At 41.3% G+C, this 72089-nt stretch overlaps 1 protein-coding gene across 1 annotated transcript; it reads right to left on the bottom strand.

Moving 5' to 3' along the window:
* Positions 1 to 12836: 12836 nt before the first annotated feature.
* FAM241A (family with sequence similarity 241 member A) lies at positions 12837 to 45097 on the bottom strand. The gene is made up of 2 exons (XM_030564718.1): positions 44926 to 45097; positions 12837 to 16735 (listed from the first exon to the last, which is right to left on the bottom strand). Exons 1-2 carry the CDS (start codon positions 45025 to 45027, stop codon positions 16490 to 16492), a joined length of 348 nt encoding a protein of 115 aa, XP_030420578.1. The 5' UTR covers positions 45028 to 45097; the 3' UTR covers positions 12837 to 16489.
* Between the last annotated feature and the right edge of the window lie 26992 nt (positions 45098 to 72089).

Genomic DNA, 72089 nt, shown 5'->3' with positions numbered 1-72089 from the left:
TCCTCTGGTCAGGTGTCAGCCAGGTTTACTAAGCTTGTTAACCCTTTACAGGTAAAAGAGACATTAACCCTTAACTATCTGTTTATGATGGGGGGAACATGGGCCATTACAGTAGGGATAAGGGAGAGATAAGAAAGAACATAAGGGGACATCAAATCAGTATCTCAGATATCTGTATGCTAATGCAAGAAGTATGGGGAATAAACAGGAAGAATTAGAAATGCAGGTTAATAAACACAACTACAACATAGTTAGCATCAGAGAGACTTAGTGGGATAATATACTTGACTGGAATATTAGTATAGAATGGTACAGCTTGCTCAGGAAGGACAGGCTGGAGGAAAGGGGGAAGAGGTATTGCCATATATATATAAATGTATACACTTAGACGGAGCTTGAGATGGAAATGGGAGACAGACTTGTTGAAAGTCTCTGGGTAAGGTATCAGGGTTCTACTACAGACCACCTAAACAGAATGAAGCTTTTTTTTAAACAACTAACGAAATCATCCAAAGCACAGGACTTGGGGCTTATGAGGGACTTCAACTACCTGGACATCTGTTGGATTGTACTGGAGACCATTTTTTTTTAATATTTCAGAAGGTAGAGAAAGCTACTAGGGAAGAGGCTGTTCTAGATTTGATTTTGACAAATAGGGAGGAAATGGTCAAGAATTTGAAAGTGGCAAGCAGCTCAGATGAAAATGATCATGAAATGGTAGAGTTCATGATTCTAAGAAATGGAAGGAGGGAAATAACACAATAAAGATAATGGATTACAAGAAGGCAGACTTTAGCACACTCATGGAGTTGGTAGATAAGATTCCATGGGAAGCAAGTCTAAAGGGAAAAACAGTTCAAGAGAGTTGGCAATTTTTCAAAGAGATGTTATTAAGGGCACAAGAGCAAACTATCCCACTGCTTAGGAAAGATAGGAATCATAGAACCATAGGCCACGTCCACACTACAGAGTAAAATCGAAATTAATAAAATCGATTTTATAAAACAGGTTTTATAAAATCGATTTTACGCGTCCACACTAGGGCACATTACTTTGGTGGTGTGCGTCCATGGTCCCAGGCTACCATCGATTTCCGGAGCGGTGCACTCTGGGTAGCTCAGTAAAAGAATGGGACCAATAACTTCGATTTCCGTCCACACTAACCCTAAATCGATATAGTAATATCGATTTTAGGGTTACTCCTCTCGTTGAGGAGGAGTACAGAAATCGATTTTAAGACCTCTTAAAATCAATTTTAAGTGCTTTGTAGTGTGGACGGGTACAGTGTTAAATCGATTTAATGCTGTTTAAATCGATTTAACGCTGTAGTGTGGACCAGGCCATAGAATCATAGATTATTAGGGTTGGAAGGGACCTCAGGAGATCATCTAGTCCAACCCCCTGCTCAAAGCAGGACCAATCCAAATCCCCAAGTATGGCAAGAGACTACCCTGGCTTAACAAGGAGATCTTCAATGATCTGAAACTCAAAAAAGAGCCTTATAAGAAGTGGAAACAAGGTCAAATTACACAGGATGAATATAAAACAATAATACTAGTCTGTAGGGACAAAATTGGAAAGGTTGAGGCACAAAATGAGATTAAACTAGCTAGAGACGTAACAAGACAACATTCTACAAATACATTAGAAGCAAGAGGAAGACCAAGGACAGGCTAGGTCCTTCACTCAATGTATGTGTGTGGGAGGAACAATAATAGAAAATGTGGAAATGGCAGAAGTGCGAAATGACTTTTTTGTTTCAATTTTCACCAAAAAGCAGTTTCTACCGAAAGTAGCGATTGGATGTCGAACATAGTGAATGTCAGTGAAAATGAAGTAGGATCAGAAGCCAAAATAGGGAAAGAACAAGTTAAAAATTACTTAGACAAGTTAGATGTCTTCAAGTTACCAGGGCCAGATGAAATACATCCTAGAATACTCAAGAAGCTGACTGAGGACATATCTGGGCCAATAGTGATTATCTTCAAAATGTCACGGAAGATGGGGAAGACAGGTAGTTAAGCACTGGAATAAATTGCCTAGGGAGGTTGTGGGATCTCCACCGTTGGAGATTTTTAAGGAGATTAGACAAATACCTGTGAGACATAGTCTAGATAATACTTAGTCCTGCCATGAGTGCCGGGGACTGAACTAGATGACCCCTTAGGGTCTCTTCCAGTCCTATGATGCTGACTTTTCTCCCCATCACTTGTCAAAGAGCAAATATCTGATCAATGCAACTTTGTCCTTGTCTGAAGCCATACTATTCCTTGTTTACCATTTCCTCTAAAACTTGCCTTAATCTGTTGACAATTCCTTTCATAATGATTTTTCCCAGTACTGATAATAAGCTTATACTGCTACAATTATTTGGATTGACAGGATCTCCTCTCTTTGGAATTGGTACAACTACTGCCTTTAGCTACTCATCTGGTACCTCCTCTTGCTCTCATACTTTATATATTTTTCTTTAATATTTGACAGCACTTGTCCCACCACATTTTAGTAGCTCAATTATTATATTGTCTATTCCTGTAGCTTTCCCATTTGTAAGTGCTTCACTGCTCTTTCCGTTTCTTTTTCTGATGGTGGTTCAGTGCTGATAACCATTTTGCCTTGCACTGTTCATCTAGCATGTCTAGACTGCTTGCATCTGGCTGAATGGCAGGGTTCAATACCTGGTCAAAATGTTGCTTCCATACTTCCAGCACCTCTTTAATATTTGTTGTCAGTTCTCTGGTAGTCTCTTTTACTGCTTGTATTGCTGGTCTGACTGTGTTTCCATATAACTTAACCTTTGGGTACATTGTTTTAATTTTTTTTTCTTGACCCTTCCTCTAGCTCTTGAACTTCATCTTTCCAGACCTTTTGCTTGTGCAATCTTTGTGATTTCTTCATTGCTTTCTGCAACACTTTCATTTCTTCAATCTTTCCAGCAGTTTTGGATTGTTTACACTTTTCCTGTAATGCTCTTGTTTAATTACTTGTCTAGCTTTTCCTTGTTTGCTTATGCTTTCTAATAACTTCCTCCACCATATTTTGTATTGCTTCCTTGAACAGTACCAATCCAGTCTGTAGTGAGATTTCTTTTTCATTGCAAATTAATGGACTGAAACACCCTCGAAGCATCATTCTTGTATACCTCTCTGAGAGAGCTAGCCTTTAACTTATGACAATCAAATCTGGCTCCAGTTGCACCCATCTTTTTCTTTGACTTTTTAGTTAATTTTTCCCATCAGTAGCTCATGACCTTCTATGCCTCTTATTGTTAATAATATGGTCAGTCTGGTTTTTGGTTAATCAAGGGATGTGCTGGCCGCTGCTTCCCGCAGCCCCCATTGGTCTGGAATGGCGAAATGCGGCCAGAGGGAGCTGCGATTGGCTGAACCTGCGGACGCTGCAGGGAAACAAACCGACCCGGCCCACCAGCGGATTTCCCTGACAGGCCGTGTGCCAAAGGTTGCCGATCCCTGCTCTATGGTTTGGAAGCAGATATATTAAATGAAACATCAGAAGGCTGGCAGCAGTAGAGAGGAAAGTTCTTTGGATGATAGCAGGTGTAAAGTGGAATGAATTTTTTAAAAAAAGTTAGAAAGAGTATGATGTGAAGTCAGGGTATGGGATTGACTGCAATGGAAAATATTATGATGGTGGGGACACTGTAGAAGACAAATAGATGATAGGATGCTAAAGACAGTAATGGAAATGCAATCAAGGTCAGTCAGACCTAGAGGCTGATTACTGACTAGTTATCAGGACATCACATGTAGGGACATGATCAGGCTGGACTTAATGGAGGAATAAGCTATGGACAGGAATGAATGGTGGTGCTGTACTTCTCCCTGTGTCTGTAAAGAGGCTTTGGGATGAGAAGGTGTATTAAAGGAGGTGTGTGCAGGCCCAAATTTTCAACTGGGGCTAAGAATTTTGAATGAAAAACTAGGAAATGTGATGCACAGATCCAAAAGCAGACATATTATTTTCAGTTCTGTGAAATGGAACACATATGAGGCAAGAAGTAAGATCCTACATGAACTTTACAAGATATTTCACACAAATAGTATTACATTTTAAGCCTTGATGGGCAAATAGGAGACATTCAGAATTGAGAGCTAAGGTGTCAACATTTCCAATAACACAGTGGCCTTGATTTCTTTAGGTCATTTTGGGAGCCCATGGAAACAAAAATCAGCAAGTGAGCCTTCCTGGGGGGGTGGGCACTGCTAAGCTTTAACCATAGTTTGTGTCCATGATAAAAGCATTACAATTCATTTTCTAGTCACAGCAGTAATAACTATATTATAAATCTGTAAATTGTAAAGGTAGAATTTTGCACACCTCAGCTGATAAAGTTATAGAAGCAGGAATAAGTATACAAAGAAAATGATCAGGATGCATGGCAGAGAGCAGACTACCCCTGAAACATTATTAACCGTTAGCCAGCAGGAGTTTTGATTTTTCCAGTGGGATGCTCTAATGCAGTTTACAGTCGTGCTAATGGCAGGAACTCTTGATCTGATGGTTTCAAGGGACTAAATACATACAGCTATGTTCAAAACCACAACGTGACATCATCAGGAAACTGAACTATGGCTCCGATTCCAGTCCTTAATGTGCACAGTGGAGACCAGACACCAGACTATTAGCCAGAACATTTCAATTTCCTGCTATGTCAGTTTTATTTTGCTATTTAAGCCTAGTTATTTGTACTTACACTGTCAACCCTTATGCTTATGTAATGAACATAGGAAAATTGGGCTAAAATCACCTCAGGAAAGGAAGCAGAGCACACAGAGAGCAAATGTGATTATATCCCCACTGGGAGGCACCAACAGGCCTGCTATGGCAACTGTACAGTATCTTGGGTAGTATGTGAACTACAAGAGGTGTGGATGGTGAGAGCAGTGGGGGAACAGCAGCTTTGTGGGACATGTTGCCTTCAAATTCAAGCATATGTTACAGGATTAAAAACATGAGTTAATTCTTCTCTGATCAAACCTATGTGCCATGTAAACCCTACTGGAGGAGTTATGTAGGTACCTTTATTATTAGTGGAGCAGATGTCATCATGGGACTGGATCCAGCAATGCTGTCAGTGAAAAGCTGGGAGCTGAACACAACCTATGTGAATACCTGTGTTTGGCCAGAAAGTCTTTGGGTTTATAAAACAATCTTTGACTGTTATATAGTTTCCATGCCTCACGACTGTTCCACACCATCAGTGAGCCCAGTGCATCCAAGGTACCACTGCAGTCATTTTTAGCAGCCAGATGAGCTATAAAGCTTTTGATTGACATTTTGCTTCCTGAAGAAAGGGAACGTATGGCAACTTGATTTTTGTTTTATGAGGATATAATAAGCCCCAGAGCACTTAAGCATATACACAACAATATCAGAATGGACGAGACAAAAAAAACATAGATGAAGACTGTTTTACAGAAGTCAGAGAGGGCAAAAAAATCAAAGACATTTCCACTGCTCGTGTCCTTCCTCAGGTTGAGATTACTTTAGGAATATCAGGTCTTGGCTTTCCTCTTCTTGCAGGTTGACTCTGGCAGTCTTTAAAGGACAAAAAACATGACATCACAGGACAGTGAAACCTGAGCTGCACCTCACACAGTCTCCAATGAGGTGACATGGATGTTGAGTCAAGCTAGGAAAGTAATTGCTAAATAAAGATAAGTGAACATCAGAATTTCCATTTCATCTGATATTTCAAATGTTTTGGAAGACAATTTGGTATTCAAGTAGTTAATTCACACATATTTCAAGATCATATATTTTAAATAGAAGACACTGTATAAGTACTAAAAATTAATATAGAAGACACTCAAAAGTATATATGAATAGATGCATTAAAACAAATCTAATGACAGAAGAGATTAAATATGACACTTCAAATTACCTTAGAGCAGCTCAGCAATTAAAAAAACAATTTTTTTGGGGGGGGGTTTTCAATACTGAAATCTGTCCAGAATAAATTCTATGTGACCCTTTGGGGCACTCAGGCCTCAGAAGGCTGGACATGCCTACTGTGCAGTGAGCTGAATTATCCGATGCTGTAAATGACTAATACTAATAACAGACCTCTACAGGACTCTGCAGAGCTCAAGGTGGGGTGTAAAATTGTTAAGCGATGGTGGAGTGGGGCTCCCAGAGTAGGGAGACACCATCTTCCTTCCATACCCTTTGTGTGTATTCATTTACCTCTTCAGTCCAATGTACCCCATCTTTTCTCTCTGAGTTGAGATGCTTTTCAGAGTCCAGAAATGAAATATTAACTTTGTGCCACAAGGCCCATTTAAAAATTGCCAAGGCAGGATGAATCCCATGAGCCTGTTTGCCAGCAACTGGGTACAGAGTCTATGCTTCTACACCTGGGATGGATACAGACTTGGGAACCCCATAAATGCAATTATTTGCCCTTATCTTCTGTCATTTTGTAAGAGGTAGAAGCCTGTAGCTGTGTAGCTTTAGAGGCTCTGCAGACAAATTTCAGATGTATGGACACTTTAGGATTTTATTGGGGGTGTAGGATTATTTTAGGATTCTCTGTGTTTTGTTTTAAACGAATGGTTTAAAATTTAAACTTTACAAGTAACTCCCTTAGCTGAGAAACTAAAATGATTTAAAAGCCTTCAAAAGTCCTTTAAAAAGCCTTAAAGGAAAAGGGTTTTACATAACCTCTCCTTGCTTCAAGTTAAAGGTCATTCTATTTTAATCCATGAAAATATGCACTTGGCAAAAGGATTTATCCTAAACCACCAGCCAGAAGTTTTATAGTCCCAGTAACATCCAATATAAAGCCACAATCATTCCTGTGTAGGCACCAGCAGAGGGACAGGAGTGCAGTTTGTGTCTCCTATTCAAGGTCATGGAGGCTGCAGGCTGGTGTGGCCTTTGGTACAGACTAGGGCAACCCTGAGAGCAGCAATAACTCGCTCCCTGGACCCAATCACGGCCCGCCCCGCGGGTCTTTGCAGGGGTACAGAATAGCCTGTCCCAGCCACACCCCTTCCTTCTGCTGGTCCACCCTTGCCCGGCTTCTACTCTGCCCACCCTAGAATGCCCATGCATCCAGGGCTGCTTTGGAGCCAGGTGCACATTACTCAGAGAGCAAACGTCAGCACGTCTCATACCTGTCCCCTGTGAACACAAAATACCAGGAATATGGTAATAAAAGCATAAGCTGTGTCAAGTGAGGCGAGAGTGGAAATTTCCAACACTGAATGCCAATACTTAATGGAAAAATTTGTAAAGCATTAGTCATTAAGACCCTGGTTTCTTATCAGCTCCTGTGGCAGTCTAAAGTCATACCGCTGTTTGTGACTGCACAACTGGTTGCTGCAGAGAGGGTCATAAATGTAACAAACAGAGTCCTGGACCCAACTCTGTGGTTCTTAATCAGGCTAAATTCTTACTCAAGGACAAGGCCAGATTCTGTTAGGTTTAACTATCCGCAGCTCCAATAAAGGCAATAGATAGAATTATGCTATTTCCACTAAGGGTTGAATTTGACCCTGGGAGTTTTGCCTGAGTAGCAGCTACAGGATCAGGCACTATGAGCCAAATTCATTCTCAGCAGAAAATGCTATAGGCCTCTGAGGAGTTCTATAAGGGATGAATGTGGTCCTATGACTGTATATGGGAAATAAGCAGCTGGGGATGAACTCAAACAAATACTAATGTTTTCAAAAAATAGTTTTTAAATAGTAGTAATAAAGCACATAAAATACACACAGTATATAACTATACATACACAGACTTGATTCTAAGTGGAATGCTTTCTGAGTTTCCCCCTGAGAAATCTGAGGCTTTTACAGAGAACATAATGAGCACTACCAGAAGCTGGTGGTGAAAGTGATTGACTTCTGTTGAAGGAGAGCTGGAGTGATTTTCCTCCACAGTCTGTATTCCCAGAGAATATTGGGAAATGTGATGAGGCATTAAAGCAGCTTTCAGAGAAAGTATCATCCTGCCTGTGTATTTAACACTAAAGATACAATATTACCAACTTTGACATCTAAATGAAGGTTCTAATGACAGAGAATTAAGTTTCCTGAAAGTAATTTAAGAATAGAGCAACAGAGTGTAATGATTAGCGAAGGATTACTTTCACCTGAAAGTATTTTGTAGCTTATTTGCTGCTGATTCCTGCCACAAAAAAAAAAAAAAAAAAAAAAAAGCCATTATGATACATTGCTCAGTCTTACGGGAAACTGCAGATAGCAATCAATACACAAATAAGTTCTTATTGTTTTAAGGTCCTGTTTACACTAAGCACCACATGCTTATAACACAGAATTCATACAAGACAGGTAAAACCTGCCTAAGGCTTGCATTGTAGACAGGACAGAAAAATGATAAAGTCCAATGCTGAAGCACAGTTTAGGAACACTTAAATGATACAATCCTGCCTCTGCTGCCTTATTCAACTGTGCTATAACCATGACAAATCCAACCCCTATATGGGAATTGAATTCCACAAGACAGTAGATATCACAAGTGTAGAGTGGACTGAATGGTGATGGCTACTGCACAAGATAGGAAAAATAAGGGAGCGATTTAAAGGTTAAGATAACAAAAGGGTCAGTTAGCAGTAACTTGTGTTTGCTTTTTGAATAGCTGGAATAAGAATCAATCAAGCATGAGGCATTAGGTAACGCTTCACTGAAAATGCAACAGAGCCAAATAGTTTCCTTTTTACCTTTCTGGTTGCTTGAAATTTCTGAATCATGATTAACAAACAACTTAGAATAATATTTAATTATGTTGGGTGACTCTGAACAGCACCACTTAGCATAAGTAAATAGAGGGCTAGAAATCAGAGATAGGTAATAGAATCAAGGCTGTTAAATCTTTTTTCCAGCAACAGTGTAATTGTAGAAGATATTTATTGAAATAAGTTCAAGCTTTAGGGCAGAGAAAGGTTTATTCTTACTGAAAAATGTTATCGTCATATGCTTTTACTAATCCTATTAAGACCAGGAAAAGAATGCAGTTTGCTAGAACTATATTTCCACTCTCTTTAGGGAAAAGCAGGGCCATTTTGTGGAGTTCAGCTGCCTACAGACAAAATAAGATCAGCTGGGGAGGAGGGACATAGAGTCCTGAGCTTAAAAGGCTGAAATGCCTGAGGAAAGCAAGTACTTGGCTGATGTATGCATGAATACACAAAGTGACTGTAAAGGAAATGTTGGAGAACTCATTTTAGTGTGTGACATAAGATAGCATTAAGATAGATATGCCAGAATGCTTTACTGTAACCTGCACCAGTGCTCCTTAAACACTGCCTATATTTTCCCACTGTTTTAGAATTAGTAATTTGGAGGAGGAAGTAGTGTTCTTTTAGGATCAAGATTATATAGATTTTTAAAGAGAGATGAATCCGTTGATTTAGCTTCACTTCGATAAAATTTTCAAAAACGTAAGTGATTTAGGAGCTTAAAGTTCCATTTTCAAAAGTAACTTGGGCCCGTGGGAGCTCGAGTCTCACAGAAAGTCAGCAAGACAAAGGGCTTATCTACATAAACATTTAGTTTGTGGCAAACTGAGGCATGAATCTACCTCACATTAGCTTCCCCCAGTCTGTCTGTGTGGACCCTGCTGGCACATGTTAACCGTTCATGCATTAACAAGCTGTCAGTGTGAGCCAGCAGGATGGACAATTAGACCATGGCAGGCTAGTGTAGGTTAGATCCATACCTCCGGTTGCCACAGACTTATGTTCATGTAGCTAAGCCCTGATTCCTGAGTGCTTGTCTCTTTTGAAAACGGGACTTTGGCTCCTAACATTTTTTTGAAACTGTTTCCCATTATATTTTTCTTTGTTGCAAGTACTCGAGGGAGGCAGGGCTGTGTTATTTTGAGACAAGCTGGGTTTTGTTGTGAGAAAAAAACAGATTAACTAAAAGGCAGAAATAATTATCCCAAGCAGGCAGTCTTTGTAAATGAATTTAGGAAGGCTGATGTCCACCTCCTGTCCTGGTATACTAGTATGCATCCAACAGGCTCTTCTCCATAGTACTCTCTGAAGTCCTCTATGAAGCCCAAACTGCTACAGTCATACCGAAATAATCAGTTCCCTCCCTTGCTGGGAAGCCAACAGCAGTTTTCCAGTGATGAACTTGGCTCCTTGCACAAATGATACCTCCAGCTCCTAAAAATGAGGTTTGGGAGGTTAGCTCAATCACTGTTAATGCTTTGAACTAGATACACAGTAATGGGTATATTTAAAGTACCTTGACAGAGGACACAGCAAGACAGGTTAGAAAGGCAGACACACAAATTTCTTGCAAATAGTGATTGTTGTGGGCACAAACTGGGAAGCAAAGACCAATAACACCCAGAATAGAAAGCAAAATACAAGATTAATGGATATAACAAATCCTAGATCCTGCATTCAGTCCTGTATTAATTCTCCCTCTATCTCCCTTTAATGCCCAATTCCTGGACAGTGGAGATGCCATCCTACCTCTTCCATGCTCCTCCACTCTAAGCTGCCATCAGCATCTTGCTAAAACAGACCTCATCGATTCCTTGAGTCTTATAGGTTGAGATCATCCTCTCTTCCCATTAGCTTTGGTAGCTGGTGGTGGATTGGAAAGCAGCTAATTCATCTGCAGCTGGACATAGGTCAGCAACTGCCTCACCAGAAAGGTATTCTCTCCCATTGACCCAAAATATTTTAACCTTCTAAAACAACTTCCCTTGGACAGATGATTCTATTCTTTCACTTTCTTCACTTTATTCACTCTGGGAAAATATTTTGCAAGCACTTGATGATAAAACATTTTTAAACACTGCAGCTGACAGCATTAATTTGCTAAGCACCAAAAATGCAATCAGGGTTGTCCAAGACACAAATGAATACAGTTCCTGTCCCATGGAGTTTGCACCCTAGAAGGCAGACACAGACAAGATAAACACACTAAGAAATGAGGACTTCAGTTCTTTTTGTAAGAAGGCCTCTCTTCCATATGCATCTCTGGTATAAAGGTAGAGCAGAGAAGACAATGGAAACAGTAAAATTAATGTCTGTGGAACCTGCATCAGGTTGTTGTATGTATATGAAGTACCATGAAGACACAAAGCTGGGAACAGGTGAAGGAAAGAAGATGGTGATCAGGCTGTCATTGTTGATGGAGCAAAGGAGCTAACAAATGAGATCCAAAATGTAGGTGGAGACAGACTTGTGCAGGGAAATAGGAAGTTTAAAACTGGTGTGGTAGGCAAGAGGGCGCTAGTGATATGGCCTGACAGAAGAGTGACGAACATAAGCTCTGGAGAGACTGTCCAAAGGGAAGTCAAGGAGGCTAGATAAGAGAGAAGTTGCAATAATCAAGATGGGAAATTAGCAGGATGTGAACAAGTGTTTTCATCATTGGGACAGAAAGGAAGGGTTGGATTTTCAGTGTATTGTGGTGAAACATGAACCTCTTCCACCTTTATTACCTTACAATAGACACCAAGTATATAAGTGCATAAGAAATAACTAGACCGATTAGAGTATTTCTAAGCCCCTCCCCTTTGAAACTATTCTGTCTCTATTATAAGAAAGTTAGAGCTTTCTAAGAATAGAATTTAGGTACACATTGAATAGATAAGCTATAGAACATAAAACAAAAACTAAATTAATCTTAAAGGCACATAGTACATAGGACTAAAAATACTTATACAGAGATGTTAACCACAATCATTGGGAAATTAGCAGCATCCTCACATTGCAAGGAATTTTACTGGAAAATGACTGTGGGCCTGATCCTGCAACCTATTACTCATGTGAGCAGTCCCATATACTTCAAGACTATTCATGTAAGTTTGCAGAACTGGGCCCCAAGACCTCCTACACAATTGTTCTAAAGCAGATCGATCCCCATGTTGCCTTATCAGTTCTGGCGTTGCGTGTGGTGTAGACCAGTGTTGTCAACCTTTCCAGACTACTGTACCCCTTTTAGGAGTCTGATTTGTCTTGTGTATGCCCCCAAGTTTCACCTTGCTTAAAAATTATTTGCTTACAAAATCAGACAAATACCCAAGTGTCACAGCCATTACTGAAAAATTGCTGACTTTCTCATTTGAACCATATAAAATAGATCAATTGGACTGTAAATATTGCACTTACATTTCAATGTATAGTATATAGAGCAGTATAAACAAGGCATTGTGTATATGAAATTTTAGTTTGTACTGACTTCACTAGTGCTTTTTATATAGCCTTTTGTAAACTAGGTAAATATCTAGGGTGAGTTGCTGTACCCCCTGTAAAATCTCTGCCTACCCATCGGCTATACATACCCCCTGGTTGAGAACCACTGGTAGAGACGTGCGTTTTTTGGAATAGCCTGAAATGAAACAACTTCTGGGTTGAGGAATGAGAAATGAGAGAGAACGAACTGTTTGAAGTGGATCTACTTTGGTACCTCTTGGGCTGTGTATCATTCACAATGAGTGTTAAACACAAATGTCTATTTAGAGGTCTACAAATGATGGGCTTATTAAGTATCTCTCATGCTACTGACCAAATCTAGTTCCTCCACAAGTTGCACTCTTAATCAGAAAACCCTCCAGACACTGATGCTGTAATGAGATTACACAGGTTTTTGGAATGAGATAACTATATGTCAAAGAATATAAACTATGTGATGCTGTATGCAGTTACCAACAGCTGCTACAATCCACTGATAAGCACCTGTGTACTCTTCCATAGCTGATTTACAATAATTTTAAATTCAATTGAAATCAGTGGATTATCAAGACATATCAGATACATTTTATTAATCAGTTTGCTGCTTCCAAATGAGAGAGAGAACACCACAGAGTGGAAAAACAATAAATTCATGTGAGGACAGAATACATTTTATTAGAAAGCGTAACAAAGTGCTTTCAATAAGACTTATTTCACACAAATATCTCCAGGAAACAACATTTTCCCCCTTATGGACAGTTTCAATGTGTCAATTTTCAGTACAAATGAGGTTCCACCAACTTTGCTGTATGTGCTGTTTCCTTACTGTACATAGTAATTCAAACATTTATGCATCTGAAGGCTCTTTTGGAGACAGTAACAGTTCTACAGAAATCTTATCATCTGCCCCAAAGACCAATAAGGATTACATATTTCATTATTTAATGTCAATTTGGGTGACGCATTTCTTTTATACAATCATTGTATACAAACATACATAGACATATGTAATTAGAACTGGGGAGAGAGAGACTGACATTCGCCTGTACTAATGTTATCAGCATGAGACTATACCCCTTGTATCCAAACAAAATTTACATTCACCCTTTATTTCTGGAGTAGGGACTCTATTCTGCATTCTTTGCAAGTCCAAAACTCCCAGTGACTTCAAACTGTAGTTTGGGGGTAGGGTGGGGGGGAAGAAGCAATGCAAAGGCTGCTCATACATTTTCTCACAATTTGACAATACATTTTCTTTTGATACACATCTTTGTTCTGTTATGTTGCTCATTTAAAACCATTTTCAGTATAATGGAACGTCTTCCCAGTTCACTCTCAAAAATAAAAACAACAAAACAAAAAAACAAAAACAGGCCAGGGAACTGCTGTAACATATAGATATTAAAGGCAGACAAGCCTGTATAAAATACTTCTATGTGGGGGCTTGTTTTTTTTTTTTAGGGTCATAAAAGTGCAGATATGAAAGACTTCTAGGGCAGGATATAGTCTTCTTCAAAAGAGGACAGACACAGCTGACACTCCTTTGAACTAAAATCAAGAGTAAAGAACCAACTTTTATGAATGTGTGTTGCATGACGTGTGGAAAGGAGAGCTGCTGGGATGATTATATGCATGTTCTTTGTGATCATTAACATGCACAGACAACAAATTATATGCAGGTAACTACATTGTCTTCTCTACTTCATTTCTGTACCTGTGACCAAGCAGCCTCACCTTTGGCCAGCTATTCCTTAAGTTCCAAAACAATGGAAGGTTTCCTTTCATTTCAGGAAATAAGTGTATTCTGCATCACAATACATAGTCTGTGTGCACAGAGTCTCAGCAACAGAGGCTATCCTAAAAGACATTGATGTTTTCCCGACGAGGCAAAAGAGTTTGGATGAACTGTCCTGAATAATAACTTGTATGGGAGGAAAAAGGCATGCCATGTAAAAAATAAGCACATTTTGTAATACAGCCCATATATACATATATAGATACACAGACAAAACCACAATACATAAACAATACACAAACATACTATGTATATTACATTAGTTTTAAAAGAATTTTTAAATATTTATCCTTAGGCACTTGTGGGTCGAGAGCTGCTGCCATTAAATTCAAATTGTATTCATGCTTAGCTTTTGGAAATCCAGATTTCCAGCAATGTTTGAGTAAAGCATATCTATGAATATTTTATGATGTACAGTATTCCCATGTCATCAGTATACTTATTTTACTCATGTACAGACTGATACCTTTTTTAACTTGGGCCCAGTCGACACACACTTACAGTTGACCTTAACTTCCCACATGGAAACAGTCTCATTAATGCAGTGGGGCTACTTATAGAGGTAAACATATGCATAAAGTGTTCTAGGATTGGGGCCTTAGTGCTTAAAACCACAAATAGTAATTGATTTCAATGGCTGTAAAAGTTTACAAGGAATGGCTCCACAGGCCCTGCAACTGGATCAATGTGTACAGGCCATGGAATCCAACAGGACTCCATGTGGACATAAGAATCTTCCTAAGGACCTAGTTAACTTAAGGATTGGGGCAATAGGGATTGTTTTCATTGAGTTCAATGGACTTTGGATGAAGCCTACAGTTTGTAAATAACTAAAAATTACACAAGGTTAAGGTTTGTCAATCCAAAAATGTTTGCAAAAACGAAAGGAAAGTAGCATTTCAAATGCTTACATCTTAAATTGTAAACTGCTTTATTTAAACAAATGGAAATGAAAAAATGCATACGATAGGGTCAATTCTGTATTTAAAATAAATACAGTTTTGAGAGGTGCTAAATTGTTAGCTATTTAGTGAAGATTTTCTCTGGTCTTTCCTCTGCTCAGCACTTCTCCGGATTGGATCCTACATTATCAAAGTGGATTTTACAGATTTATTTTAAAACTCTATACAATATTATATCTTATTCTCTGATATTTCAGCTTACAACATGAACCTCTAAGATGGTATATTTCCAAATCAAACACCAAAAATTCCTGAATAAGACTGCAGTTGAAATCTATACATACTTATCTTACTTGTATAATTGCTCACATCTTATATTAGGGCCTGCATCTGCTGTGCTTGCACAAGCAAAGCTTGCATCTAAGCTAGGATTGGGCCCAGACTGCAGTAAATCAGAATTATAATCAAAGTTGATAGATCCACATTTAATACTAGTAATACAACCCTCCTGCATATGAGGTGTAGAGGGCCTGTGGTCAGTATTCAAGCACATTACCTGGAATAGTAGTTGCAGGGGTGAGGATTTATATTTATTTGCCAAGTCCCCAAATTATTTCCTCGAAGAGAACTGTTCTGATTTTAAAAAGAGGCATTAATGGCCACAGCCAAGCACACGTTAAGTAGACCTAGGCCTGGTCTACACTAGAAACGTTGCCAGCACAGCAAAGTCAGTTAGGGGTATGATTTTTTTTCTGACAATTATATATTGGCAAAAGTCTTAGAGTAGATACAATTATATTGGCAACAGTACTTTTTTGCCAGTATAAGCTAAGCCTACCAGAGGAGGATTTGCTGGTACAGTTATGTCAGTATAGTTAGACCGACAACCCTTTTCTAATGTAGGCCTGGCATTACAGTAACAAACGAATGTGCGTGCACACACGTGCAAGCCAGTGGAGGAACACATTTTTATTTAGTTAACAGATTTATGGGTCCAGCTTTCAAAAAGCTTACAGGAGAACAATGTAAAGATAACAGAACATAAATCTCATGGTTATGTGTACTCTTCAAAACAAAGAGAGGAATTTCTACTACACAAAGCAAGTGTCATTTCAAAATATCAGCCACACCACAGAAGAGAGGCTGACCCCATTCAGATGGAGAAGTTTTTATACCATATTTAATAAAAAGACAACCTAGGACTGAGCCCTCAAAGTTGCAATGGCTCACATACCCTCACTCAGGACTTGTCCACACTGAGTTAGCATTTGACACGCTAGTGTGCAGTAGATTCACACCCTGGCTTGCCGTGTACTAACTTACTGTGCTGACAAACCCTTCAAAAGAGTAAGTTACTTTGGACAGTACCATTATTAGGAGCATATCCCTTTCATTCCCTTTGGAGATGTGCTAGGACTGTTGACTTCCTTTAAAGTCAACAGTTATGTAATTTTAGTCTGAATGTAGAAACCTCACAAATGTAATGTGTAGCATGATTTGGAAAACTGCAGCTTTTAATATGCCGGTGTTCTTTGCTTAAACACATAAATCCATTGATAGGTGATATGGTTGTAATATGTTATCCAACAGACCATTCACCATACTCTACTGTTGCACGTAAATAATGACAAGGCACAGAACAGCAACAAGTCCAAGAGCTTGTAAGCCAAGGAACCAAAGCATAACCCAGAAGAATATGATTATTACAGGTTCCACAATCCGTTCTCCAAAATACATCCTCGTGAAGCCTATGCTGATAAGGCTTTTGTTTAGTTCACCAAAGAGAGTCCCCATCTTTTTATAGTCATCTATAACAGGCTCTACAGTGTGATTTCTTTGTTCTTGCTGGACCTGCAGATAGAAAACAAAATCAGGAAATAGTTTGGACATATATAATATAGATATATATTATACTATTATTACTGTCTCTTGCAATTTATAAACATCTCATCTGTTTTTACTTTCAAGAATTAGAAAAAAAATCAAAAAGTATATGTAAAAAGAAACTCATTAAATTCAGTACCTGATATGAGTCACATATTTTAACATAGTCAATAATGAATACAGTGGATTCATTGAAAAGTCATTGCCAGTAAGACTTCAGAACCACTGAACCTACATGAATAACCTCTATGAGCAGACTACAAACCATTACGTATTTTGCACAAGACAAAGAAACTGAACGGATCTGTATTATTGAAAGATGGCCAGGGAAGACAATGGGTGAGGCTAGCAACAGGGAAAGCTGAAATTCATCCTAGTGTGAAGACATGGTACAAGAAGTTGTGGAAACCTCCCAGTATTTCTGGAGGTAGGGGTAGGCAGCAAGGGGTTTAGGAAAATCACAGTTGGAGCAGTGGTACCAGGGAACCTTTGCACCATTAAAGGGGGCTCCACACTAACTCCAAATGGGACAGATTGGAGGGGGGGCAACTGGATCTTCACTTATGCAGATCCAATGGTACAAACACCATTGTACAAGAGCCATAGAGGGCCAGAAGTCACCATTCTATTACATGGATTAGAACAGCAGCTGCAGAGCTGGGACAGCTCCATGAAATTAATTGCACAAAACCTAAATACTTGGGATTTGAGTGAAGAGGGGTGAATTTCATGTTCAATGAGCACCCTTTCAAGATGATAAAGTAGCTCAGGCACATGCTACTAATGGAAGCATCAGAAAAGGCAATCACAGCATAAAAGAAGCTACTCATCAATATTTTAGTCAACAAATCAATATTTCCAACAACAGGCTGGTTGTAAACCCTAATTATAGTTACTAAGTGTTCGTCATAAAGCAAAGTTTCTGGAAGAGGGAGTACTGTGTCAAGTCTGGATTTATATTCAAAAGCTGATTTCTAACTGCAGCTTCAATTATATCTAAGGGTAGAAATCCTTCTACTTCCTGTGGTTACAGCAGATAGTAATGGGCTTCCTGATGGAGATTACCTGGGTAACTGATAGTGGGATCTGGTCCCCATTACAGAATCTGATAACCTATCATTTTAAAATGCTGAATTCCCATTAGTATAAAGCAGTGTATTCATGACAACAACAACAACAACAACAAAAAAGACAGTTCAACAGTCTATGCTTTTCCCAAACTAGATATTAGGTCACATGTAGAACCTTCATACGGAATGAAAGCTTGGTTGTAGGAGTGCTGTAGCAAAAGTAGGAACAGTAATGAAGAGTGACCAAACATTTGTAACAGTCCATTGCAGTTCTACAGGTTCGTGTGTGTACAATTAATTTTTCCTACTTGCCAGTTCACAAAATTATTTGTTTTGAGCTTCTAGACTTTATCTCAGAAAAAGACAGGCAGGGAAAACATACCCAGTGGTTAAATATTTTGTGTAGTTACTATGCAGGCTCACACAGTAGGCAGACTGTTGCCAAAGATTGGAACTTCGCTAACTGGACAAACTTATTAAAAGCCACCCTCCTTTTTTCTTCTCACCTAATTTCTCGTACATGGGTCTGCTTTTCAAGGGGCACAAAAACCGCACCCATTGGCACTTTGGGTCCAATCCTGCTCCCAATGAAATCAATATTAAATCTCCCAGTAACTTTAGGAGTGCAGGATCTGATTGTGGAATGTTTAAGCCTGAATCTCTTTTGTGTACAACCCTTAAGATTCCATAGGAAGGATGCTTGCCACATTGAGAGTCTGTTCTTGTCCCCTTCTGTCCTCTTGTGTAACAGAGGGAGTTGCCTAAAGACAGATGTCACACTAATATGCCAGCTACTATATTTATTGAGGGAAGGATATGTAGGGGGAAAAAGTGCAAAAAACTGATCTGACTGTCATTCACACTCAGAGGCTTGCTGTTAAGGTCTATATTGCAGTTCCAGGGACCACAGTGAGCATGCATGGAACGACACCACACACGAGGCTGGAGATACTTTCCATGTGCAATGCTGATGCAGACAGAATACTTCTGGGAGTGCCTGTAGGAGTAACTCCTATACCTTCCAGGAAAACAGCATCCTCTATCCCAACACAGGTCTTGGACAGCTGCCCAGTGCAAAATGGGGTAGGGTCACATCCCATGGGGTTTGTCCAATACCAATGCAATGAATTCTGTGATACTTGCACTCCCTGATACGGGAGGATAGCAGCCAAGATCCAGGCTACACCATGCTCAATTGGCCTCTTGGACAAAAGCAAAATCTTTAGCAAGATCCCTCAATGAGCCATCACCTGATCAGGCCAACAATTCTGAACTATCTTCAGTCTCCACAAGGAGGACAGAACAAATTTTGATAGCTCGGAGGAAACAACTGAAAACACTAAATAGTTCATCCCTGAATTTACTGACGTGAATTCTTCCCCATAACATAGATTAACACTATTGAGTACTGTCATATTTTTGAGTGAGAGGCACATATCAAACTTAGTTGAGGACTGCCTGGAGTTTTACTTTTGTCTTACATGTCTTATACATTTTTATTATCACATGTATTAGTCCCAGGCCATTGCTGGAAAAGCTTGGAGTCCTTGCCTTTCTCATATTATTTTACTCTGAAAAGTTGAAGCCAGCAAAATCACATACATTTTATTATATCAGAACAATGAATAAATACAATAGTCTATTATTCTGTAATAGCCCATATTACAAAATTTAAGAAGTCTCTTCTAGAAAATGTTAAAAAATGAGAGGCATTTACTTCATTCCCCACTTCTTAAGCACTGATACAAACAATTTTTTATTCCTGAGTCTCTAAGGTAAAATAGATACTGAAGCACATTAAAACTAGAACAAAGGCCTTCATTGTATGGTAGGTTTAGTATGGCAAAATAAATGTCACCCATTTTTCTGATACTTTATAATCTGCCACAGATATTACAGTAACTTCAAAATGAGATTCTTAATTTAGAGGAAAGCTGCTAAAGCAGTTAGTATGTTAATAATGTTTTTGTTGGACTGAAAAAATCTAATAAAGAGAAATAATATAGGACTCGCCTCAATAATTCAACATATTTCTAAACTAGTCTCTGTATTGATCGGAGTTAAAATTAAAATTTGAAAATGTGCTTCAAAGACTTCTGAGATGGGCAATTCTGCTTCAGCAGGCTATCAAAAAACAAGTAAAACTGAAAACAGATTACCAGCCATAATATAGATGGTACATTTTTGTTCACTAATGCTGCATAATCATTTCACGTTCTTGCCAAGTACTTTCTTTACCAATGGAGCTACAGTTGGACTACTGTTAATGTAAAACTCCAACAATTGGTTACGATACTTCAGACTGCTAAAGAAACATTACTACATAAATCTTAAATTTATTCCCAAGTAATCCCATTGAATTTAACTAGAATACTAAACAGCATAAAGTTATGTAAATTGTCAATGTTTGTAGGACTGCAGAGTTAGTGAGTGTATATTATCTTTGTTCAAAAATGAACTTTCAAACACTTAGATTATCTGTCACTGTTTTAGACCCTTATTCACGACTGATTGCCACGAGACTATTCACACGGTTAAAGTTAGGTGTGTCTTTAAGTACCTTGCTGAATCAGGCCAGGCCTTTGTGAGTGCTGCCATACCATAACAATGTTTTCAAAAGAGAGGAAAAAAAAAGGTTACTCACCTTCTCGTAACTCTCGTTTTTCGAGAGGTGTTGTTCATGTCCATTCCAATCAGGTGAGTGAGAGTGCCAGTCAGAAGATTTCCCCCCAGCAGTATCCGTCAGGTCAGTCCGGGCCCTACCAACCCGCCACCTTCTCAGTTGCTTTTTGCTGGCAACTCCGATGTGGGTGGGTGGGTGGGTATTGGAATGACATGAACACCACATCTGGAAGAACAACAGTTACGAGAAAGTCAGAGCTGTCCACTAACTGGAGCATTGCTTTACTGAAGGCCGCATTGTCTCTGGCCTGCTGGGTAATAGCATAATTACACAGTGAAAGTATGTATGGAGGAACACGTCGCTGCTCTGCATATTTCCTGGGTTGGGACTTGCGTCAGAAATGCAGCTAAAGAAGCTTGTTCCCTAGTGGAGTGCACTGTGAGCGGAGGGGCAGGCACCTTTGCCAGGTTATAGCATTCACAGATGCAGGACGTAATCAACGAGGAAATCTGTTGGGAGGAGACTGGAAGACCCTTCATCCTGTCTACCACAGCCACAAACAGTTGAATGGACTTCTTAAACAGTTTAGTTCTTTCAGTGTAAAAGGTTAGCGCTCTGTGGACCTCCAATGAGCAAAGCCTCTGTTCTCTGCTGCTCAAGTGCAGCTTAGGATAGAACACAGGGAGGAATATGTCCTGGTTGATGTGAAACTGAGAGAGACAACCTTCGGGAGAAAAGCTGGATGTGGCCTGAGTTGAACCTTGTCCTTATAGAACACGGTGTAAGGGGGCTCTGATGTTAGGGCCTTGAGCTCATATACCCTCCTGACTGAGGTTATCACTACCAGAAGTGCCACCTTGTATGACAAGTAAAGCAGGGAACACATCACCAGCGGTTCAAAGGACAGACCCATCAATTTGGAAAGGATCAGACTGAGGTCCCAGATTGAGGTCCCAGGTTGGGGTCAGTTGCCAGATGAGACCTTTCAGGAAACGGCTGACCATAGGAGTTAGCAAACACCGACCAGCCCTCTGAGCCTGGATGGAAGGCAGAGAGGGCAGCCAAGTGAACCCTTATTGACGACATGGACAAAGATGTGCTTGAGATGGAGAAAGTAGTCCAGTATGAGTGGTATAGAGGTGAGCATCGGGGACAAGTGATGCTGCGCCAACCAGACTGAGAATCTCTTCTACTTGGCAAGGCAGGTAGCCCTGGTGGAGGGTTTCCTATTGCCAAGGAGGACTTGTCTAACTGGGTCCGACCAGGAGAGCTCTGTGGGGTTCAGAGATGGAGTTTCCACGCTGTGAGGTGCAACAACTCGAGGTTCAGGTGCTGCAGATGGCTGTGATCCTGAGTTATTAAGTCCGGGAGGAGTGGCAAGGTAACTGGGGCTTCCGCGGACATTTCCAGGAGAGATGTGTACTAGTGCTGAGGCGGCCAGGCTGGAGCAATCAATATCATTGAAGCCTCTTCCCTCTGTATCTTGAGGAGCACCTTGTGAATGAGAGGGATGGACGGAAACACATATAGGAAACGGCCTCCCCATGGAAGGAGGAACGCATTCGCAATGGAGCCCGGACTGTGATTCAGGAAGGAGCAAAACTATTAGCACTTCCAGTTTTGTTGTGTGGCGAACAGGCCTATCTGGGGAAAGCCCCACCGCTGGAAGATGAAGTTTGCGATGTCTGGGCATAGGGATCACTCACGGCCGTGAAAAGATCTGTTGAGACAGTCTGTCAACTCATTCTATACTCCTGGGAAGTACAACACTTGCAGGAGTATCGAATGGGCTACACAAAGGTCCCATAGCATGAGGGCTTCCTAGCACAGGGGAAAGGAGTGTGCATCCATTTGTTGATATAGAACATTGCCGTGGTGTTGTCTATCATGACTGATACACATAGAATCATATAATGTTAAGGTTGGAAGAGACCTCAGGAGGTCATCTAGTCCAATCCCCTGCTCAAACCAGCAACTAAATCATTCCAGCCAGGGCTCTGTCAAGCTGGGCCTTAAAAACCTCTAAGGATGGAGATTCTACCACCTCCCTAGGTAACCTATTCCAGTGTTTCACCACTCTCTTAGTGAAATAGTGTTTCCTAATATCCAACCTAGACCTCCCCACTGCAACTTGAAACCATTGCTTCTTGTTCTGTCATCTGCCACCACTGAGAACAACCTAGCTCCATTCTGTTTGGAACTCCCCCTCAGGTAGTTAAAGGCTGCTATCAAATCCCCCCTCACTCTTCTCTTCTGCAGACTACAGAACCCAAGTTCCCTCAGCCTCTCCTCATAAGTCATGTGCCCCTTAATTGTTTTCGTTACCCTCCACTGGACTCTCTCCAATTTGTCCACAATCCTTCTGTAGTAGAGGGACCAAAACTGGACACAATACTCCAGGTGTGGCCTCACCAGTGCTGAATAGAGGGGAATAATCACTTCCCTCGATCAGCTGGGCAAGTGCACCTCCTGTATGAAGAGTTGCTCGTGAGAAGGGTTCCTGAAGAGAGACGGAGAAGGTGGGTGGAAGGGAAGAGAACTGGAAGGAGAATCTCCTTTCTACCGTGCGGAGCACCCAGTGGTCTGATGTGATATGGGCCCACACAGGGTAGAAAGGGGACAGTAGGGACGAGAAGTTTAGGCAGGTTGGATCCAGTCCAAGTTCTGGTGTGCCGTCCTCATTCGCACCTTCAAAAGGCCTGCTTCTGGCCAGATGAAGGTTCAGATGGGCCAGAGCTCTGGCCCGAGGATGGGTGCAGCCTCTTCCTGCTGCTCCTATTTCTCCTTTTTGAGCCATCTTGCCGGTTCTGCGGTTGGTAGAACTGCGGAGGAGGCTGTGGCCTAAAATGCCTCCACTGCATGGTAGGGGTGTGGAGGCCCAGCGATTTGAAGGTGGCACTTGAGTCTTTTAGGCTATGTAGCCTTTTATCCATCTTTTTGGAAAACGGAGTCACACCCTCAAAGGGGAGATCCTGGTCTGCTGGACCTTGTTCGGTAGACCAATACTTGGAGCCAGGAGCTCCTTCTCATCGCAATCCCAGTAGACACGGGTGGCCGAGTGGCCGCATCAGCCCTGTCCAGAGTGGCCTGCAGTGAAGCTCGGGAAATGAGCTTGCCCTCCTCCATCAGGGCCAAGATTTCAGCATGGGAGTCCTGTGGCAGCAGCTCAGCAAACTGCCGTTGCCCCGCATGTATTGTAGCAGTACCTGCTGATAATGGCCTGCTGATTAGAAATGCGGAGCTGCAAGCTGTCACTGGAGTAGATCTTTCTACCAAGAAGGTCGAGTCACTATGCCTCCTGACTCTTTTGGGGGGGGGGAGAGGAGAGTTGGTAGCCTTGGCACTCGTGTTGGTTAGCAGCGTCCATGACCAAGAAATCTGGTGGAGGATGGGTATACAAGCGCTCGTAAGCCCCGGGATGGCACAAAATAACATCTTTCATGGTGCTTAGGCGTAGGGGGCAATGAAGCCGGGGTCTGCCATGAGGTTTTTGTGGTTTCGGCAATGGTCTTTATGAAGGGTAGGGCAATATATGCTGGTCCAGAAGGAGTGAGGATATCCACCATTGGATCTGCATCCTCCACTACCTTCTCCGCCTGAATGCCCAGGCCTCGGCCAACCCTCCTCAGCAACTGCTGTAGGAACCTGTTGCGAGGAGAGAGATGGAACCCTTTCCTCTCTTCCAATTCACTGACAGAAAAACGATATTGAAACTCTATGAGAGTTGAAACTTGCCAAGTTTACATACATACAGGGCTGTTCCTACATAAGGGAGAATGGGACCCTCCTATTTTTTCTAAACATACAACAGCTTAGAGTTTTGGTCACCCATATTTTCCAATGGGGAAGCTGGCTTCCATAGTATTGTTCACCGAACTGTCAACATGGATTGATGATACCCTTTACTGTATTTATGAATAACCTTTAAAAATGATTTGTAGTAAATATACATAACTAAATGTAACAATTAACATTTATTTTACTGTGTATTACCTGGGCATATTACTTGGTGTACAGTATTTCCTCTCTGTGGAACAAAATATTATATCATGTCAATACTGTATCATGTCTATTATAGCAATCTGTTGCCTTATTTTCCTCTTTGCCTCCTTGCCCTGTGCTCCTTAATACCTACCAGTTGATAACTTCATCACTCAGTTTCAGTTTTATTCTGTTTCTCAATTTATTAATATTTCAAATTTTGTTTAGCTCTTCAAAAATCTTGGGCTTTGCCGATGGAAATTTCCTTTTGTTCATTATAATGAGCTAATTAGCCTGTCATTTGAACATTTATTGCCAGGTTTGTGTACATATACTGAAAGGTAAGATTGCCTTCACATGTTTATTGCATCAACCAGACAGGCTCCTGTTAACTTCTCTTTGCGTCTTTATCGTGTTCCTATTTAGTTTTTTGTCTATAGAAACACTTCTGCCTTCATATTTTTAAATGACACCACTCTTGACTATCAATATTACAAGAGAGAATCAAACACATTTGCACACTGCTAAAACTCCCCCACCTCAAGTTAGGCAAGGATGTTCAGTAGCGATAAGACAAGACTGAGGAATACATTTTTCTGAACTGATGAGAGGTTTAAAGGGTGAACCTACAAGGCTTGTTTATTTCATTCTTCCAAAGAAATTATTCCACTCCCTTCCATCTTCAGATATTAAGTGTCCTCCCCGTTACCCCAATATTAATCCTTCGGATAGTACATTCAGATAAAAATTAATTAAGCATGGTTACCCCTTTCTCAGCTGGAATTTCTCAATAATTAAGCCTCTTGTGGATAAATGCATATAATGATCTATTCTGCCAGTTATTTCAGAAAAGCTCAAACATATTTAAAATTGTGACCAAAATAACAATCTAGACTAATACTATATTATCTTTATGCAAATAAACACATTTTTTTTAACCAGTAATTATTACATGTTTCTTAGGGCTGAATTACACACAAACTTGCACCTAAATAACTAAATCAGTTTTAATTCACACCTTTTGTCATTTAAGTGAGTCTGTATATGGACACTCTTATTTAAATGTGCTTAACTGAAAAAACCCATTTCGATTCCAAAATGAGAGTGCCAATACACACAGTCTTGCACCAAAACAATAAATTAAAACTAATGTAGTTATTTCTATTAACCTGTGGCAAGTGTGTGTGTGTATATATGTATATTCTATATTTCAAAATCCTAAACTAAAGCAACTTAAGAGCTCATCCCCAAAACATTTAAACGTTACTGGCTATGGGGCAAAAGTAAAGGAATTACCAGTATCTGACTGACTATTTCCCAAAAAACAATTCTCAGTTTCTACCTAGGAAGGTTGCTTGTAAATATACATCCATGTTCAGCACATTGCAGAGATGACATGATATTTTAAAAACAAACATAAAATTCCAGGATCTTCAATACTCTTGCTTCCTTAGTACACTGGATTCTTTTTTTTTTTAAAACACAGACTTTTATTTGCCCAAAGAATGCCAATAATTTTATTCAATGTTAAAAAAGGAAAATCTTCCAGAAATAGTAAAGGGCAGCAACATTAATCTATTAACCAGCATTATTATTTTAACCACTTCCACCATTTTCTGCCATGACAAATAATTCCATTGCCATTTCCCTTATGACTTTATAGCGATCATTCTCCATTTTAAATATAAGAACTGTTGCCAAATACTTAGAGAAAAAAATTCCTAAATATTTAATCCACTCCACTGAATACAGCACTATCATTTTGAGCATATAGGCCCCAATCCTGAAAGATTTAAGCATGTGCTCAACTTCAGTGGAACTATTCAGAGTACATAAAGTTAAGAATATGCGTGAGCCTTTTGAGGATTAGAGCTTTACTGACTTGAATCTAATCCCGAAAGTAATGCCAGTGGAAAATCAGAGAAAGAACCAACAAAGAACAGCCAAACCTCCTAAAAAACCAATTTGTACACTGTAGTTTATTGAACTCTCTTTTGTCTTTTATTGTAGAAACAATATTCACAGTGGTAGAATATACTCACAAAGGCTGCTGTGGTTATCCAACATCTCACCTTGCTTCAGCATTTAATTACCTAAAAAACCTGTTTATTGCTAGTAACTGAGCCTCACAATTACATTTTCACCATTTGATAACACTCTCTTTCCTAAAACCTGTATATTTCTATGTCAAGTTTTAAAATAGGATCTTAATTATAGACATAACTATCAGCTCAGTCGATGATTTATTTTTGCAGTTGCTTATCTCTAGGGAACAGAAGAACACTATAAAAACATGCTGTTAAAATATTTTAGGACATTTTCATATATTGGCACACCCAGTAATCCAGGTAAGGTCTGTCAAACGCTTTTGAAGAATTAGCATAATTTTTTGCTTTGTGCTCTCTACAGATACTAATCTAACCTGGTGGCAGTGATCAACTGTATAAAAACAGCCTGCATTAAATGTTCAAAAGCACCTATATGGTTTAGGAGCATAAGTCCCATTTCAAAAGTGATTTAGGAATTTAAGAGGCTATGGGCTTGTCTAAAGGAACAATTAATTCATGGCAGGCTGAGGTGTAAATCTACCCCTCATGAGCTTGCCATGCACTAAGTGTCCATGTAGACCCTGCTACCAAATACTAAAAGTTTCCTAGTGTGCTTTGATGTAACCTGCTTTGAAGTGGGAGGGGCTTAGCACAAATCCCACTGATTTACAATAGGTCGTGTGCTGCTAAATCACTAAGTTACTTTTGAAAATCTCCCCCTTATCTAATTAGCTATTCTGAAATTGCTTTAAATAAAGACTAATATAGGTAGGTGAAGATCGTACAATGATTAAATTAGAACACTTAACCTTGCTGTCACAAATGTGCTTGCTTTTCAAACTAGAATGTCCATACATCTTTGTATCTGCTCAGTACAAAATATAATTTAAAGCCTCACTACATTTTACTTGGGGCAAGTTTGACATGCCATTCACAGACTTGCAAAACTGCCTGTGGTCTATTTTCAAGAAAGCACATGACAACTTTGTGGTTTACATACGGTTAGTAGGCAACATACTGTTTCTAACTAAAATGGTCTCTCTTCCCACCACCTCATCCTGAATAGGGACCCAATGATGATAATCATTTTAGCCACTTAAAAAGTCAATATCATATATTAGATCACGTTATAGCACATTAAAACATGATAAATTCCCAAATAAAATTTATGTATAAAAATCCCACTGTGAAATAGTATGATTCAAGCAACATTAAAACAAGATCGAGGAAACTTAGCTCTGAATTTTTACTTCTAAATAATTTAGAACAGATTACTGTATAAATCTAAGGATAACAACATTATTTGCAAATATCTCTTTTCCAAGGCCCAATTCTGTAAGGTGCTGCATGACCTCTGTTCCTATTGAAGTTATTACGGGTGCAGTCACGTCACAGGGAGTTCCAATGATACTACTTGCAGAGTAACGCACTACTCATAAGTAAGGATGGAAGAACTGGACTTACAGGAAATATATAACTTTTCAGGCTCAGGAAGTTCGTTCTTTCTACTGCACATTGCAGGGTGGAGTATGTTAATATAGAGGGGCTCTCATTTTTCACTTTCTGTTATCTACAAAACAAGTTTGCTAAAGGGTGTCAACAATGAACAGAAGAGAAAGCAGATGAATTAAGATAACTAACTTCATCAGAGTATTGCAGCAATGATTATGGTTGATATTACAGTTTTAGTATAAGTTCCTGTTTACAGACATTTAAGTTTCTGAAGAAACACGATCTGGTCCAACCTGTACCACATCTGTTCTTAGTTTAAAAATTACTGTTTGTATGGGGAAAAACCATAAGTTATTGAGCTTGGTGCAGGAATTACTGGGTGAAATTCAATGGAATTCTTGTGCAAGTCAGACTAGGTGATTATGGCCTTAAAGTCTATGAAATAAAACTTGATTCAGCCATTTTTAAGTTACCGGATTATTTCGAAACAAATCAAAACAAAAATATCCCAAGATTTTGCATGCTTTAAGAGATTTTAACTGCACTTTTGTGTGCTCAGATTTCAGACAGATAGGTTATTTTAAAAAAATCTCACCACAGAGTGAGTGTCCCACAACAGCAGAAGAGTTGAACTGACTAGAATTCTATCAGTTTCACTCTTCCATTCTTGTTAGTACAACCTCAGCATCATCTGAAGGAGCAGTAGAAGAAGTGTGAATTCCCTTAGTGGGGGAATGTCTAAAAACATAGACTCTAGGACTGGAAGGGACCTCGAGAGGTCATCGAGTCCAGTCCCCTGCCCTCATGGCAGGACCAAATACTGTCTAGACCATCCCTAATAGACATTTATCTAACCTACTCTTAAATATCTCCAGAGATGGAGATTCCACAGCTTCCCTAGGCAATCTATTCCAGTGTTTAACTACCCTGACAGTTAGGAACTTTTTCCTAATGTCCAACCTAAATCTCCCTTGCTGCAGTTTAAGCCCATTGCTTCTTGTTCTATCATTGGAGGCTAAGGTGAACAAGTTTTCTCCCTCCTCCTGATGACACCCTTTTAGATACCTGAAAACTTCTATCATGTCCCCTCTCAGTCTTCTCTTTTCCAAACTAAACAAACCCAGTTCCTTCAGCCTTCCTTCATAGGTCATGTTCTCAAGACCTTTAATCATTCTTGTTGCTCTTCTCTGGACCCTCTCCAATTTCTCCACATCTTTCCTGAAATGCGGTGCCCAGAACTGGACACAATACTCCAGTTGAGGCCTAACCAGCGCAGAGTAAAGCGGAAGAATGACTTCTCGTGTCTTGTTTACAACACACCTGTTAATGCATCCCAGAATCACATTTGCTTTTTTTGCAACAGTATCACACTGTTGACTCATATTAAGCTTGTGGTCCACTATGACCCCTAGATCTCTTTCTGCCATATTCCTTCCTAGACAGTCTCTTCCCATTCTGTATGTGTGAAACTGATTGTTCCTTCCTAAGTGGAGCACTTTGCATTTATCTTTATTGAACTTCATCCTGTTTACCTCAGACCATTTCTCCAATTTGTCCAGATCATTTTGAATTTTGACCCTGTCCTCCAAAGCAGTTGCAATCCCTCCCAGTTTGGTATCGTCCGCAAACTTAATAAGCGTACTTTCTATGCCAACATCTAAATCGTTGATGAAGATATTGAACAGAGCTGGTCCCAAAACAGACCCCTGCGGAACCCCACTTGTTATACCTTTCCAGCAGGATTGGGAGCCATTAATAACTACTCTCTGAGTACGTTTATCCAGCCAGTTATGCACCTACCTTATAGTAGCCCCATCTAAATTGTACTTTCCTAGTTTATCTATAAGAATATCATGCGAGACCGTATCAAATGCCTTACTAAAGTCTAGGTATATCACATCCACCGCTTCTCCCTTATCCACAAGGCTCGTTATCCTATCATATAGTGGTGTGAGAAAATGTGAGATTCCCATAAACTTTGGGGAATTTAAAACCACTGTATTTTTAAGGTTAGGGAGAAAATGCAAAACTTAGAACTAGGGGTTGTGGAAGAAGGAAGAGAAAGGATAGAGGGGGTTAAAAAAAAAGGGAGGGGGGACTGCCACTGAGTAATGGGAAAAAATTATTTCCACCAGAAACAACAGCTCGTCAGGTTACAGACAAGAAGCAATATCTCCAGAATAGCTGATTCAACTATCAAGACATGGCATAAGCCATAAAAAAGGACAAGTCACATGCACAAAGTTACCAAAAGAAAGAAATAATGGAAAGAATAGCATATTTAAGATTATCACCACATTCACCTTAAATGTGTGTGTGTGTGGGGGGGGGCGAAGCTTTGAATTTAAATTTGAATTGATATTTAATAATAAATGTCTAAAAGGCACAAGAAAAAAGAAAAAAAAGTTGGTATCATTAAATGACAGCATGGGGGGGGGGGAGCACGACCACAAATTTTTCCTGCAGTTTCTAGCATTCACATAATCCAGTGCTAATTTTATCTCACTCAGGGTTATTTTCGCATCAAGAAGCAGTGTGTATGGCATGCATACTTAAATGTCAAAAAATGCCTATGAAACTTGACCTTTCAGCTTTATATTTATTTGCTGAAAAATACTCAACAAAACACAGGCAGTTCTAAAGATGTAACAAAGCAGGGTCTCTAGAAAATACAAGGTAAAATGAAGTTCTTAAGTCTAAATCTGACCAAAATTACCAGAAAACAGATTACGAAAGCAGATGTTAGAGATATTCATGAAGGAATCAATCATGAGCACCTTCACCTCCCACGGAAGGACCCAAAGTATGTAACCAGGCTACGTATTCAGAGTAACACAACAATCAAGGCTGGGAAACAGAATCCTAAGCACAAACACGTAATGGATATTTGCTGGATATGCAGCTGCTAATACAACACATGGAGGAGTAGAATACCCAACTATCCATGCACTCAGAGTAATCTGCTGGATAGATCAAGATGGTGGTTTGACTAGATTGTGATCCCATTTGCCACATATACCCCTTTGACAATCGCTTGGGCTACCTACATATAACCTCTGTCTGCATTCCTGCAGACTACCTCCACTGAGATCTGCTCTGTGCCATGCATAGGCACTCTGCCTCCTAATGCTGTGTGTTCTCAAATCAGAGCAGTTCTGCTGTTTCTTAAGTTTTCCACTGCCCTGGGGAGGGTCAGGATTTCAACCTGTTTCCAAACATAACTTTGAATAACAACAACAAAATAATAAAATATTATTACTTATTATTATTTTACTTGGTTAAACACAACAGGATTTGGCTCAGAGTTAACCAGAAAGGATATTTTTGCTTTTCTTATTTTCCTCCCTCTTATCGTTAAGTTAGAACAGAGCATCATACAGGAAATGTGGTAACCTTTCATCAAATGTTGGGTTTTATGAAAGTTTGGATCATATTTACCCAAAATACTTTACAAAACCAATCTTGCTATTCACCAACCACAGGAACATACCCTATAATGAATTCACATGCACAACTCCCATTGCATTTCACTGAAGTTTATTTAACATGCAGATTGATGGCAGAATGCAGCCCGCAGCCTCAAAAACTGATATTAGTGCCCTTGACCTTGCAGTTCTAAGTGACAATATAGATTTGAAATTCAGACAATAGAATACTGCACAGAAAAACAGTAAACATCTCAACTGCTTTGGGCAAAATGACCAGGTTCACTTCCCTAGAACAATGTTTATTCTTCTGCATATAAATTAAAAGGCTAATAGATGGAAAGCAAATGAGGAACAGTTAAACAGTGCTTGCAGATAGAACAAACAATGAGAAATATGAGAAACAAAAATGTCCTGTATAGGAAAGATTTATTTTCTAAATTTAAACAGGGAATTTCAACAAAGCACATGTTGTGGTATTAGCACAGAATGGTATCTGGGTCCAGTATACATCACAGCAAAAATACATAAACATCTTTCATATTTTGAAAATGAGTATGTTTTTTAAAAAATGAGAGACTTTCTTGAGCTCACTATGAAAACCATCATATCTTAGTTAGACTACCTCCCTGCTGATGCCACATTTGATAACAAATGCCAACAAGATCATCATCATCAGCAATAAGCTTCAAAATGCCAGGAGAAGTTTTAAATACATTTTGTATTAATGTGTTTCCTGCCTTGGATACTTAAGTTCTCTATCCATATAACAGGTACAACCCTGACAAAAGTATTGTAACCTTCCATACATCCACAAATGCGCTTCAGCCCTAACCTGGACAGAACACTAAGAGCAAGAATATAGTTCATTTTCCATGTTGATTCAAATTCTTGGCCTCTCTGTGTGTGGATCTGTTTTTAGGACAGAGACCTAAATTGTCCTCCAATATCTAATAATTTGCCTCTGCACATAGCATGATCATGGTCTCTTAACTCGACTGACTCTCAGCTTTGGAATTCACTTCCCTTGGTATGAAATAACCAGAATTTGCTGATGTTAGAGAATGCTGCAAATTTCATCTATTTCCTCTGCCTTTTAGCCAAGGGGAAATGAATCTAGTTGGTAATATTTGGTGTGAGCTATTTTATGTTTTAAAATATCCTTTTTGTTAGCCTTGTTTTGCTATGCTGGATTAGCTGAAAAGTTTGCTGATTGTTTTTGTATAGATTTTGCTTTAAAATTTGTTAAGGAACCAAGAGTTTAGTATTTGGGCTTTTAATTTACATATAATTCAAAAGAAATAAGATATAAGGGCCTGAACAACCAGAAATAGAATCTGAGTAGAAATAAGTGACTTGTTTTTATAGAAGGAGAAACAACAGCAAACAAGAATATGCGTGTAAGGCTGACCAAAGAGATAAGGAATAAACTAGCAAACAATGAAAAGAAAAGCAACTGCTATGTAAAAGATGTATTCAGCTGTTATGGCAACTAAAGTTCAAAAACGATGATGCAAACCATAGGAAAAAAGAAATCTAAGAGTACTGCCTCAAGTTGTTATGGCAACTGAAATCTCAGCACAGCAACCAAGTGAACTCTATCCACAAGTTTTATTTCCTGCGCATTCAGATTTGTGAAATAGTAGACTATAATGAACTTAGATCAAAATAATATTTTATGAAAACACAAAGATAGACCTGCCCAGCCCACCCTATGATTTATCATCATGTTGCATCACATAAAACATTAAAATAAGGCAAAAAACAAAACACAGGAAATTTTAAGACAGCAAGAAGGAAAACCATTTTAGAAGTTGTGCTCTATGTTTCTCTTTCAGGTGCATCTTCTTTCTCTTTCGAACTATACTAAGATGCCTCTATTGCTATTAGAAATTTATCCCATCCATATTATTTTGTATATACAATATTTGACTTCAGTCCCTTTTGTGCCTGTCCTTTCTTTATGAAGCCTTTTCTTGTATTTAAACATCTCCAAATATGCTTGAGGCATTTAATCACCTTAGGATTTTCTTTTTCTTTTAGCGATGTCCCCTTCAAAAAATCAAGTCAACTTTACACAGCAGCACTCTAAGCTAAAGAAAAGAATTACAATTAAGCACATATGTATCCTGGCATTGATCTATTCTCAAATTCAAATTATAGAAGAACAATGGACAACTTCTCCTTAAGTGTATGGAAAAAGCTATAATATGCAGAAGTGTACTACAAAAGTGAACAGAACATGTTAATACTTAGCACGCTATTCAGTTGTGAGGGGAAAAAAATCTCTCTGCAGTAAACATTGTGCGGCTACAATCACTGAAACCTTGTTGAGGAAGCTACAGAGCACCGCATTACTGTATACATGGCAGCCTCTTCAGCAGGGAGTCAAGACAGTCATAGATACAGCAAACTTATTTGAGACTACTACAGCCGCAGATGAAGCCTCCACTCTGTTGCAGCTGTCCCTCTGTATGCTTAGGAATCTACTGAAATGTACATACCCCACACTTAGGTGTTCATATATTTTTAAAATAACTTGCTACCCATTTTTTTCTATAGTAAATTGAAATATATCCAAAACAACGCTCCAGATTTAAAATACCCTTTAAGCACTTGAGACCAAAAAAAAAAAAAAAAGTGATATTTAAAAAAAAAAAAAATTTCAGAGAAGGGAGAAATTATACTGGACTACTGTCTGGAAAACTGTTTAATATATAAAGGCCCAGTTCTGCCCTCAGATATACTTGAAGTACAACTGTCTACTATTACAGTTACACTGATATAGTTTAGAGCAAATCTGGGCTATAACCTACTGTCCGTAATTTCCAATATGTAATGCTGTATAAGTTCTAGTGAATGGGTGAGGTGAATTCCCCCTTTTCTCTGCCACTGCTGAATCCCATTTTAAGAATAAGTAATCAGGACACTAGAACTTCGGTACAAATTATGTAAAATTAAGTAGCATTCAATTAGTGGAAAATATGTATGAGGATATATCAATTTCACCAATTTTCCAGTGCCATAATTCTGTCTATGGCATAAAAGCCAAGAAATCAAGGTCCTCTGTTGACTGAAAGACCCCTTTGAAGGATTTTAGCCTTCGACCCTTTAATCAAAAACAACTTTAAAATGTTTATTGGAAATGTTCCAGTCAAAACTTTTAAAAGATGTCTGACTAGATATAGTATTAATTGGGCAGAGAGATAAACCCATACACTGCAGACGAGAAAGAGAGAGACTGTTAGGTTTTATATTTAACTGGGTCTGGAATAAACCAGAAAATAGTACTTGAGGCAACAGAATTTCTATACTTAAGGGTAAAAGTTTGCTTCTGAAAACACACTGATCCTCCAGTAGTTTATGATTTAAATGATGTGGTCATTGCCTCTGGTAGAGAGAGGAAAACTATCAGTGCCCATTGATCCTACAGTTTTGTGAATGATGAAATGTCTAAGAGTGGCTGACACAACACTGGCCTCTGTCAAGTTGACCTGAGTTGGAGACAGCAAGATAAGAGTGAACTTAAAACATCAGATACCTATAAAATAGCCTGGAAGGCAGAAGTTGCCAGTGCTGGTATCATGCAAAGGCAAAATGTAGAGGCCACATCTCTAGTTACTGAAATTATCCTCTTTGACTTAGCTTCTGTTCTTTCCATATTGGAAAAATACTTGTAGCATAGCTTGTTGAAATCTTCTTTAAAAATTTCAGAGCTTCAAAACCTAAATAGGCTGACCAAATAATCGCTGCGTTTATAATCTGAAATCTCTCTGCCTCTAAAAAAAAAGTTCTTCAAGGAAAACACCAAGAAGAAACATGCTTTTGGGAATAAAATACTGTTAAAAAAATGACATGCTAAATTTGGTACAGTTGTGTGCCTGGACCAGTTAACCACTTTATGTGCATAAATGCCACACATTAATTCTTGCATCTACATCACGTACCATGTTTGAGAGGAAGTGAGATTTTTGGCTTAGCTATCTGGATAGCTGAGGAAACTCAGGCTTGTGATCATGCGGCTGAGCTAAAGGAGAAGCCACCTACACCTCATTATACTTAACCAAGGTTGAAAATCCTGGCCTCAGTGAGGTCAATGGGAATTTTGCCATTGATTTCAATGGGATCAGAATTTTATCCCAGGTATGTTAGTGAGGGAAGACTTTAAACCTGGACTACTCTAAGCAGAGACAAAGAGTTTTTGGTACAATCTGCATGACATACTTTTTTCCCCCTTTTACAAAGCAGTATTTTTCCGGTTTGATGATAAAAGACTTGCAGAATCTACAGCTCTTAATGTAGGTTTTAGTAAGCCCACATGATGCCTGCCAATCTGTAACACTTCTGGCAGTAACAGGCATTTATAGTTCAATGCTAGTTAACAATGCTAAGTTGGTTTGCTATCCTCATCTTTTCTCTTATACAATACATACATAACATGACATTGTGGGAAAGATTTTTCATATGTTTGTTCACTATAACAAGCAAAATAGCTATAGTAAAAGAGTGGGTTCACCCTGCCTTGTTTATTCTAGGTTAAGCTATTTCCCTTGAGTTATTGTGTCCAAACAATGGGCAGATATCCCCTGATGCAATGTTCCACCACTAGGCGTTAGAGGCTAAACACTCTGGTCTTTCTTAGGCAAGGTCTACACTAGGGGGTGGGGTAGGTGGTAGGGGTGTTGACCTAAGATACGCAACCTCAGTTACGCAAATAGAGTAGCTGAAGTTGACGTATCTTAGGTTGATTTACCTCGCCGTGAGGACGGTGGCGAGTCGACTGCTGCTGCTCCCCCATCGACTACACTGCCGCCTCTCGCTGCGGGGGAGTTCCACAGTCGACGGCAGAGCAATTGGGGATCGATTTTATCGTGTATACACTAGACGCAATAAATCGACCCCGATAGATCGATCACTACCAGCCAATTAAACCCGATCCGGCAGGTAGTGTAGATGTACCCTCAGAGTGCATGGTGGAGCGTCTACCAAAACCTACTTGAATTTTGCACTTGCTCTCAAACTAAATAACTCCCATGATTCCTCTCCTAGCACCCCATAATTCATCTGTTTTTGCGACCCAGCACCATTTTTGAACTGCTATCAGGCAGCAGCAGGAACACTGCTAAGTGCTATAAGTCCTATTTCTTGTTCAACCAGTTGCAAAGAGGAACAAGTTTTTTTACATTTATAGGAGATAATGCTACCCTCTTCTTATTTACAAATGTCACCAGAAAGTGAGAACAGGCATTTGCATGGCACTTTTGTAGCTGCCAGATATGCCAAACATTTGTATGCCCCTGCATGCTTTGGCCATCATTCCAAAGGACATGCTTCCATGCTGATGATGCCCATTAAAAAAATAATGCTTTAATTAAACTTGTGACTGAACTCCTCAGGGGAGAACTGTATGATCCTTGCTCTATTTTACCTGCATTCTGACATATATTTCATGTTATAGCAGTCTCAGATGATGACACAGCATGTTATTCATTTTAGGAACACTTCTGTGGCATATTTGACAAAACGCAAAGAAGGTACCACTGTGAGATTTCTAGATAGCTACAGCACTCAACCCAAGGACTAAGAATCTGACATGCCTTCCAAAATCTGAGGGGGATGAAGTGCAGAGGATGCTTTCAGAAGTCTTAAAAGAGCAACACTCCGATGCGGAAACTACAAAACACAAATGACCAAAAAAGAAAATCAACCTTTTGCTGGCGGTATCTGATTCAGATAATGAAAATGAACATGTGTTTGTCTGCACTGCTTTGTACTGTTATCGAGCAGAACCCATCATCAGCATGGACGCATGTGCCCTGGAATCGTGGTTGAAGCATGAAGGGACATATGAATCTTTAGCACACCTGGCACATAAATATCTTGCGACGACAGCTACAACAGTGCCATGAGGACGCCTGTTCTCACTTTCAGGTGACATTGCAAACAAAAAGTGGGCAGCATTATCTCCTGCAAACTTATACAAACTTTTTTGAGCTGAACAAGAAGTATGACTGAGTGGACTTGCATTATCTAAAATTTTACATTGTTTTATTTTTCAATGCATTTTTTGTACATATTCCTACATTTGTCAGTTCAACTTTCATGATAAAGAGATTGCACTACAGTACTTGTATTAGGTGAATTTGAAAATACTATTTCTTTTGTTTTTTACAAATACTTGTAATAAAAAAATAATTATAAAGTGAGCATGTTACACTTTATATTGTGTTGTAACTGAAATCAATATATTTGAAAATGTAGAAAACATCCAAAAACATTTAAATAAATGATGATCTATTAATCACGATTCATTTTTTTAATTGCACGATTATTCACGATTAACTTTTTTAATCGCTTGACATCCCTACTAATAATCTGGTAAAGGCTAACCTATTTTATGGAATGGGATAGGGAAATAAAACGAGTTTCAGTTTCGTTAGGTTCTATGGGTCCATTAATACTATGGAACAATGCATTTTAATAACAATCAGTATTTAGTATGCAAGGAAATTAACATGTGAGATCATTGGTTCTCAAGTATGAAAATTACCTATCTCCAGTATTTCTGAGGGAGGTAAATCCTCTATCACCTCCATACACAAAATGCATATGCCAATTATGAAATACAATATGTGGATGGGAAAGACTGCTTTCTGGAACCCTGCAGTGCTTACTTTACTCCCAAGAACACGAGAGTAGATTACCCTTATTTCAGCGTACATAATTACAAAGGATATTAGTCATAAAATTATCCCAGCCCCTTTTTAAATCCAGTCATAGCAGTAATTATCTATGATCTCCTGCAACAACGAATTTCGCAGTGTGACTATACATTACTCGAAATGGCATTTTGTTTTATTCTTTTTAAGTTTACCTGTCATTAATTTCACTAAGTGAGCCCTTACTGCTATCATCTTATTAACAGGCTTAAAATAGAATTTTGAAGTCCAAGGGTTCGGGATTTCTTAAACAGACTGATATCCCAACGAAAAGAGAGTACCATTACTCAATGGGAAGATAAATATTAAAGGACCTTATGACTGAAACAATTAGAGGAAGTTTTAGGAATAATAATTACTAAAGAGAAAGTGTATTATTTTAGCACAAAACCATTAGATATGACCCTACACAGGTTGGGTCTGTTCCAAGGAGATGTGGAAAAACATGGTGAGGTGATGAGGCCCAGAGCCTGGGCCAACTAAAAGCTTTCATGAAGGCTTTGGGCCAAAATTTGCTCTCATATACAACTGGTTTTAGTCCAGTGTAACTCTCCTGAAGTCAGTGGATTTACACCACTGTAAATGAGCAGAATCTCGCCACTTATTTCTCCTTTTGCAGCATGGAGCCTCCTCTCTTCTTTAAATAGCACAGCAAGATTTGCTTTTAAGACAGGAAAATGGAACATAGGAAAACATATGTCAACAGCTTATTCCTGAACTATACAGGACTTCATGGTCATTTGATGAACTAGGCTGTGAGAATAAACAGGACAACATAATTAGGCAGCTATCGATGCTTCAGTTTGATCTCCTTAGAACAGGGGTGGGCAAACTACGGCACTCCAGATGGGGAGCAGGGTCGAAGGCCGTTCTGCGCAGCTTCCGAAAGCAGCGGCATGAACCCCCTCTGGCTCCTATGCGTATGGGAAGTCAGGGTCTGCTCCACCACGCTGCCCCACAGCTCCCATCAGCCAGGGACCACCAATTCAGAAAGGGGAACTACACAAAAATGAGGTGGTTAAACGGTGCCAAAAGTGAAATCGCTGCAAGCTGTGTGGAAACTTTTTAAAGACACCATAATAGAGGCTCAATTTAAATGTATACCCCAAATTTGAAAACATAGTAAGAAAACAAAAAAAGAGCTACCATGGCTAAACAACACAGTAAAATAAGCAGTGAGAAGCAAAAAGGCATCCTTTAAAAAGTGGAAGTTAAATCCTAGTGAGGAAAATAGAAAGGAGCATAAACACTGGCAAATGAAGTGTAAAAATACGATTGGGAAGGCCAAAAATGATTTGAGGAACAGTTAGCCAAAGACTCAAAAAGTAATAGCAATTTTTTTTTTTAAAGTACATCAGAACCAGGAAGCCTGCTAAACAACCAGTGGGGCCACTGGATGATCAAGGTGCTAAAGGAGCACTCAAGGATGATAAGGCCATTGCGGAAAAACTTAAATGAATTCTTTGCATAGGTCATCATTGCTGAGGATGTGACAGAGATTCCGAAACATGAGCCATTCTTTTTAGGTGACAGATCTGAGGAACTGTACCAGATTGAGGTATGAGAGGAGGTTTTGGAACAAATTGATAAATTAAACAGCAATAAGTCACCAGGACTAGATGCTATTCACCCAAGAGTTCTGAAGGAATTCAAATGTGAAACTGCAGAACTACTAACTGCCATGTACATTGGCCAAACCGAACAGTCTCTACGCAAAAGAATAAATGGACACAAATCTGACATCAGAAATCATAACATTCAAAAACCAGTGGGAGAACACTTCAACCTCTCTAACCACTCAGTGACAGGCTTGAAGGTGGCAGTTTTGCAACAAAAAAAACTTCAAAAACAGACTCCAAAGAGAGACTGCTGAACTCTAATTAATATGCAAATTAGACACAATTAACTCAGGCCTAAACAGAGACTGGGAATGGTTGGGTCATTACACTAATTGAATCTATTTCCCTATGTTAAGTTCTCATACCTTCTATGGGTCATCTCAATTATCACTTCAAAAGTTTTTTTTTCCCTCCTGCTGATGATAGCTCATCTCAATTGATTAGACTCTTCCTGTTGGTATGCGTACTTCCACCTTTTCATGTTCTCTGTATGTATAAATATCTCCTGTCTGTGTGTTCCATTCTATGCATCTGAAGAACTGAGCTGTAGCTCACGAAAGCTCATGCTGAAATAAATTTGTTAGTCTCTAAGGTGCCACAAGTACTCCTGTTCTTTTTGCGGATACAGACTAAACCGGCTGCTACTCTGATAACTGTAGTCTGTAACTTATCGTTTAAATCAGCTTCTGTACAAGATGACTGGAGGATAGCTAATGTGACGCCAAATTTTAAAAAGGGCTCCAGAGGTGATCCTGGCAATTACTGGCACATAAACCTGACTTCTGTACTGGGCAAACTGGTTGAAACTATAATAAAGAATAATATTGTCAGACATACAGAGGAACATAATTTGTCGAGGAAGAGTCAACATGGTTTTGGTAAAGGGAAATCATGCCTCAACAATCTACTAGAATTCTTTGGGGGGATCAACAAGCACGTGGACTAAGGGAATCCAGTAGATATAGTGTACTTAGATTTCTGTACTTAGTGTACAGAAAGCATTTGAAGGTCCCTCAACGAAGGCTGTTAAGCAAAGTAAGCTATCATGGGATAAGAGGGAAGGTCCTCTCATGGATTGGTAACTGGTTGAACGTTAGGAAACAAAGGGTAGGAATAAACAGTTTTCAGAATGGAGAGCGGTAAATAGTGGTGTCCCCCAAGGGTCTGTACTGGGACCAGTCCTATGCAACATATTCATAAATGATCTGGAAAAAGGGATAAACAGTGAGGTGGCAAAATTTGCAGATGATACAAAACTATTCAAGATAGTTTAGACCCAGGCAGACTGTGAAAAGCTACAAAAGGATCTCTCAGAATTGGATGACTGGGCAACAAAATGGCAGATGAAATTTAATGTTGATAAATACAAAGTAATGCACATTGGAAAGCATAATCCCAACTACACATATAAAATGATGGGGTCTAAATTAGCTGTTACCGCTCAAGAAAGAGATCTTGAAGTCACTGTGGATAGTTCTCTGAAAATATCCACTCAATGTGCAACGGCAGTCAAAAAAGCGAATAGAATGCTGGAATAATTAAGAAAGGGATAGATAGTAGGACAGAAAATATCATGTTGCCTCTATATAAATCCATGGTACGCCCACATCTTGAATACTGTGTGCAGATGTGGTCACCCCATCTCAAAAAAGATATATTGGAATTGGAAAAGATTCAGAAAAGGGCAACAAAAATAATTAGGGCTATGGAACGGCTTCCGTGTGAAGAGAGATTAATAAGACTGGGATTTCAGATTGGAAAAGAGACAGCTAAGGGGAGATATGATTGAGGTCTATAAAATCATGACTGGTGTAGAGAAAGTAGATAAGGAAGTGTTGTTTACTGCCTCTCATAACTCAAGAACTAGGGGTCACCAAATTAACAGGCAGTCTTAAAACAAATAAAAGGAAGTATTTCTCCACTGCATGCACAGTCAACCTCCGGAACCCTTGCCGGAGGATGCTGTGAAGGCCAAGACTATAACAGGGTTCAAAAAAGAACTAGATAAATTCATGGTGGATAGATCCATCAATGGCTATTAGCCAGGATGGGCAGGAATGATGTCCATAACTCTGTTTGCCAGAAGCTTGGAATGAGCAATGGAATGGATCACTTGATGATTACTTGTTCTGTTCATTCCCTCTGGGACACCTGGCATTGGACACTGTCGGAAGACAGGATACTAGGCTAGATGGACCTTTGGTCTGACCCAGTAGGGCCGCTCTTAAGTAAATACAAATATATTCATAATATTGTAAATGTGTAATGAACACTGTTCTTTGCTTGAATCATCTGCAGAGCCTGCAACCAAACATTTTGCCACTATGTAAAATGTGATTATTAGGGCACTACCAAATTTAAAGCCAATGCTATGAAATGTCAGATGTAAACATCTGAAAATGTGAAATGCACTGATTTTAAATCCTGGTGGTCATGAAACTGAACAAAACAGACCCTGAATTTGGTAGGGCACTAGTGTTTACCCACTGTGAAAGTAACTTTAAACAAAAATGAAAATAGCCAGTCTGTTTTCATTGGCTAGTTGACTGAAATATATAATGTCCCTAAGTGATACTAAATGCATAACCTGTGCAAACAAACTAACTAGTTAAATTCTTATAATTATTCAGTTTTCATAAACCCCATGTTATTAGAGACAAGGTGGGTGAGTAGTTACCATTTATGATAAACAATCTGTTCTACCCTGTGTTAGTAGTGTTGCACTAAATAGGTTTCCCAGACCTGAAGAGTTCTGTGCAAGATTCAAAGTCTCTCTCTTACCAACAGAAGCTGCTCTGATAAAAGATATTACCTCACCTACCTTCTCTCTTTAATATCCTGAGACAACTTGGCTACAATACTGCATACTACATTGCTATTAACAGATGAAAGGACATTTTAAAAAGTCCTTTTAATTAACTGGGGCAACTCAACCAAATATTGATGTGAGACTGTTTTCTGAAGTGCACCACTTTGTTTTAAAGGGTTTTGTTAGCAGGACCTAAATCTAAAGTCAGCAGCAGACCTAAGTCTAAAGCCTCCATTCCATTAGCACAGAACTCTGCATTCAGGTGGGTATGCACTAGTAGAGCCTGATGCAGGATTGGAACCATTGTGAAGGTAATAATTATTCTAAACATTCCTCCTCACCAAATCTGATTTCTCTTATTAAGGGGGTGGGGGAAACAATGCCACCTCACCACAGAAGTGATTATAACTATTAGAGGGCATAATAAATTTTACTGTACTATGTAACTGCATTTTATGAAGGGCTGTTGTTGACCATGATTAACAATGGGTTAAAAATCTGCAGTCCTATAAAATACAATTTGAGTTGTTCGTTATAAGTTCGTTATAATAAGCAGTTGCATAATCATCTTTTACCTCAATATAAAGAATGAATTTCAAGTAGATCATCTATTTTTTTTTAAATAGTAGTTTATCAATATACACTTACTGCCTCTCATGCGCTTTGTATTATTGTAATGTCTTTTTGAGTCTTCAATGTATTTGGTTGCTCCTCAACTGTCTCCTGCAGTTCAGACCAGTCCCAAACTGAAATTGCTAACTGAGGAAGTTGTGTGCAAGGCTGCAGAAACCGCAGAAAATTGATTTTGATGGCTTACACAATACAATAACTATACTTTTTTTTTTTTAATGTTCCATATTCTAAAGCTGGATACTATTAAATCTCATTTGCAGTTTTCCTGCTTAAGATGGAGTGACTGAAGATCTTTTTGAGATAGAGAGATAAAAAGTGAAGAATCTGATATAATTCATACATCTTCAGGGGAGATACCAAAATCTTGACACCTCTTAAATAACTAGCCCCAGCTCATCAAGAAGGTCCCACATCCTCTCCACTTGAAAACCTGGACAGCAGGTATCTCCTTGGCATTGGACATCGCAACCTGCCTGCTCCTGGACAGTGCGGGTTCTCATGGCCAGCCATTCCCCTGGTGTGCAGTCTGGCGACCGTAGCACCCAACACACCCACCAGTTTGCTAGCCCTGCACCGTGCAGTCGCTCCTATCCAAAGGTCTTGAGGCACAGCTGCTCACTGCTTCGCCACAGAGCCCACTGCTCTGCCTCTAGGTCAGGGGCAGGCAACCTATGGCATGGGTGCCGAAGGCAGCATGCAAGCTGATTTTCAGTGGCACTCACACTGCCTGGGTCCTGGCCACAGGTCTAGGGGGCTCTGCATTTTAATTTAATTTTACATGAAGCTTCTTAAACTTTTTAAAAACCTTATTTACTTTACATACAACAATAGTTTAGTTTTATATTATAGACTTATAGAAAGAGGCCTTCTAAAAACGTTAAAATGTATTACTGGTACATGAAGCCTTAAATTAGAGTGAATAAATGAAGACTCAACACAGCACTTCCGAAAGGTTGCCGACCCCTGTTCTAGGTGCTCCCTGCTGTACCCACCCCCTTCACTTGGGAAGGGGCGGTGCAGAGGCCATATACCCTGGTGGCCAGGCACTCGGGTTACATCACCCCATGCCCCTGGGTGGGACGTGCCCCCTCCCTGCTACAGCCGTGCACGGGGTGACCCTGCTGGGTCTGTCTGTGCCCGGTGCTGCACTTGTTGCTGGGGGAAAGTGGAGAGAGACACCAACCAGCACCAGGGTTAGCCCCGGGTACAGCCCCCCCCCCCCACAAGGCACTGCCAAGTCCCCCGGCCCCGGGGTACAGCCCCCCCCAAGGCAATGCCCCCTACCCCCGGCCCAGCCCCCCCAGTACAGCCCCCACCATAGTGCTGGGGGGCGCTGCTATCCTTCCCCATGGTGCTGCCCCCTCCCTCCGCCCCGGGTACAGCCTCCCCCATGGCGCTGCCCCCCTTCCCCTGCCCTGTGTGCCGTCCTCCCCCCCAATGGCACTGTCCCCCCTGCGCCGGATACAGCCCCTCCCCAATGGCGCTGCCCACTCCCCCCGCCCTGGGTACACCACCCCCCACGGCGCTGGGGGGGGCTCTGCCACCCGCCCCGGGTACACCGCCCCCCCACGGCGCTGGGGGGGGGGCTCTGCCACCAGCCCCGGGTACACCACCCCCCACGGCGCTGGGGGGGCTCTGCCACCCGCCCCGGGTACACCGCCCCCCCACGGCGCTGGGGGAAGAGGCTAGCGGCTGCTGTCTCTGTTAGCAGCTGGTGCCTGTTGCTCTGGGGCGCGGCTGCCCTGCCCTGTCCCCGAGGCGGGGAAGGTGAAACTGACCCGCTCCTCTGGCTGCCGGTGTCTGTGCCGGGCTCCGGCAGCTTCCGCGTCCCCATCGCACCCGCAGTCTCCGGGCGGCAGCAGCCCGGCCATGGAGCCCATTCCCCTCCGACACCTCCCGGGGGCAGCCTGGCCCTCGCCGCCGCCGCCTCCTCTGCCCCAGCGGGGGCGAGCCCCAGCCGCACAATGCCCGCCGCGGCCGCTGCCTGGCAGGGCGGGTCTGTGCGGTCACGGGGTCCGGGGGAGGCGGCTCGCGCCAGCACGGGGTGAGGAAGGGCGTGGGGCCGGGACTGTGGGGCTGGCTCTCTGCCTGCGTGAGGCAGAGCGGAGGCAGCACGTGTCTGCGGGCTGGAGGACCCAGCCTGGGTGTGCGTCTGGCTGAGAGACGGGAGCCGGGGCGTGTGTGTAATTTTTATATTTCAGTACTGCCAGTAGGGCAGAGCGCCAGAGCCCGTCTCTGCGGGATCGAGCTAGCTCCTACTGACTTCAGGGGAAGCTATTCACCTCCTACTCTAGGGGAGAATGAGGCCCTGACAGTCAGAATTTAATATAGTGTAATCTGAATGCCCCCCTGGACACTGAGAGTATTTTATTTTTCTTGTCACAGTTGTAATGCTCTACCCTAGATTTCCCAAACTGTAGTCCACACACTGCTGCTGGTGGCAGCCACCAGATCATATGCTGGAGAGCTGAATGGTTATATGGTGCAACTTGCTACTCCTTATTTCTAGCGTCTAAATCCCAGTAAAAGCCAAAACCATATTAAAAATGTTCCTGTCACCTTCTATAATCTAAGTAATGGCTGTAGGCAGGGCTGGATTTACAGTTTACACATCCTAGGCATAGCATCTTCAGCATCTCCCTGTCCACAATTGACCTTCCTGTATTTGGTAAAAAAAGAAACTTCTAACCCACTTTTAACTTTTCCGCATCCATAGGATGCCAGTGCTCCAGGCATGTGCCTAATTGGAAATCTGGCCTTGGCTGTAGGGAGCTGCAACATGATTCTGCATGATCGGTGAATGAGAAGGCAGATGGTCTGTTGTTTTGACAAGGGGGTGTCGGTGTCTAGGGAGCAGTAAAAGATAACATTTTAATTAAACCCTTCCTCACTGTTACAACCTTAAGCAGTTATGTATGATCCAGGCTTTTGTGTCAAGGTATTGATGGCAACTTCCATTGTAACAAGCACCATCAATATTTTAAAATTTTTATTAGAGATAGAAAAATCAGTTAAAGCATTTGAAATGTAAAGTATTAAATAAAGCTTTCATTTTTAACAATGTCTCTTATTCCCTTTCCTTTTAGATGTATATAGTCTTTTATACAGAGAAAACTCTGACAGTCTTTTAAATGGTATTAGCTATTGGATGCTTTTTTAATGTTAATTTAGATGGTCTGAAACTGTTGTTGTTGGAGTCCAGTCCTGTTTTCTCTTTCTCTTTCTCTCACACCTCTCCCCCCACAAGAGAAAATGCAGCTTCTGCTGTTAGCTGTCTTTCTGGTCACAGGCTCTCAGCATTGTTTGAAAAGGTGGAGTTGTTTTGATGGCTAAGCCTGACTCAAGGTACATTACACTTGGAGTTGGGGGCGTAATTTCTCATCTGAGAGGGCATATCTGCACTATCTTTGATGGACCTAGCACTGTAAAAATATAGCATAGCAGCAGAGGCTGCACCCAGGGATGTATTCAGTTTTTTGGATGGGGTTATACTTGGGCTGGCTAGCCCCCTCCCAGACCTAGCACAAGTATGTCTCAAGATGGGAATTATACTTCCAACTCAATATGTGGACATACCCTTAGACAGATAATAAAAGGAGAGTGACAAGAAAAAGGAGAAACAAATGAAAATGGTGATGTCATCTGGTTCCTTCTTTCTGTCCAGGCCCGGCCAAGGGGAAAGGGTGGCACATCCGGCTCTTCGGCGGCGGGTGCCTCGGTCCCTCTCGGAGGGAAGGACCTGCCTCCAAAGTGCTGCCGAAGAAGAAAGCGGCGCAGTGGAACTGCCATCGAAGTGGGGCAGCCAGCCATTATGGTGAATCTTGCTTCCTCCAGTCCATCAGTCCTCTTCCTCCAATTTCTACAGTCTTCCAGTTCATTTTCATGCCAGCCCATAACTTTCCCAGGAGTCTTGCATAGTTCTTTTAATCATGTAATAAATCCAGTTTGTGCCTGTCTATTTGGTTCCAACTGTTGCTGACTTTTATGAACAATTTTATATAACAAGCTGAGTTGGACTTTTGTTAACTGGGATCTCTTTAGGGTTACAGGCCTCTGCACAGTTCTGAATAGGAGAATAGGTGATTCATGAAACAATTTCTGAGTTAAAATGTGGTCTGTGCTCTATTGCAAGGAACTCAACTGAGCATCATGTAGAGTTATTTGTCATATGCCATGACTGTTCATTGTTGATTTCTTTTCCCACACAATTTTACTTTGTACTACATGAGTGCCATAAACATAACTTTTTATGTAATTGATAGAAAGTGAATTCTGTTATTTGTTTTAATACAATGAATACAAAGAAAGTTTAACTTCAAACACAATAGATTATAAAACTCAGGAAGTTTAAGGAACCATAGCGGGCCACAGTTCACACAGTATGGATCACGTATGTGACGGTAATAGAAATTTATTAGTGCATGACTTTTGTTGCACATAAATGTATAGATAACATAGAACAGGTACATACTGTGTGTAACATACTGTCTTGTATATTATAAATAGCAGGTATTACTGCATGTGGTTTTAACATCTTAGACATAAATTGAGGTCTTGTTTACATGGAAGAGTTGTATTTGTCAAATCATAATCATTTAAAAAATAAATTTGGTTAATAGATTTGTGGTTTCCAAGGCCAGAAGGGACCACTATGATCATCTAGTTTGGGTCAAACCATATTGGGTCAGGCCAAAGGTACATCTAGCCCAGTATCCTGTCTTCTTACAGTGGCCAGTGCCAGGTGCTCCAGGGGAATGAACAGAACAGGTAATCATCAAGTGATCCCTCCCCTGTCACCCATTCCCAGCTTCAGACAAACAGAGGTTAGGAATACCATCCCTGCCCATCCTGGCTAATAGCTATTGATGGACCTATCCTCCATGAACTTATCTAGTTCTTTTTGAATGCTGTTATAGTCTTGGCCTTCACAACATCCTCTGGCAAGGAGTTCCAGAGGTTGACTGTGCATTCTGTGAAAAAATACATGCTTTTGTTTGTTTTTAACCTGCCTATTAATTTCATTTGGTGACCCCTTTTTCTTGTGTTATGAGAAGGAGTAAATAACACTTCCTTATTTATTTTCTGCACACCAATCATGATTTTATAGACCTCTATCATATCCCCCCTTAGTCATCTCTTTTCCAAGCTGAAAAGTCCCAGTCTTATTAATCTCTCCTCATACAGCAGCCGTTCCATACCCCTAATTTTTTTTGTTGCCCTTTTCTGAACTTTTTTCAATTCCAGTATATCTTTTTTAAGATGGGACGACCACATCTACACTCAGTATTCAAGATGAGGGTGTACCATGGATACATATAGAGGCAAAATGATATTTTCTGTCTTATTATCTGTCCATTTCTTAATGATTCCCAACATTCTGTTCACTTTTTTAACTGCTGCTGCACATTCAGTGGATGTTTTCAGACAACTATCCACAGTGACTTCAAGATCTCTTTCTTGTGTGGCACTACTAATTTAGACCCCATCATTTTATATGTGTAGTTGGGATTATGCTTTCCGATGTACATTACTGTGCATTTATCAACATTAATTTTCATCTGCCATTTTGTTGCCCAGTCACCCAGTTTTGAGAGATCCTTTTTGTAGCTCTTCGCAGTCTGCCTGGACTTAACTATCTTTAATAGTTTTGTATCATCTGTAAATTTTGCCACCTCACTTTTTACCCCTTTTCCAGATCATTTATGAATATGTTGCATAGGACTGGTCCCAGTACAGACCCTTGGGGGACACCACTATTTACCTCTCTCCATTCTGAAAACTGACCATTTATTCCTATCCTTTGTTTCCTAACTTTTAACCAGTTACCAATCCATGAGTGGATCTTCCCTCTTATCCCATGACAGCTTATTTTGCTTAAGAGACTTTGGTGAGGGACCTTGTCAAAGACTTTCTGAAAATCTAAGTACACTATATTCCCTGTATGCTCCATGTCCACATGCTTGTTGACCTCCCTCAAAGAATTCTAGTGAGGCATGATTTCCCTTCTCAAAAAACATTTTGACTCTTTCCCAATAAATTATGTTAATATATGTGTCTGACAGTTTTGTTCTTTACTGTAGTTTCAACCGCTTTGCCCGGTACTGAAGTCAGGCTTATCAGCCTGTAATTGCCAGGATTATTTCTGGAGCCCTTTTTAAAAATTGGCATCACATTAGCTATCCTCCAGTCATTTGGTACATAAACTGATTTAAATGATAGGTTACAGATTACAGCTGGTAGTTCTGCAATTTGACATTTGAGTTCCTTCAGAACTCTTGGGTGAATATCATCTTCCTGATGACTTATTATTGTTTAGTTTATCAATTTGTTCCAAAACCTCCTCTAATGACACCTCAATCTGGGACAGTTCCTCAGATTTTTCACCTAAATAGAATGGTTCAGGTTTGGAAATTTCCCTCACATCCTCAGCCATGAACACCAATGCAAAGAATTCATTTAGTTTCTCCACAATGGCCTTCTCGTCCTTGAGTGCTCCTTTAGCATCTTGATTGTCCAGTGGGCCCATTGGTTGTTTAGGAGGCTTCCTGCTTCTGATGTACTTAAAAAAAAATTGCTATTACTTTTTGAGTCTTTGGCTAGCTGTTCTTCAAATTATTTTTTGGCCTTCTTTATTATATTTTTACACTTCATTTGCCAGAGTTTACGCTTTTTAACTTCCACTTTTTAAAGAACGCCTTTTTGTCTCTCTCTTCTTCTTCACAGTATTCCGGCAGCAGTCATACCAGTGCCAAATATAGAAGTAAGAGCTTGAAATTTAGAGAAAAGACAGACAGAAGATGGGGGAAGGATAAATCACACAAGCAGAATGAACGATGTGATGGCGGCAAACATCATGTTAATTCCACAATTTTTTTGGGGGGGTGGAGGGGGTAGGGTGGGATCAGAGTTACTCAAGATGGATAAACTAAATGGAAAGAAAAGGGGAGGGACATCGAAGGAAAGGGGAATAAGCAGGCAGTGCAGGAGAAAAGAGGGTTATTTGAGGGGTTGGTTGGTTTTGTGGTATGTTTCTGATCTCTTACTTGCTGAGTTACTCTTGGAATCAGGTTTCTGATGTGAATACTCACAATTGCAAATTCAAAATTTACTTTGTGTGTATTTACTTTATGTGAATATTCAATATCTACTTAAAATGTGCTATTTTCACAGGCATTCTTTTCCATAAACATCTGCTAGAATATCTGTGGAGAGCAAATACAAAAGGCACACAGTTCATGGGAAATAAATAAATATCTAGTTATTGCTGTGTTCACCTTCTAAGCCTGGGCTTCAACTAAACTTAGATTGACCTAGCTATGTTGCTGAGGGCTGTGAAAAATTTCATGCCCTGTGTGACATAGTAAGGCTCAATATAATCCCCGTGGTAGACGCAGCTAGGACAATGGAAGAATTCCACTACCACCTCTTGAGAAGGTAGAGTTACTACAGCAATGGAAAAAAACCCTTCCAGTGCTGTAGTAAGTGCCTAAACTACAGTAATGCAGCTGCAGTGCTTGTAGTGTAGACATTCCCCTAGTGTCACAGTTTCTGAGTGAGCCATGCATTAGACTCCTTTTAGTCCCTCTTGAGTACATTGGCCTCTGATGCCAGACCTGGCTTCTGGCACATCACTCGAGGTCAGGGGTGAGAAAAATCCACCCTGTCTCACATTTCTGTTTGGCCCACCAGGCTCTTTGGCATCTGAAAGTAGCATTGAATTGCCAGAAGGAACATATCATTCAGGAAAATAGGTTAACACAACAGAGTTGGCTGGCAACTCAGTCAGCCCTCCCCTCCTTCCAGAGGCCACCATCTTTAAGATTTAGGATCCTTAGATTTTAGTCTGGGAGGAATGCACTCTGCCAGGCTAGCTGGAACCAGGCATGGGGTATCCCCAATTAGCATCTCCAAGGAGTTTTATCTTTGTTATTTTTTCTCTTTCCTGTTGGTTTCTCCCTTAGCAGCCTCCTTTGATTTAACTCCTGGCAGTCAGGCAGGTTAACATCGAACAGAACCTGAGTGACATTTCATATTATAAAAAAATTATTATGCAAAATTCCCTCATTCTCAACGTCTAGATACTTGTATTTCCTGAGGATGGAACCAGATGCTTCCTCGAGGCCAAATTCTAATGCTGCCAAATTATTTTCCTTCACCTATGTGAAGAGTTTAATAAAGAGTGAATCTGTAATAATAGAAACAGAACAGAATTCTAAAATCACAGAGCTCTCTATTAGATTGAAAGGCAAATACAAAACAATGCGACAGAAACCTGTTTTGATCACAGGCTGTATTGTAACTGAATAGCTAGACTTAATGACCACTGTAACAGCTTGGGTTAAGAGTAAACTAAAGCCCACTATATGATTAACTCCTCTGTTTTTTCGATAGGGAAAGGGAGATTGAAAAGACAAGTATATAATCTTTTCAGAATTTAACACAAGTGGAGCTTTTTTAGCTAATAAAATGCCCTGGGATTTGTTGGTTTACCTAGCATCTTACTCCAAGTTCAGGAGAGACACCCAGGTAGAATGTCTCAAATCTACAACCATGAAAGAATTTTATAAAGACAAACCTGTTTTGTTATTAAAATAAAAAGGAGAGCAAGAATCTTCTTCCTTTCCACTTTGTCTAACAGCTCCAGAGGGAAACATAAACAAGAGAAAATTGAAGTCACCAATAACCAAGCTTTATTTTCCTATTCCATACCCCTCTTTTCCAAACCTTAAACATTAGTGCTTTTATCTGAGAATTGCAAGGTATTTTATCAGCAGTAATTAAGCCTCAAAACACCACTGTCAGGTAAATATTACATTTATTTCAAACAGAGATTAGGCTACACACAGCAAATAAATACAAGAGCCAAGACTAGAAGCCAGGCTATGTGAGAGACTGTTCTGTTTTCTAACCAATAGACCATACTTACTCTTCAAATAAATAATGTATGGTATGTGGTGCACATTCGCCTTTCTCAAAACCTGGCCTGGGTTACACTAGGTTAGGGCTGGTCTACATGGGGAAATTGATCAAAATAGCTTTTGTGGAATAAACTATTTCAGAATAGCTTCCTGCGTGGACACCCTATTCTAGAATAAAAATAAGAATAATTAGGGCACTTCCAAAGCAGAGTAATTATTCTGAAATAAAATCCCTTTTATTCCAGAGTAGTGTGCACAGAGAGAGCTATTCCAGAATAGCTATTGCTGGGTAGCTTAATCTGCAATACCTTACTCCTGTCAATTTCTTCATATACACAAGCTCCTAGTGTAGCTTTGCAAAACTGCACAAGAAGGAGGCAGGCTTGCAAATCTATTTCTCTGCCAGACCTCCAGAGGCTTCACCAAATAGCCTGAAGAATTCAGTGGAGGCAGAAAGTCCTCATTTAGCACAACGTTTCCCACTCCCTTTCAGGTCACAGTGCTTATCTGGCCCTGATGTTTACTGCTAGAGCTGGAGCTGCTGCCAAGATCTGACATTTAGAGAGCTATGACTGGGAGAAGAGGAACGGAACTCCAATCTGTTTTGGGACTTCTGAGAAGGAAGGTGAGAGGGGAGCTGGGTGAATGATTGTATTGCTGAAGGGTAGAAGTCTGACTTGGGGGAGAAGGAGTAGAGTAGATGGTGGATAACAGTTTGTTTTGCCTTATTCTTTTTGGAATACAGCACATGTTCCCATTTGATTTAGATACATAACCTGGAAAATTTGAGTTCCACTGCTACAGTGAACCAGTTCTGCCCTTACACTATCTGGTATTGAATTTTCTTTCTTTTTCTTTTCCTGTTCTTCATTACAGATAAATTCAAATCAAAGCACCACCCCTGAATACTTCCAAATTTTGGGAAAGTCTGGGTCTGTATCCAAACTTTCTAATTCAGGGCAATGTCTGGTCTCTGTGTTGTCAATTCTTGTGATTTTTTAAAAATGAGAGTCTGGTGACATTTGATATATTTCTCACATCCTCAGTACATAGAATCCAGTCATTAAATGAAAGCTGAGATTTCACGTAAAACAAACGAAAACAAAAGAAGTTTCTAGTCATCTGAGCTATGGAGAAAAGCTTAAAAACATGACTGGACTGCACCCAAATGGTTCAGAAACCAGAAGGCAGATAAAAAGAACACTTATTTTTAATAGTCTCATGATTTTTGGTGCCTGACTAATGATTTCTGAAACTTGGGGATGACAATATCCAGCAGGACTCTAGCATGAAAAAATAGTGCCTCTTAAATTCATCTTCTACTACATATTCCTAAAGTGTGACATTGCATTTGGGTCCTGATGCTGCTCTGAATGACTCTGGTGCAGAATCAGGCCCTTAGCTATACTGGGGCTGATGTTACAGATAGAGGACTAGCACCTACGTTAGGCAAACAGCAGCAAAACCAGACAAGGTATAAAACAAAAAATCAGTTTTTTCTTAATGGAAGAACAATTCATAATATCTAAGTCATTGCTATGCAGAATTGTTTCTAAATATATTTTGGAGTAGGGCCCAGATGTTCTTTACATTTGGAAAAGCTAGTGCAGTCATACTGAAGCTGAAGCCCATTTAAGGCCAGGTGTACACTAGGAAATTAGGTCAGCATAACTAGGTTGCTCAGGGATGTGAAAAATCTACACTCCTGAGTGATGCAGTTAAACCAACCTAAACCCTGGTGTAGACAGCACTAGGTCAACAGGAGAATGAGCCCATCAACCTAGCTACTGCCTCTCGGGAAGGTGGATTACCTTCTGTCAGTGTAGGTAGCGTCTTCACTGAAGTGCTGCAGTGGCACAGTTGCACCATTTTAAGTGTAGACAGGCCCTTAAATGTAGTAGTATATGCACACTTCAGTTCCTTTCCTGTTTTTTCCTTCATTTTTATGTTTTTCCAAGTTATTCAGTCCTTAGTTATTCAGTTGGGATTAGCTCTTTTAGAAGCAGTACTGCCTAATTGTCTCTCTTTGCCCTATGTACTCAAAACAAAATTTTACTATCCAGTAAAAATCCATAAAGCAATCACAGGACCTTCATAACAGAAAGGTGAATGGCACAGTTAACAATATGGTGTCATATTTTTAGAAATTACCCAGTCTGACCAACCGGATTAATCATCTCCAGCCCAGTGTCTCTGTTTTCAGTATGTAGACTGGTAGATTCTAGTGCTTAGTGCAGATTACCACGCAGTTGTACTCTTGTGTTGGAAGGCTGATTTTATTACATTTTCTGCCACAAACTGAGGCTATGTCTACACTGCACCACAATGCAGACTACCAGGGTGCGAACTGTAGAGAGCACCGAAATGTTGTGCTCTAACTGCTCCATGTGGATACTGCTGAGTCAAACTAAAGGGTACCTAATTTGAATTAAAAGAGACTCAGCAATAGTTCTTAATAGTAAAAAATTGGGTGGTGTAATGGGGCTTTTTTATGCCAGTTATACACATTTACTTTTGAATCAGAATATCAGGGTTGGAAAGGACCTCAGGAAGTCATCTAGTCCAACCCCTTGCTCAAAGCAGGACCAATCCCCAGACAGATTTTTATCCCAGTTCTCTAAATGGCCTCCTCAAGGATTGAACTCTCAACCCTAGGTTTTGCAGGTTAATGCTCAAACCACTGAGCTATCCCTCCCACCAAGACTTAACTTCACAGTGCACATTCATCAATTCTATAGAAAGAGAATTACATTTCTTAGACTTTCTTTTCTTATATGCATAGTCCTCCTACAAGACTCAAAATCAATATTCCCTTGTGCAAAGGTCGGCCTTTTGATTCATGTCACTAACAAGTTATTGGCAGTTAACACTGCAATTTTCAGAAAAAAACGTTTGCCTGGGTTCAGTAAGCGCTCTACTGCTAAATGTATTGCATCTAGGAAATGACAGTTTTAGTATTGTTAAAAAGGAAGAATGAAAACCATGACCCTTTCAGCACATTTCAGAAGGTCAAGTGTTGGGAGTTTAAATGGTTTCTTCTGTGCTATATCAATCTTTTCACTGCTGTTTGGTGCCATATCGCTGATGCAAGTCAACAGAAATAAAGCAAAAATGGGGACAGGATGGGTCTGAAATGAAACCTATAACCTTTTTTTCACCAGTGTAAATCAGTCCCAGGTAGAGTAATTACTAAAATTACTAAAAGCTGCTATGATGTTAAGCACAGTATAAGAATTTATCCAGCACAGAATTACATGAAGGCTGTGCAGGACCAGCGCTAGGGGATTGAGCGCCCTAGGCGGATGGCAATTTTGCCGCCTCGCGCGCTGGTCCCGCGGCTCCGGTGGAGCTGCCGAAGTGGTGCCGGCGGAGGGTCCGGTGCTCCGTGGCTCCGGTGGAGCTGCCACAGTGATGCCTGTGGGCGGTCCACTGGAGCCGCGCGAGCAGCTGACCGTCCGCAGGCACGACTGCGGCAGCTCCACCGGAGCCGCGGAGCACCGGAACCTCTGCAGGCACCTCTGCGGCAGCTCCACCGGAGCCGCCTGCTGCCCCCTCTGGCAAAACGGCACCCACCAATTATTCTGGCGCCCTAGGTGATTGCCTAGACTGCCTAAATGGTAGCACCGGCCCTGAAGCTGTGTGATGGTCTATGTGAAATGTGCTGGGTGATCTCAGTGCAGTTTCGTATGGACAGGCATCCCCGTCTACAATCGCTACCATTGACACCTCTGTTGGAGATAACAGCAAAAAAGGCACCGAACATGGAATTAAACTTCTTCCTCAACTTTGGAGAATGATTCTGAATAGGTCTCAGGCATATGGTCAGGGTAGCTCTTTCTGCTGTTGCCTGTGCTGGACCTGTTCAATGGTGAAACAGAACTTTAGTTTCCAGCAGCACAAGACATGTCAGCCTCTACAAGCATTAACATTCACTTTAACATCAGACAAAACTATGCACAACATGTAAAATTAAGCATTTAAAAAGTACTTTAAAATCCCAGTTCTACACAGGAAAAGTGACTGTTAAAATGGCAGCTTCTTAATTCAAACAGATCAGTTCCCACCAGGCCTATTTCTCTGCTCACTTACTTCAGCTTTACAGTCCGCTGATGTCAATCTCCCAGTTTAAACTGTTCTAAGGCAGAGGAAGATAAACCATGTGCATATCTAGTGTCACCCAGGCCACTTCAAAAACAAACAAATATTTACTATTTTTATGCTGGTCTGCTTAGCTCCACAGAACGACAAGCTCTGGGAGAGCGAGTGGTATTCCTTTCTGGCTCATGCATCATCTAAGAATTTGTAAATAAGTTTTACTTCCCCTTCTTCCAATGCAAATATTTCAATTGCTTTAGCTTTTAACGTTCTTCTTCCCTAACCCTACCTTACTGCTTATATCTTACACATGACTCAGCTATTGACACCTGCCTCCACTCTCACAGTGATGCCAGCCTTTATTGTCCATTTGTTCAACGTTCCCTCAACATCCTTTGTGCTTTCTCCCATCTCACCTCTTTTTGTCTGGGAAGAGCTCCAAGTAAAAAAACTGCAAAGTCACTATATTATCCTCCTTCAGATCTTTCCTTAAAACCTTGCAGGGTGTGGGCCGGGTTCAAAAGCACTCCATTTCAAAACAAAACTCAACAAAATATCAAATTCTCCTGGCTTCAGGTTTCAAGACATGCAAAACTGCTATCACATGACACCAGGACCTGCAACCATTTGCACACGAGTAGTCCTATTGTCTTTAGTGGAACTACTCATGTGAGCCAAGGTACTCCCACACGTAAGTGGTTGGGAGGATCAGGCTCATTCTTCCCACTGGAGACTATAAATGGCTTTCAGACACCCCAAACTCGATTACAGTTTGTTTAAACCTGGTCTGAGTTTTCAACTTATAAGGAAACATGCTTGGCTAAGTTTCAGGGGTTCTTGTTCATATGGTCAAAATTCAACTTGCTGCAATCAACCCCAATAGCCTCATTAGCAAAAAGAAGGCAAAATAAATGATCAGGGGCCAATGATGAGATAAAAATGTTAGACTATATTTTTTCTCACACTGGAATAGGACATGAACATATTGATAATATCCATTGTTTGTTTCACATTTCAATTTACCTAGATTAATACAAAAGCCACACAGACAATTTGTAGGTTTTAATGGGTTTTCAGTTTTTAGAGCTTGTTAATAAAAATTATAAATTGGCCTATATCAAAACCTCAGAGCCAAACATCCCCAAAATATGAACTTGGATCTGAATTTTGTGCCTGTATCATGAGTTAAACCAAAACCCTATCAGCTTCAAACTTTGAAGTGTTCGAAATTTGTGGCTCTGGACTCCCTGTAATGAAAATGGTATGTAAAATGGTACTACTAGAAAAGTGTACATGTCCTTGCCAATAAGTGAAATATTCTGTAGTGTGTTTATAGAGTATTCTGATATCCAAGATATAAACTCTTTATTTCAGGCTTTATGCAGGGGCTCCCATGCAGGACATCTCTGGAATAGGACTCCTTGGTGGGTGGTACCTCTATATAGAGCAGATCAGGATATATATATATATATACACACACAATTACTGAAGATTTCCTCCCAAAAAATAAGGGGAGAGAAAAAATAAAGGACAAAAGAACAAAAAAAGGAGAGGAATGGGAAGGTAGGGAAAGGAAAGGAGAGAAGAGGGGAAGGGAGGAGAAAGGAGAGCAACATCTTGGTTTCCATCCAGTAAGAATTAATCAAAGATTTCTAGAAAATTGTACCCAATCTTTTCAAATTTGTCTGAGGTCCGGTAGGAATTTTTTAATGAAATATTTTTCATCAGAAAATGCAGATTCATCAAACTGAAAGCGTTCCTGGGAAAGGGCTGTTTTTGATGTAAAATAAGTTCAGAATAAAAATGAGGCTTTATCAAAACAAAAACACTTTGCTCGACCCAATCTCATGTTTTTTTTTCAAATTTTTCTACTTTCACAAATGTTCAAGATCTCTACTTTTCATCCTGATGTGGGGTTGGGGGCGAGGGGGGGAGGAGAGGAGGGGGATTTGAAAACTCAAGATCTCACAGGCTGGGAAAACCACATATATTTTCTCTAGCCTCTGAAAATTCAGTGAAACTTCTTTTAACTGTTTGTTTCATAGGAATATTTACAGGTAGTTACAGTGTATCACCACAAAAGGCGGGGAAGTCCTTTAACAAATTGTACAACAAAGAAGTGTCCCATTTCACCCACCACAGTTGGTTGCATCTATCAATTTACATATAAAAATAATGAGAACTAGAAACTCAGCTCTTCCAAATAAAGGGATTAAAAATCATTCACTCATTTAGGGCCAAATCCTGGTCCTTTTGAAGTCTATGACAAAAATCCCATTCAACTCAATGAATGACACTAGCTTTTCTCCATATAAAATCTACAGCTGGCATTAAGGGGTAGGAAGCAGGGCAATTGTGTGGTGGCCCATGCCAGAAGGGGAAAATAAGTTGCTCAGGCTTCAGCTTCAGCCCCAGGTGCTGAAGCTCAAGCCCCAGACTGCAGTCCTCCATGGTGGGGCTTCAGCTTTCTGCCCTGGGCCCTAGCGAGTCTAATGCCAGCCATGCTTGGCGGACACCCTCAAACCAGTTCGCAGCTCTCCAGGGGGCCCTGAACCTCTGGTTGAGAACCACTGCTTTAGATTATGATTTACAAGCATCCTGATTATCCTCAACCTACAGAGTTAATGTTCTATGTCCCATCCTAATAATGCTGTAATACCCACAATCCTATTAATACTATAAAATCTTTATAACAAAAATGGAATTTAGTTTTTCAGACAGGGAAAGCTACTGTCTTCTGAATTAGACAGATAACTGCCTAATAATTACTTTGTAAGGAAAACATAAAATAGAGCAAGTTCTATAATCAAACCCGATGCCAAAGTGCCCTCTAGTGGTCAAATCATTGCTTTGTTTGTTTGGTCACCCCCTTCGCGAATTAAAATTCCCCACTTGTTTCTGATCTATTACTTCTTTAATCAGGTTTCCCAACAGGATTTTAATACTTGCACTTTAACTTGCATTTTCTTAATAATATTTTTAACTTGCATTTTCTTACTGGGGGAAATGGCCTTTCTGAGTGGGGATTTGGAGAGGCTTCCCACTCCAGCTGGAAACATGGCTGAGGAGGCCCCTTTCAGGAGACGAGACTCAAGTAATTTATTTTACTTGTTAACATTATTTTTAGACTGGATCTCAGCCAATGCCTATTAGTTCCTCACCACCACAGTTATGGAGTCACCTGGGAGGAGAAGGCTCTTGCCTTCAGAAGAGGTTTATTGTATTCTGCGTTCAATCTACACACTATTTCTAAAAAGTAATGAAAATAATTCATAACATGCAAATTTGGATAGGAAATATTCTCCTGAAAAATTCAGGTGCATCTACATAATAATAGACTTAGTTTTCAGCCACTAGGCACTGGTGTTGGAATGGGTCATCTGAAAATAATCAGTAGTGTGTTATTCTCTAGAGGTGTAGCAGGTTTCATGTCTATCATAAAATTAATAGCCTTGCTTTAAACAGCCTTGTGAAAATCGTTTGTGCATTTTTATAACATTAAGAAATGCAAACAAAAGGTTTTCTTGTGACTAATGTGCTTGTAAAGGGTGCCATCTTAAAACCCTGCTCAATTTATCCACAGGGCAGCTACAGTATATGCTGTGGCTGTATCAACTTCTCCATACTGCTGAACCAACCTTACTTCAGGCCTGACCTGGAGGAAATATTTCTAGGCTGAGCAGTTCTGTTTCCACTGTCTTTCAGTTTTTTCAGCGATTGCCAGTAAGGATACCAGTAAGTGGCAAATGGTGGCCGTGTGGACATTTTTCCAGTAGGAACTTACTGGACTGAGATCACCAAGCTAGTTTAACGTAGACCATCAGATAACATCAACTTTCAATCACGTTGCAGACCAGCGCTGGGTTTGAACTAGCAACCAAGGAAGTGGATGATTCTATATCCCATTATCAATTCCCTGCATCATCCAGAGCCAAACTGATGTGTGTGTGTTGTGGATAATTTAAGTTTGTCCTTTAAAATGAAGGAAAGACATTTAACATACATAATGAAACAAACTTATGTGATATGTATTTGGTTTGGATGGAGGAAAGCTCCAACTGTTAAATAAAAGGTTATATCCTGAGGGCCTTGTTGAGGAAATCTCTGCTAGCAGGAATTTAGCTTGAATGCAGGAATCTCAGGTTTTGGTCTAATATGCCTAATTGTTTTTACAGAGTTAGAAGCCTAAAAAGGAAGAAGTTTACAGCACAAGTGTTAATATCAGCTCATGTATAGTTCTGGGTGAATTTTTTATAGCTCCCTGCCTATCTCTCTTAGGGCTGGTCCACACTACGGGGGGGAAATCGATCTTAGATACGCAACTTCAGGTACGTGAATAACGTAGCTGAAGTCGAATATCTAAGATCGGATTACTCACCTGTCCACACCGCGCGGGATCGATGTTCGCGGCTCTCCCTGTCGATTCCGGAACTCCATTGGGGTTGATGGAGTTCTGGAATCGATATAAGCGCGCTCGGGGATCGATATATCGCGTCTAGATTAGACGTGATATATTGATCCCCGAGCAATCGATTTTAACCCTCCGATACGGCGGGTAGTCTGGATGTGGCCTGAGTGAAACTAAGTAAGTGAAGTCAGCTTTGTTCCAGTTCCCACACCTCTGCATTCTAGCTGAAGTTGTGCTAATAGGAAGGGATACAGGGTTGATTGTTTTCATTTACACTGCCAAAAAAACAAAACCCAGGAGTTTCTCCCCTAAAGTCAAAGCAGTTATACCAGTGAAAGTCTCAGAGTAAAAAAACATAAGAATGAGGCCAACATGATTTTACATCTTTCTTTTGGCCCCTGAGATTGAGCAGATCAGATCACCTTGCAGCAATGTATTCCTAGTACTGCACCAAAATACACGTACGAGCTTACTGATAAGACTTTATTAGATGCAATAGAAACTTCTGTTATATTTTACACCATGAGCCTCTCAGCTGAATTGTAAGGAGGGTTACTAGGGATGGAAATCTATGTAGCATAAAAAGAATGACAGGCAAATTCCAAAGTATTTTGTTTTGCTCCTTTTTTCATTTCTGTACAGAGTTATAGATCTTTCTCCATGTGATGTATAGTCCCACTTACTATTAGCATCTTTCAGAGGGGAGCCAGGCACCATAAGTGTTAGACTGTTAGTTCAACTTGAAAACATTTCAAAATATTTTAATTTACAAAATTTTTTTTTGAAGCAGATAAATGTGTAACTTAATGTGAGCTCTCTCTTATACAGAGTTCTAATAGCACAGTGGAATGATTTATATGTGCACCTTCTAATGAAAGCATTCCAAAAAGCCTGGAGGGCTGTGGAATAAATTCTACCATTAGGGAGATCTGACTGTACAAGTCTTCTGATAGTTTGTACACCACTGGGCAAAGATAACTTAGACACACTCATATTGAAATGCTGACCTCACTTTTATTCTTGAATTATTTTCCTGAGCCTAGTGATTAATTGACCCCCTATTCTTTTTTGGCTCCTCCCTTCTTCTGGGGCTGGATTAATATCTATATGGGAGAGGTAGGGTGACCAGATAGCAAATGTAAAAAATCAGAACAGGGGGCGGGGGTAATAGGTGCCTATATAAGAGAAAGCACCCAAAATTGGGACTATCCCTATAAAATCAGGACATCTAGTCACCCTAGGGAGAGGGCTTTTGGGGGCCTCTCTCTGCCTATGGGAGATGAAATAGGCAATACTGTTCATGAGCACTAAAACAAGAACAATGGAGTTACATAATAACCTTGTGTTTGTATAGAATATCAGTTTTATTGGTTCAGTACTTATTTCCTACAGTACTATATTTGTAAAAAATTTTATGTATCCAACACTGAATTTTGCTTTGTTTTTATGACCCCAGAAGCCCCTCAGTGCCAAATGGCAGAGGGTCCCCCATGCTGTAACTCACACCAGGCCTGACACACTCTTTACCCCCTATTCATTCACAATGTTGTAATGAATTTTACTTGTGACCTAGATCTGAGCTAGCCTTGGTTTGGGACTTGACAACAGTTGACAAAACCAATCAAAGTTTAGTACAATTTGATTTTATTGTAGTCTTGTTAGTTATAGACCTGATCCTGGCTTATTGAAATGAATGGGAGTTTTGCCATTCACTTCAATGGTACAGAATGAGATAGTATATGCTTAGTTTGCAAAATAAAGACCTTTTACATCTCATTTTACAGCCTGATACAAAAGTGAAGCCACATGAAGAGCCAGTTGACTGTTCTCCATCCCCCCACCCCATTTTTCCTTTTTGTGAACTCTCTCCCCTGTTTCTCCTCCCCCTTTGCTGCATTATGACATACAGAAAAGACAGATTGTGTGTTATAACTGCAATGGGGAAATTCTTTTCCAATAATAGTCCTTTTGAAATTTGCTATTCTGTTTGTCTCTTAAAGAAACTAATTAGCATAGTGTCATCACATAGATTACAGATGTGAGAGGCTAGAATTCCCTCTGCCATATGAAACTATAGCTGTTTTCCTATTTGTGCCTGCATTTATATATAACGTGACAAGGCTTGAGGTACTGTCAGTACAATGGTAACATGAATCTCTTGCATCTCTAAAAGCTAAATTATCAGTAGTTGTTGTAGGAGGCTATCCAAAGGTGAACCTGATAAATCTGAAAGTTCATAAATAACCAAAACAGAGAACAGCCACGGAAACAGATGGTGCTTCTGGAAGGGCCTGAAATATTTCCACTGCTAATTCAACATAAACCTTGTGTCTGGAGTTCTGCAAGTGGGTGGACTTGTGTGCATGCCTGTGAGCGTACAGTGCTTTCGTAGTCAATATTCATCATATTTCATTTTTGAAGCTTCTTTAGGCAGAGACAATATAGGCCCCAGCCCTGGAAATATTTATACACATTCTTATCTTTAAGCATGTGAGTCATTCTCCTGAAGTCAATGGGACTATTTGTGACTAAAGTTAAGCATGTGTATAAGTGTTTGCAGGCTCAGAGCCATAGACACAACTGAACAAAGTCATCATCCACTGTTATTCTATTAAGGTAGTAATGTCTGCCCATTGTTGTTTAATACAATTTCTTTAATTTAGTTACCATGACTTAAAAAATATTAAAACTCCAGTAACTTTGAGGCCTGATTCTAGACCCTCATCAGTTGTGTTCCAGTGTAACTTCATTGACTTTGGTGGAATTAATACCAGTGTAAGTGATAATGGAATCAAGAGCTCAGTGTTTAGAAGATACCAAATGGCTTAGCTGAATGCTCTACAGCAGTGGTAACTGGGAGTGTTAGCTGAGTAAAGAGTGCAGGGCTGAGCTCAAAAGAGGAGCAGATGGAGCAATCAGATATGCTTTCTTCTGTCTGCATACCTGCTCCCAGTAAACTTTTTTTTTCTGACAATGAAAAAAATGCATCTGGGGGTAAGCTTAAATGTTAGGATGTGGTCAGTGGGCGAGTACTTGCCAAAAGTCCCCTCTGTGAAAAAACTACTACATTGTAATAATTTTGAAGAATTATGTGAAATAAGTGCAGAATGTGATCTTTCCACATCATTTATTAGTTCCTGTGCTACATCAGTCTTTTATTTTCATACTACTGAAGCTCCCCATTCCAAGAGGATTTCAAATTATCCAAAATGAGAAAAATTACATGCTGTCTGGCTATTTATGGGCTAGATATACATACCATAAGAAATAAAGAAATAAAAAGCAGCTATGTATTAGCTAGAGCTCTGAGGCAGTATAAGATAGGACCTGAGCTCTAGCCCTTACCGTTTCTCCACTGTAACAGGCAAATCACATTGTATTTTGAGCATCCTGGAGATGTTGAGTGGGATTTTGCAAAAGTTCATAGCATTGATTTAACTGTGCTTCTGTGAAGTCTAGAGTATAACACCCATTGACTTCACTGGAGGCAGGATTAGGCCGATAAGGAGCTCTGGATACAAACAGCACACACTTAAAACTGAACAGCCAATTTAAGGCCTGACCAAAGCCCACTGAAATAATTGGAAATACTCTCATTAACTTCAGTGGGCTTTGGATGGAGGCCCATAGAGCACAATCCCATTGTTTTAGCCTTGTGAATTTGGCAGCTATTTAGCTAAAATTCAATGGTCACAGAAAATAATAAAAGGAAACACCAAACTTTAAATTGATAATTGAACCAATTAACTTCATTAATTGCAAAGGAATTGCATCAGGGATTAATTTGGCCCACTAATGTTATGGGCATAATTAGACGTCAAAGCTGAACTCATGTTTAGGCAGGGGTGAAAGTAACTTAAAGGACTTGCCGGTACTCTGGAATCCTGAGGACGGGCGTGACCTCCACCGGAAGAGGCGGAGCCTTTAAATCCCCAGGCCCTTTAAATCAGATTTAAAGGGCCCAGGGCTAGGGCTGTGGTAGCAGCAGCTGGGAGCCCCAAGCCCTTTAAATCACCCCTGAGCTCCCAGCTGCAGAGGTGGCTGGGAGCCCTGAGGTTTGGGGGCAATTTAAATGCGGCGATTTAAAGGGCCCGGGGTTCTAGCTGCTGCTACCCTCCAGGGCCTTTTAAATCGTCTCTGGAGCCCTGGGGTAGCGGCAGGGCTCCGGTGGCTATTTAAAGGGCCTGGGGTGGTAGAGGCAGTGGGAGCCCCGAACCCTTTCAATAGCCACCAGAGCCCTGCTGCCGCTACCCAAGGGCTCCGGCAGGCTCCGGGGGCTATTTAAAGCGCCCAGGGTGGTAGAGGCAGCAGGAGCCCCGAACCCTTTCAATAGCCACCAGAGCCCTGCCACTGCTACCTCAGGGGTCTGGCAGGCTCCGGGGGCTATTTAAAGGGCCTGGGCCCTTTAAATTGTCCTCGGAGCCTTGGGGTAGTGGCAGGGGGGCTCCAGTGATGATTTAAAGGGCCCGGGGTGGTAGTGGCAGCAGGAGCCCTGGGCCCTTTAAATCACCACCCGAGTCCCACAGCCGCTACCCCAGGGCTCTGGCAGCAGGGCTCTGGCAGCAATTTAAAGGGCCCTGGGCTCCAGCCCTTTAAATTGCTGCCTCAGGAAGCCGGTCCACCCCGGTATGGCACACCAGTTCTTGCCAACAGGGCTGGCAGGTTTGTAGAAATTTTGGTGGTGCCCAGAACCTGCTCCTGCCCAAACTCTGCCCTCCCCAAACTCCACCCCCTCACCCTGGGTGAGGGAGGAGGTCTGGGGTGCAGGCCCTGGGCTGGGGCAGGGGACTGGGGTGCAGGAGGGGTGCAGGGTGCAGGCTCTGGGAGAGAGCTTGGGGATGGGAGGGAGCGTGGAGGGAGGGGTGCAGGTTTTGGGAGGAAGTTTGGGGATAAGAGGGGGTGTGGAGGGAGGGGGAGCAGGCGTGAGGGCTGTGGGATGAGGCTGGGGGTGGATTTTGGATGTGGCTGGGGATGAGGGGTTTGGGGTGTGGGAGGGAACTCAGGGCTGAGGCAGAGGGTTAGAGTGCAGGAGGATGAGGGCTCTGGCTGGGGCTGGAGATGAGGGTTTTGGGGTGTTGGAGAGGCTCAGGGCTAGGACAGAGAGTTGGAGTGCGGGGGGATGAGGACTCTGGCGGGGGGTGTGAGCTCTGGGGTGGGTCAGGGCTGAGGATGAGTTTGGGGTGCAGGCAGGTTGTCCTGGGACTGGAGCCAGAGAGAAGGACTCTCCCCAGCCCTCTTCCTGCTGACAGCAGCGAGCTGTGGGGTAGGGACCCCCTTCTCCCCGCTGGCAGCACACTCACCCCCCCACTGTCACTGCACGTGCTCCTAGGGCCCCTCTCAGGTCCAGGAATCCCCCTTGCCTCCCCTGTGGTGGGTGCCATGCCGGGGGGGGAGGCGGCTGCCATCACATGTGCACCTTCTCCCCGCTGCTGCCCCTCACTGTAGCCTCACTGGGGCTGCCCCTTGCCCAACATGGGGCAAGAGCAGTGACTGCAGGCAGGGGGGTGGCTGTACTAGTGGAGGGTCCCACTGGAAAATGAAAGGGTTTGAGGGGGAAGGGCAGCCTGCCCTGGCTGTAGTGAAGGGGAGCACTAGGATCCTGTGGTGGCAGTTAATGCAGGCAGGCAGCATGGAGCTGCAGGGGATGGGGAGAGACAAACACTCTGCTCCGGGACCCAGGGAGGTGCATGAGGGCAGCAAAGGGGGGCTGGGGCAAACTCAGGGGAGGTACGGAGGGGCAGCAGGTGGGGCCAGGGGGGGAGACCCAGCCCCAAACATTCGTGGAGCTGGGCTCCTGGACCCTCAATTTTGCTGGAGCCAGGAGGTGGAGTCAGAGAGGGAGAGAATGCTCCATTTTCTTGCCGGTAGTTACTGCACCTCTTGCTACTGCAGTAAAACACTTGTAGCTGAAGCAATTGGTGCATATGAGGCATAGGCTATTCTTATTGACTCAGCATTACATTTTAAGTTTACAAACCTAGTGTCAGAAATCAATGGCACTTCCCGTACTCTGGGGAAAAGCTTTTTCTAAACCTAATGTACATAGTATTTATTCCTAAAATCTCATCCACTAATCCCTTTGAAATAAACTGCTGCACTATAAATGTCATGTCTTTTCCTGTCTGTTCAATTTAAGGGAATGCTGGCTTTTCAGAGCGTCTCCCACAGGGTTTTCTTCCTCTCCTGAGCCGGGGAAAAAAAAGTGTTAATCTGCCAGGAATATAGAACCCTTAAAATATTTTTCTTGCAGAGTTCGTAGTAAACAGTATATGTGTGAATATGTATGTTACATACCTATAGACACACCTATTGGGCCAGATCCTCAGCTGATGTTAACTTTCTTACAAGGAGCTATAGTGGTTTATACCAGCCCCCTCCCTGGCTGATCTAGCTCACTGTACATCATCAATTGTGTGAAATGTTCATAAGGAACCTGAAGCCATGGAAAATTCATCTGATTCTATATTGTATTTGCTGACACAAATTAAAACAGTTTTTAAAGATACCCATTCTTTATCCCCTCCCCTTCAGTGGCGAGGAGATTGCATAGAAATCTTTTGGTTTATGTCAATGATCTCTATTATAAACAAGCATCTATCTATTTTTAATTTGTGTTGGAGATCTAGACATGTGTCTGTGACCCAACGACTTCTGACTGCCAACTGGCAGAGGGCACAAGGGTGCGTAAGGGTACGGGGATCCCTATGTCTGGTATTTACATTCTAATTCACCAAACAGTGTCATGTAAGGTTTCTGCTGAATGCCTGTGTCACACTGGCCCTCATAATCTTTGCAAAGTATATGCACAGATAATATGTAAGGAATTATGGCATATACTGGAAATTATGTTTTTAAAGCCTTGAAGTTAAAGGTGGATCACCCAGCAGTAATATGCCTTAAGACAGGTTCCACCAGAGAAGAGGTGGGAGACATTTCTCTCTCTGGTTGGCATTGTATACTGTGTGCATTACAATGGCAGTCTTTTTGCATACCAAGTCAAATGCTAATGAAGAGATTGCTGGAACTTCAAGTGAGGAAATTAACAGGAAAAGTTGAACAGCAGAAGAGGGAAACCTGTTTACAGGTAAAGAACAAGAGAATGGTCACATAGTATCTAGGGGTGTAGAAAGACACCCTAGCATCCATCTGGGGAGATATGCTGCTAGAGGGCTTGGTCTCATGAAAGGAGGCGCTCAGCCATCCTGGCTGAATAAAAAGGACTTTGGGTAAGCATTTCTTGTTAGACAAGAGGGTGTCCTGTGAAATTTAAACTTTAGAATGTGTTATGATTTTATTTTATATGTCATCCTAATTGTACTTACTTCTTATCTAAGACCTACTCTTTGTTAAATAAACTAATCCTTGTTTTCAGCATAAACATATCTAAGTTCTGTGTGTTAAGCAGAGTAGTGTTACATAGGTGAAACTGATACGCTGGTGTGTACTATTCTTTGGGAATAGCAAATTTGTGAATTCTGCATGTCCATTGGAACAGGGGCTGGACAGTGCAGGAGGATGCTTGGAGGACTTAGGGCTTGGAGTCTGCAGTTCACTAACCTGTATGAGGGACACTGGAACCTGCGTAGGCTGAGATGGAAGTACTTGTGTTGCCTGGGGCTGGGATGTCAGAGAGCTGACCCTACTGTAAAAGCAGCCATAATGTGACAACTGTGCAATGCTATGCACTGAAGGGTGTGAGAGTGAAATCAGGTGGTAGCATGAGATTTGGGGTATGTCTACACTGACAGAGTTACATCACTGCTCAGAGAGCACGGAAGGGAGACTGCTGTTGTGTCTTCATGCTGTCAGCTGCCTGCACAATAGTGTGTTCACACTTGTGGCACTTTCATCGGTATTTGGAGCAGTGTACTCTGGGCAGCTATTCCACAGAGCATCTCTTCTTCTTCTGCTGCTAAGAGTTGTGGGAAGGCAGAGGGGGTCCCAGGGCATCTTCGTGCTGTCCCAGTGCCCTGTGATGCATTGCTTCGCATCCCAGCAACCCCTGTGCTTCTGTCTGCACTTAGTGCCGTCTTTCAACGGTTTGTGTACTTTGCACTCTGCCTATTCAATCTGAAGGAATGAATCCAACACTGTTGACCAGTATGCTGCTCACTCTCACATGTCATGAGTGGCGGTGGAGTTCTTCCTTAAAATACAAAGACAAGAGGAGTGCGACATTGATCTCGCCACACATAGTATCGATGACATGAAATTGCTTGTGGCATTCATAAAGGAGCTGACCACAGTGGAACACCGCTTTTGGGCTCGGGAAACAAGCACTGAGGGTGGGATCACATAATCATGCACGTCTGGGATAACAAGCAGTGGCTGCAGAACTTTCAGATGAGGAAAATCACTTTCATGGGACTGTGTGATGAGCTTGCCCCAGGCCTGTGGCTCAAGGATACGAGAATGAGAGCTGCCTTGCTGTTGGAGAAGCACGTGGCGATTGCATTGTGGAAGCTAGCTACTCCAGACTGCTACTGATTGGTCACTAACCAGTCTGGAATGGGAAAGTCAATGGTTGCACTCATGTTGATGGAAGTATGCAGGGCCATTAGTCGCATCCTGCTCTGAAGGATGGTGACTCTGGGCAACGTGTGATATCGTGGATAACTTTGCACAAATGGGCTTCCCTAAACGTGAAGGGGCGATAGATGGGGAGCATATTCCAATTCTGGCACCAGACCACCTAGACACTGAGCACATTAATCAGAAGGGGTATTTCTCTATGGTTCTCCAGGCGCTTGTGGATCATCTTGGGCATTTCATGGACATTAATGCAGATTGGTCCAGAAAGGTGCATGATGCATGCATCTTTCAGAACACTGGCCTGTTCAGGAAGCTGCAAGCAAGGACTTTCTTCCCGGACCAGAAGATCACCATAGGGGAAGTTGAAATACCCATTGTGATCCTGGGAGACCCTGCCTACCCCTTAATGCCTTGGCTTATGAAGCTATACATGGTGCACCTTGACAGCAGCAAGGAGTGGTTCACCAACTGGCTGAGCAAGTGCAGAATGACGTGAGTGTGCTTTTGGCTGTTTAAAGACCCGCTGGCGCTGCCTATATGGGAAGCTGGACCTGGCCAATGACAATATTCCTATGCTTTTAGCCGCATGCTGTACGCTCCATAATATTTGTGAAGGGAAGGGTGAAAGCTTCACTCAGGGCTGGAACGCTGAGGCTCAGTGCCTGGAGGCTGAGTTTAAACAGCCAGTGACTAGGGCTATTGAGGCACACATAGTATCTATGACATGAGATTGCTTGTGGCATTCATAAAGGAGCTGACCACAGTGAAACGCCGCTTTTGGGCTCGGGAAACAAGCACTGAGGGTGGGATCACATAATCATGCACGTCTGGGATAACAAGCAGTGGCTGCAGAACTTTCAGATGAGGAAAATCACTTTCATGGGACTGTGTGATGAGCTTGCCCCAGGCCTGTGGGCAAGCTGAGGGGCATAGCACAGGGCCATAAGGCTCAGGGATGCCTTGAGGCAGCAATTTGAAGCTGAAAGCCCCTAATATTTGTTGCTATGCTTGGGAGTGCAGTGCTTTTAATGCTAGGAAGGGATTGTGATTGGTTCAGATGATGCACTATGATAGTTTAAGAAAATTGCCTGTTGCTTTGCAGGGCTCTGTTTGCTTTCAATTAATAGAATAAAGATTGCTTTCAAACCAACACAATTCTTTTATTAAAAAACAACAACTGGAGGAGAGAGACAACAAAAACAAAACCACATCAGCACTGAGGGGGATGAGAAGGTCCCAGGAGGAGGTGGAGTCCTGGGACGGTTAAAAATTTGTGTAAGTCCAGGGTTCATATCCAGCCTTCTCGTTTGGAATACAGTGCAGTGGGTACTGTGCCTCAGTAGGGCTAAACTGCAGAGGGATGGGTGTTGAGTGCAGTGGGTACTGGGAGTCCGCAGTGCTGAACTTTCATGGGGGAGGAGTGGAATGCAGAAAGTACAGACTGGAGCCAGGCAGTTGATAAGTGTGTGTTGGCAGTGTCTGCAGGTGGGGGAGACACATGGGAAAGAGTTTTGCAACAGCGGCTGCAGGGGAGGGCAGGCATGGAGCCACTCGGTTTACAGTGCTATTAGTGCCTGGAGCATGTCCACTTGGCGCACCATAACGTTTAAGAGCCGGTCCGTGGCTTCATTCTGGCGTGCCATGTTCTCTTTTTGGTCCCTCTTTTTGCTGTCCCGCCACTCTTTCAATTCTTGTTTTTCGGCCACGGAATGCATCATGACATCATGCAGAAAGTCCTCTTAAGTTCTTCGTATCAGCTTTCTAATTATGTGCAGCCGTTCAGCTGGCGATAACAAAGAGGGAGGCTGGGCTCCCAAGGTCATCTCTGTGAAGCCAAAATACAACATTTTGCAGAAGCAGCATTGTTTGTGACACACAGACCACTGATTCAGTGATTTAAAGCACAGCCACTATTCACATACCTGTCACTAACTGGGGTCAGCCAGTTAAGCACAGATGAGCCACAAGACCCCCAAAATGGTGAGTAACCACAGGGGTAGGGAAAATCAGTGTTCTAGGACCATACTGTACACTGGGCACATGGCTCTTGGGTAGAGCCAGCTCTGTGGGGTGGGGGTGGTTTTATCAACATTCCTGTCCCCACATTTCCACAGGCTGTGTTCATTATGGAAGATATCTTGCTGCTGAGGGTGAGCAGGGAATCAAGGGACGGTCTTCTCCAAGACTGCGGTTTCTGCCCTGGCCCTCATGTGGCTTGCCTGTGTGCAGCAATGGTCTCCCCAAGTGATGGCACAGTGGCGCAAGAAAATTACCCTTAATGGGGCAAGAAACAAAGCAGCTCTGCCAAAGCATCCGCAGCAGCAGATTGCCCAGTATCTCCATGAGAGTTTCCTGAATCTCTCTGAGGCAGATTCCTGTGAAGTGACGGAGTCTACCAACAGCCTGTTCTGCCGCTCAGACTAGGCTTGTGGTGGTAAGCGCATCATACAGGCACAAGCCTGATTTCTGCAATCTTCCTGCCCCCCAACAACTTGCTTCAGTGATTCCCAAAATCAAAGCCACTTACCAGGAGCCTCCTCTCCTGTTTGCACTTCGCCAAGATCCAACTGCTGTGATTGACTAGCCTCCTCCAGGGTAGAGGAGAGCTCCTGGATGCATGCATCTCTGGTCTCTGAGTTGTCCTCTGCCTCTGGGTCCCCCTCCTGCTACACATCCTCATCCAAGATTTCCTCCTCCTGGCTTGGTCCACTCTCAACTGGCACATGAGCCACCAAAGTATCCACATTGGAGATGGGGTCACCACCGAGTATCATGTCCAGCTCTTTGTAGAACCAGCAGCTTGTGGGCACAGCGCCATAGTAGCAGTTTGCCTCCTGCGTCTTGTGGAAGGCATTGCACAGCTCCTTCACTTTGACCCTGTACTGCAGTGTGTCCCAGTTATGGCCCCTTTCTGTCATGCATCGTGAAATCTATCTGTAGGTATCATATTTCCTACGGCTGGAGCACAGCTGGGACTGGACAGCCTCTT

Source organism: Gopherus evgoodei, chromosome 5 (genome assembly GCF_007399415.2).
Source record: "Gopherus evgoodei ecotype Sinaloan lineage chromosome 5, rGopEvg1_v1.p, whole genome shotgun sequence".
Lineage (NCBI taxonomy): Eukaryota > Metazoa > Chordata > Testudines > Testudinidae > Gopherus > Gopherus evgoodei.
The sequence above is the reverse complement of the archived record's forward strand: the minus strand, read 5'-3'. Positions and strand labels throughout refer to the sequence as shown.

Bases quoted from the DNA above. Each gene is read 5' to 3' on its own strand.
- FAM241A (XM_030564718.1), bottom strand. From the start codon at position 45,027: ATGGGCTCCATGGCCGGGCTGCTGCCGCCCGGAGACTGCGGGTGCGAT. The intron at 16,736-44,925 runs GTCAGTTTCACC...TTCTATCTGCAG, and splicing joins ACCGGCAGCCAGAGGAGCGG to GTCCAGCAAGAACAAAGAAA.